At 35.2% G+C, this 72,089-nt stretch overlaps 2 protein-coding genes across 2 annotated transcripts; one reads left to right on the top strand and one right to left on the bottom strand.

Moving 5' to 3' along the window:
* The first annotated feature begins 31,890 nt into the window (after positions 1 to 31,890).
* On the top strand, positions 31,891 to 33,795 carry LOC149833136 (pentatricopeptide repeat-containing protein At3g48250, chloroplastic-like). The gene has a single exon (XM_090013373.1). It carries the CDS (start codon positions 31,891 to 31,893, stop codon positions 33,793 to 33,795), a length of 1,905 nt encoding a protein of 634 aa, XP_089869499.1.
* Positions 33,796 to 39,639: 5,844 nt separating this feature from the next.
* LOC149833135 (pachytene checkpoint-like protein) lies at positions 39,640 to 64,299 on the bottom strand. Its single transcript, XM_090013372.1, has 14 exons — positions 64,191 to 64,299; positions 64,058 to 64,121; positions 62,564 to 62,670; positions 62,375 to 62,442; positions 61,875 to 61,978; positions 61,700 to 61,804; positions 59,557 to 59,646; positions 59,398 to 59,473; positions 51,721 to 51,790; positions 41,479 to 41,549; positions 41,232 to 41,322; positions 40,799 to 40,926; positions 40,225 to 40,350; positions 39,640 to 40,120 (listed from the first exon to the last, which is right to left on the bottom strand). Exons 1-14 carry the CDS (start codon positions 64,297 to 64,299, stop codon positions 39,980 to 39,982), a joined length of 1,350 nt encoding a protein of 449 aa, XP_089869498.1. The 3' UTR covers positions 39,640 to 39,979.
* Between the last annotated feature and the right edge of the window lie 7,790 nt (positions 64,300 to 72,089).

The raw sequence follows: 72,089 nt of genomic DNA, 5'->3' as shown, positions 1-72,089 counted from the left end.
AAACAACCTATGGTAGTGAGATCAATTAGCTCTGAAGTTGAATATAGAGCTATGGCTTCTAGAGTTGTTGAGTTGACATAGCTCAGCTTTATTATCAAGGATCTCGAAGTTTACTTAGCACAGCCACCAATCTTATTTTGTAATAATATCTTTTTTTTAAAATGTTTTTATAAAACCTGCTTTTTGATAGATACATCAAGCATGTTGAAATTGATTATCATTTTACAAGGAAAAAAGTCGTTGTTGGATCTCTTATTGCGAAATATGTGTCCTCTTACAAATAAGTAGCATATGTATTTACAAAAGCTCTTCCTTGGGCTATGTTTCAAGATATATGCACCAAACTAGGACTTTAGGAACACCCTGCGTCTAGTTTGCAGTGGACTAAAAGAGAACTAGATTTAGAATATTCAGATCCAGATCTGAAGATTGAGCCCAAGACAGATTCAAATGTTACGTGAATGACACCAAATGTCAATCAACAGCTAAGGAAAGAAGAGGTGGAAGCAATGCTGATAACGTCAATACAACTACAAAGGATAAGGTCAATACAACTAGGAAGGATACACAATGCCAATAAGTCTCATTTAGTGTAAATTACATGTGGTAGTTTATGAGTGCTCCCATCAATTTTCACTTCCAGATGGTGAAAAGGATTCTAAGACAAGTTGGTGGCCGAAGATGGTGGCAGCGAGAGAGGGAGAGAGCCCGCAAACTAGTGAAAAGGGTAAGATGTTTTTTTTAAATGGGTTAGACATTTACTGGTTCACTTTATATATGCGCCAGAAAAAACGCTTTTTACTAGCGCTTATAGAAAGTGCACTAGCAAAAGGTTTTTATACGGACACAGTACATCTTGTGCCAATATAACCATAATTTTCATTGGTGATACATAAAATAGCACAAGTGAAAATGCTCTTTTACAGGCGCACCGACGTGCCATGAGCCGGTAAACACATTTTTTCTTGTAGTGATAAGATCAACACAACTGGGAATTGGATTGTAACAAAATTGGAAATGATAATTTTTGTAAATCATGCCTCAAGTTTATAAGATTCGGTGAATTGGAAATATGATCTTCTCATATGTAAATCTTTTAAACAGCGGAAACTTACTCACCGAGTGTGTGTCAGCGAGCATCTTTCACCGTCGACACGTAGGGGTGTCGATGAGTTGGGTTTGGTTTGGACCCGTGTGGAACCAGACTTGGACCAGATTTTCAGGTGTGGTATTGGGTCCGAATCCAGGTCTAATCAGGTCTACTATAAGAGAAGCCATACCCGGACCCGATAAAAAGTACATGAACCATGGACCACACCCTGTAAAATAATACTTTTTATTATTTTTACATTGAAAATTTGCAGGTCTTAATCAAAACTCGGGTTGGGCCCGGATCTGGTATAAAAATTTTCAAACTATACCCGGATTCATGTATTAATAGGACCTTTTGGTCCAGACACAGGTCTTAATCGGGTCTTCTTATTTGTCACCATACCCGGACCTTATATATAGGGTTTGGTCTGGGTAAAACCGACCGTTGACACCGATACGTGGATGTAGGTGGAAACACCGAACCACGTTAACTTCTTTCTTTCATTATTCTCTTTCTATTTCTTTTTCTGTTTTGCTTTAAAATGCATGTATAAAACAAACACACACACGTGAATATATATATATATATATATATATATATATTAACGATTCTAGATGAACTAGCTGAGCTTACTGAAGCTACTCGGATACCTAAACAAGCTGGCTCATAACTCAGCTCGGCTCGCCGAGTTAAGCCAAAGAGCAAGCTGCTCTTCGCTTTTGCCTACCCTATGTGCAACTGGCAGCATGGAATTGCATAATGCAAAGCTTTGCTTCCTGGTCATCCTGCCTCTTGTAAGAACGCATGGCAAAAATAAAGTTGGAATCTGTACCATGTAATAATTTTGCATTCCCCATAAAAAGAAAACGAAGAAAATGTTTGAATTTCTTTGGCTTTCAAACTTCTATATAGATTTCGTATAGAAAACTTCAAAGGCATCATCAAAAGAATCAAAACCAATAATATTATTGTTAGCAATTTTGATCATCATTCATCATTCATCACCATCATTATTATTACAGCCGCAACTGCATCAACATAAGATCGAAAATTTTAAATGGCAAGTAATATTTCGTGAGGAATTAAAATACTTACATTTCTTGCATTTTTATTGGCAAAATATTGGCGGAACTAAATTAATCAAACTTAGAAACTAAATGTAAATTTATTAAAATAACAAAAATATAAAAGTCCATCTTCTGATACATAACTGATAAAAAAACAAATATTTTGATAATATCATGTTGATTTTAAAATATAAAAATTATTGTCATATCCTCAAATATCCAGATATTATGACTGTTTTAAATGGCTGACATATTTTCTAGAATCTCGTGCTATTTCCCACTAAGGTCAGCAATAAAATGAACGGCAAGAAAAAAATTAATTGTTTTTTGGCTAACAATAAGCTTTGTCTAAAGAAATAGTATCTTTGTTGTTGTTATTGTTGCAATTAACAATAATTCAGTTGGATATATATATATATATATATATATATATATATATATATATATATATATATATATATATATATATATATATATATATATATAGAGAGAGAGAGAGAGAGAGAGAGAGAGAGAGAGATGCGCTGGTTCTGCTCATTTTCTAGTTCTGCCTCATTCTACTCCCTCAAAAGCATAGTTTTTTTTTTGTATTTTTTCTCACATCTAACACCATTTTTGTGATCTATATGTATTGTTTAGTGGGAACAATCTTTTAGATCACTGAAATCTGATCTATATGCAGGCTTTTTCAGTAATCCAAAATCAATGGCTATTAAGGCATCAAATTTTGTTGGGTCATAAAAATACATTTTTTTGTTGAAAAAATATGATCCAAGAGTTGATTCTCAATAAATCGAGCATGCTAAACACATCTAATGGTTCAGATCTATCATAAAACACTTCAAACTATAGGAAAAAATGAGAAAAGTGGGTCTAATATGTTCAGTTTTAATATATATATATATAGTAGGGTGTATCGCCGGATACCAAAAAAATCCGACATTAAATCGGATTAATTTGTGCCGCTGATAGCGCATGATCAGTGCCACAAATTTTTTTGGTGCTTTAACGTGGCAATGAGGAACTATCGCTATATTTAAAAAATACAATCTTTTTTGGACGGAGCTGTGCATCCAATATCAGTCCGACGAAAAGGGGTCCAATGATACCCCCTTTTGTGTGTGTATGCGTGTATATAAGTAATGTGTTGGTGCTGCCCCTTTTCTTGTTCTACCCCGATAGGCCCCTTCAAAAATTATATTTTTTTTGCGATTTTTATCACATCTAACACCATAGATGTGATCTATAGCTAGGTTTTATTTAGTGGAAATCGGCTTTTGGATCACCGGAATTTGATCTGTATGCAGGGTTTATAAGTGATCCAAAATCAATGCTTATGAAGGCATCAGTTTTTTTCACCTCATAAAATTACTTTATTTTTGTCAAAAAAACATCATCCAAAAGTTGATTCCCACTAAATTGAGCATTATAAACACATCTAACGGTTCAGATCTATAATAAAACACTTCAAACTATGGGTCCTAACATGGTAGAATGAGAAAAGAGGGCCAAATATGTTCAGTTCTCATATTCATGAGAACTAATGTGACCTGCCATTTTCATGATTTTTTTGTTCTTTTCTCTTAAATCTAACCATATGGATGTGATCTGCATGCTTGGATTTATAAGAACCCGCTCTTGAATCATCGGATTTTGATGCATAAACGTAATTTTTTAAAGGTTTTAAAATCAATGGCTCATAATCTTCATAAATATTCAAGCATTCAAAAATTATATTTTTCATCAAAAATACATAATCCAATGATTGATTCCTAGCAAATTCACCATGCCAAGCACATCCTCATGGTTGGATTTGCAAAAAAAAGTGTTGGAAATGCCCACATTTTCTAGTTCTCATATTTCAGTTCTCATATTCTAGTTACTCTCTCTCTCTCTCTCTCTCTCTCTTTCTATATATATATATATGGGTTAATTTTGGTGTTATTGAAGGCACATAACTATTGAGCTAGAAATCATAGGTTCAGGCTTTAAAGACTCCAGTGTGTTCAACAAGGTTTGTTTGCTAAGGATCAAACCTTGGATCCTGCGATTTCAATCCAAAAATATGAAATTTTAAGTGGTGAAATTTTAGTTCATTGTGGGCCGTTGGTTTTTAAAGCTTTTATAAAAAACTGCATAGATGTCACAATCAGACGATTCAAAACTCATTTTTTACCAAAAAAAACCTTGTAGATTGCATCCATATGGTGGGACTTGCATTACACACTAAAAAAGCATGAAAAAGAAGGTGATTTATGCTCAATAGTTCTGTGCCTTCAATAGCACCAATCGTTAACCTTTATATATAACGGATGTCGATGTGCTTTTCATTTTTTGTTATTTGTGCGTTATTGCACTAATTAAAATTGAAAAGCAGGGTCGGGGGGGAATCATGTTATATAAAGGAAACAGAAGTCAAAGAGACAAACATCACAACACTGCCAGTGCTTTTTTTTATCGACGTTTGTGTTAAGAGGAATGCTGCCAACCAAGCGGTGGTCAAATGGAATAAAATGAACCATCTGCTGCTTTGAATTCTGCCCGCTGCAGTGCGCATTATATCCCTCGAAACCAAAGGCTAGCCGTTTCCATCCAAGCATCATTCTACATGCTGATGAACATATATGATAACATGATCTGACAATTGATAACCTCAATTCTTAGAAAGATTTGAATTCACTCTCCAAGTAATATATATATATATATATATATATATAGAGAGAGAGAGAGAGAGAGAGAGAGAGAGAGAGAGAGAGAGACCGTTTAATCCTTAGAAAGATGGCATGCACCCTCCAAACTAAAGAGAGATCTAGAGAGAGAAAGAGAGTTTAATCCTTAGAAAGATGGCACGCACCCTCCAAACTAGAGAGAGTGATAGAGTTTAATACTTAAAAAGATGGCATGCACGCTCCAAACTAGAGAGAGAGAGAGAGAGAGAGTTTAATCCTTAGAAAGATGGCATGCACCCTCCAAAGAGAGAGAGAGAGAGAGGATTGCCAGAAGGGAAAAATAAAAAATTGAACGGAAAACAGATGCACCCAAGAATCAGTTATTGTGAACAAACAAGAAACTCCCAAATTTACACACTCCATCAAGACTGTGATCGAATACTATATATCTATTATTATTAACATACATCCTGACTCTCAGAACACAATCTCACAATCACATCACATACCTACACATCAAATACTCTTCATATTCGTAAAATCTAACGACGAAAATAATCAAGATGACGAAGAACACCCATGAACTCGGACCAGGCTCGCTCGATTCCCTTGCGTGTGTATGCATCAAACCTCATCATGTTTCCAAACCAGGCGCACCATCCTTTGCACCATGAAACCAATGAAACAAGCAGACCATTTCTTGGAAGAGAGAAGAAGACCAAGTTGGGGCATGGGCTTGAGGGTACAAGCAGATGCCTGAAACTCCAAAACCAAGACCATCCATGGTCTACTTTTTCTTAGAACAAGAGGGTTCGATGAAGAAGATAGATACTGCTAGGCTTGAAGACTATCACTTCATAGCACGTTCAATAATACTACAACACATCATATATATACTCATAGGGAGGAGAGTAGTAAAAGGAGGAGATTGGGGGGGCTGACTTTGTGAGAAATGGGGGGTTGTTATTGTATTATTGTGAAGGCACGCATCCTGTACAAAGGCAGAAAAACAAAGGCTAAATATTCTCCCCCGCATGCACGCCGGGCTCTTTGCAGTACACCGCGGCACGTTTCTAGAGACAGAAAAAAGCAGGAAAAAAGGGGTCGTTTTGAGGGGGGATTTTGTTGATTTTATGAGGGTAGTTTGGGAAATGTTGCCCAAAGTTGAGTCTCTTTTTGGGGGATGCTTTTTGTTGGTGTCTGTGGAGTGTGTGTGAGTTGGTACTACTTCGAATCCTGCCGCTGTCGTTTTGAAGCTCTTCAATGCTTTGCTCCAAAGTAACCGAGAGGCTTTTTGCAGGATTGACAGAGACCTTACAGGTTAATAGCAACGCGAAAGAAGTCACTTGTACAGTGACAAGTAACGGTTTATTATTATTATTATGTTAAGTTTTTGATTTAAGTATTTTGTCAATTTGCTGATATAAATGCAAGAAAAACAAAAAAAACTATTTATTTCCAGGATTTTGTTGCTGTAATTGTGTCTGTCCGGATGTCACGAGGCGTGCAGATCCATTATTTTTTTTAAAGGGCCGTGATCCTGGTTTGACTTCGTACTGCTTTTTTTTTAGTATTAAAAATGTAGAACTTAGCTCAAATATTTTTTTAATATTAAAAATATTGAATTTAGGCCAGATAGGGAAGCCCTAAGGCTCAGCTCATCTGGTAGGGGCTACTTGTTAATGTCACCAAGTTGACAAGAAGTTACAAGTTCAAAATTCATGGAGAGCATCCCTTGTTGTGAGGTTGAAGTTAGGCGTACTTCGTGATGGGTATCGGCCCTGTATCGTTTGGCCAACGATTCAGGTGAATCTGCCGATACCGATACTCAAGTGAATCATTCTGAATCAGCCAAAAATAATTTAATAATATTGCATGTCAATTAAAATGTGACACACGTTAAAACCATTAAAATAATATTAAGTATATTTTATACTTATTTAAAAAATAGCCAATTTCAGGAGTTAAGCATATCGATTTTCTGCCAATATGATAAGTATACTGACAACATTGAGCTCAAGGGTTTTATTGGCAAAGGTTTGCACTAGGACTGGTTGGGTTCACACTCATCCTCATCATGACCAATGAGGACTGGGTTTCCCCTGGCATAGCCAAAAAAAAAAAAAAAAATCTTGCAAAACCATTGTGGCTTCAATCAAGTTCTTGCATGATCTAGCGTGTAAAAATTGGGTATGATGGGATGTGGATTAGGGTAAAGGATGTTAGACATGGATTTGAACCACAGTGTTATGAGTCAAATCTCACAACTTTTCTCGATAAGTAACTCTGACCACTTTAGTATGCCTAACATGGTATTTAAAAAAAAAACAAAAGAAAACAAAATTTAATGTGTATGGGATGTGGATGTAAACCTACTTTAAGGGTAATCTGGATTTTTTTTTTTTAGATTTATAACCCGAAGACCTCGTCGCACTGGCTCAGCCTGCCATACCTACTGTCATCGTGGGGCAGCGTAAAACTCCAAGGCTAGGACGCCTGCCCCTGGGGCTTATGTTATGCGTTGGCTTGCGCAGAGGGGCAACACCCATGAGAATCGAACCTTGACTGCTTGTCTAACAGCCAAGGCGCCACCCCACTACGCCAACCCCCTTAGGGCAAGGTAATCTCGATTTGAACCACCGTTTTTTCAGAAAAACGATAAGACTAGATTTGAAACAAATTGAATAGGATTAGATCGTTTTTCAATCAGACCATTTCAAAGAGTATTCTTTATTCAATATTATTATTTATAAGCATGTATTTGTAAACATATAAGCTCATTGATTTAGCAGAATCTTCCTAATTTGGCAAAAAAAATGACTAATTTTTTTTTTAAAATTAATGGCCTAATCAGCCGGTGTTTTGTTTTGTTAAAGGGCCGACCCGATTTGAATTGGCCTATTCAAATCAATTTTGACAATATTAGTTTGAGCAGATGCTTGATGATTCAAATAAACCAAGCAAAGCTTGGCTGGGGCTAGACGATAGAGGAGGAAAAAATGGGAGTGCGTATCAGGTCAGAGTGGGCTCTGCCCGATTGCCGTCCGAGCTCACACTGATGCCGTTCATTCATGGATGAGCGGCATCAAGAATGCCATGGATGAACCTGTTTTTTCAGCCGTTCATTTTGCAAACTCTAGATACTGTTCATCTAAGCAATGTTGTCAGTATCGGAATCAGACCTGTATCGGCCAACAATTCAGGTACATCGGCCGATAAGCGATACTCAAGTGAATTGTTCTGAATTGGCAAAAAATAATAAAAAATATTATGTGTCAATTAGAACGTGACACAACCATTAAAATAATATTAAAAAAAATAATTTTAAGCTATTTTTTTATATTTGTTAAAAAATAACCAATTCAGATCAGTATAAGGCGATAGGCACCGATACTGACAACAACATTGTGTCTAAGGCATCAAACGGCTCTGAAAAAAGAAATGCAGGACCCATACAAGAGATGCAGAATCCATCCATAGCATTTTGGATGCCGTTCATCGCATGAATGATCAGCATCAGGGTGATGCTCTGACAGTAATCCCATAGAGCCCACTCTGACCTGATTCGCACTCAAAAAAGTGGTGGATCTAAACCAATCTTAACCATGCCATAGCTGGGCAGGCTCTTTTCTGTGGTTTAGAAAAAGTGAAAAGAGTTTCATCAAGTTTTTTAAACAATGAGGGCTAATTTAGTAACCCTCCCCCATTCGTCCTCGTGATTGGCGGTCGTGACAACGGTCTGGGTCCCACTCTGAGATCTCATGATTTGGTCGATAAAACGTGGCATGCGTCCAAAACAGGTTTCCCCACTCCTCTTGTGGTGGTTGCATTGCACCCCCTCCCTCTTCCTCACCTTTATAGTTTAGGGACCCCCCCCCCTAAAACTTTTAAAGCTTGGCTTCTAAGTCAATTCAGAGCGTGGCCTCTGCACCCGTTTCCTCCTAAAGTTTTGGTCGTGGGTCCTACATCGTGAGCCTTTTGGTGACCGGCAGCCAATGATCCGGTGCCACGTAGTCTGTATTGGTCGACCTACGAACCGTGCTCGGTCAACTATATATGGAGCCCACCATGAGTTCAACGTGTTCGGGATCCAACCTAAATTGAGAGAGAGAGAGAGAGAGAGAGAGGTCAAGAACCACTTGGTTGGTGGGTTCGGTTCAGCGGTTTTACGTATTCTACGTGACATGGACACGTTAAAAAGGGCACGAGACACGCCATTTTTCTGTGCAGCCTCCTACTATATAAGAATTGCAACACGTTCCTAACCAAGGCGCCGTTGAATGGTGTCCATTAGTGATGGGATTGCACGTGTTTTGTTTTATGGATTGAACAAGATTCAAGCTGAGAAAAATGGTAGAATTTGCCAGGGGTGTGAATCACATGGGCATAAAATGAAGCATCCATGTGACATAGGTTGCAATAGGAAAACCCCTGTGTTAATTCTCGGTCGAACACGTGAAATAACACCGCACATTTTTTTTTTTTTTTTTGCAAAATTTGAGAATTAGCTGGTTTTGAACCACTGCAAATTCTTTGTTTTCTGCCCGGAGATTTACTGCAGTTTAAAATCACGAGTGCACAAAAAAAATGAAGTGTCAAACACTAGGGATGACAGTAGACCGGGGGTGGGGGACAAGGTCTCTACTCTTGCCTCATCTCAAAATCCTAACCTCCATGATCCTGGCACGGGGATAGATTTTAACCTGCGAAATCAAACGCCAATGTGATTGCTCCTGATCTACCCTTCATCATCACCGTCTATAGACGCCCAAGCAACCAATGAAAAAGGAATGATAACGTCATCACTGCGGGCCTATTGATTGCCACACTGGATGGTGGGGATGACACTCATGGGTGGTGGTGATGACTTATCACTAATGCATGCTGACAAGGCTTGTCACCTGACCAGATTCTTGTAAGAGAGATGGAGCGCCTGAGGAAGCACATTCAGTGTTAGGGGCATAACACTTATGCAAATGTTTCAATTCAAACATATTGGAGGTGATTATTTTCTTAAATTCTATGTGAAATGATATTCTCCAACAAGGATCTCTATGTTTCTTTTTTAAGAAAATCTATCACACAAACACACAATTTCCTTAAGATTTTTTTTTAAACAAGGCAATAAAAACCAGGAGAATCTCAGCTTTCCAATGAGGCTGGATCGCCAAGATCTGACGCACCGGCGAAAAGATATTATATGAGAACGACAACTATGTCATAGGAGTAAGGTGGGGAACCTGGGTACCCACCTTAAGATAATCGGATTTTCAATCACTTGTGCTAAAAGTCTCGAAAAAGTCCTAAAAGGATGAGAAAGCTAGACAACCAGAGGTTTTCAATGACACCAAGCACGCCAGAAACGGACTTATGGTTGTGAAGATTACTCAAAAAATCCACACTATGCTAACAGGAAGAAAAATGGATTTCAGATTCTTAATGGATCCAAAATACACAAAAGTACTATCCTCACACGTCGAGATTTGTGATTATCAAAAAGCTGCTACCAATACGAATGGGTCCCACTGTAATCACCATTACGTGGATTCCTATTTTTGAAAAGATTTTTAAATAGGCATTGAAATGAATATTTTGAAGAATACATCTGAAAATAGACTATGAGAGACAAGGGTTTCATATTCTTAAAGAACATGAGTCTTTCCTTCTGCAGTGAGCAAGGATCAACTGATTAAAGGGTACAACTTTTCGTCCACCGTTACTAACATGACATGTGATTTGACATACTTTGATCTGATCTCTTAAAAAGAAAAGTGATGTTGATGGTGCAGGGAACCACCAACACTAAAAAACATGAGAAAATTAAAATATATATAAAAATTAGAGATAAACATGCCTTAATAAATAAATAATAGAAATAAATAAAAATAAATGCAAAACCTTATCATGGACTTAAAAAATAAATGAAAAAAAAAACTTACTACCAGTACAGTTGTAAGGATTGGCAAGAGAAGCATGAATGAGAAAAGGGAGCTTTCTTAAAGCCCTTCCGCTTAAACCCTGTACAAGTGCAGCCAAAAAACAAAGAGATGAGATAGCAGAAACATATTGTTTTAACATAAAACATCCATTGAAACAAATAACATGAGTGTCTAATTGTTAACCTCACAAATTTTATCTGCTTCAAGTAACTGCTTGGACAGAGGTAGCACTTTCAACACCCCATCTTCAGATGCATTTAACATCTCTAGCAAGCTTGCATAGTTTGGAATATGTAGGTGGTCCTGGTCCTAAAAAATGGATAAAAATATTCTTGAAACACGAGAGAGAGAGAGAGAGAGAGAGAGAGAGAGAGAGAGAGAGAGAGAGCCTAAGCCTCCTTATGTAATTGCATTCACATCATAGATGATATACAAAGCATGCATTGTATTTGGTTAATGTTCAATTGATTCTATGCCCTGATTAGTTGTTACCTAAATTTAACTGTTATAAATATTTCAATTTTGCTTCGATTGAATATTGTTTACATGCATACTTAGTATGGTGTATGCATGTTTGGTTAATGTGTAGCCCACTAAGACTCGTGAAGTCTGACCCCTACTTTTAAACAATCACAGGTAATGAGTGAACAAACAAGAATGGGTGTGAGATGCTTCGAGAGTGCTGTTTGAACTAATAATTTGGATCCCAGGGAAGTTCATTTGATTATTTGAACTTAAATTTTATATTGAATGTACAAACAGTTTATTATTTTATGATGAACCATTTAATTTACTCTAATTTATGTTGTGGTTGAATGTTATGTGATTAACTACCTGTAACCTGCTCAGAATCTTTGACTGCTTTTACATTTGTAATTTTCATTGTGTTTTTGAAAAAAAAATCACATTTTTTGAGTTAAAATTTTAGGACGTTAAAGATTTGGTACAAGAGCCTAGAGATTAAATTATTGGTTCACGACCTGTCAAGCAACTCAACATCACTCTATAAGTATGTTCTAATTAAAATTGCTTAATTTTGATATTCGCATTTAACTACTATGTGAGAACTTGTGCACAAGTTGAGAACCTACAAATAGTGAGATACATGCATTCTATAATAGGCTTAATCATAAAACGTATATTAAAGAATTAACCATAGATGACACAACATGAAAATGATAATAGAAACACCTTTGACGATTGGCAAACCTTGAGGGGTTCTGACATGGATGCTCTTAACAATTTTGCCCAAGCCTAAAACACACACATTCAAAACCAGAATGGGTAGGCTGCACTGGTGGGTGCGAATCATAATCCCGGTCCAGTTAGGTATGAGAAATTATTGAAGTTGAACTCACCCATGTACTAAAAAAAAGCTGACCCCTGACGTTGCTGAGAGCTGGCTCCAAGAGATCAAGTGATTCTTTTGTGTTTTGCCAATATCCGAGAATCAGCAGACAAATTTTGGTACCTACCGACTGAAGGGAGATGCCCGAAAGTGGTGGGACATGACTCAAGAAGTTCGGTTTGCAGTGGAAGGTCAGATTCTATGGAAAGAGTTTTGAGAGGTCTTCCTGGAGACATGCTTCTCTCAGCATGCCCGACATCGAAAACAGTAAGAGTTCCTAGAGCTCACGCTAGGGAGCATGAGTTTGGTGGACTACACTACCAAATTCTAGAGCTTAAAGTACTACTACCTGAACCTTTTTGCCAATGACAACGCTAGGGCTACCAAGTTTGTTCGAGGGTTAAAGGACGGACTAAGATACAGGGTGATAACAGCAGACCATCGATCTTCGCGAACGTGATAGAGGTGGCTACCACTTTGTCTGAAGAGTGAGAGAAATCTAGAAAGGACCAGTCCAAGAAGCCAACAAAAAATTGTGAGACGTGCAAGCAGCACTTCTCTAGCAGGAAGAAGTTCACCCCACCTGCCAAGAAGCAAAAAAAAAATGACCTGAGCAACAACAGAGGCTTGATCAATGGTGTCTGAAGTGCAATCGTGCCCTCGTGACACAAGTGCCTGTCTTTACTACGGAAAGATGAGTAATTACATTCGACAATGTTTCTAAAAGGAGGCTGATGAGTGGAAGCAGGCAGTTAGAGAAGCTCAGCCCTAGCAATAGTAGTGGCAGCAGTAAACCATGTAGAACCCGGTGACAGGCCGTGTCCATGCCACCACAGCTAACCAACTATAAAAGGGTGACTTGGTACAAGGTATTGTGTTAGTAGTTGGTCAAGTCGCTCTAGTTGTATTTAACTATGAAGCGACTTTTTTTTTATGTATGTAGATTTTGCTAAACGATTAAGGCTGAATACTCAGCTTCTAAACTTTGAATTGAATGTGTATAACCCTGTTGGTTATAACTTTGTATGTATAACTTACTCATCGGACAAAGACATAAAGTTAGATGGGTAGAACTTACCTGTTAATCTTTTCATACTCGATATGACTTTACAATGTTATATTGGGTATGGATTGGTTGTTTGAGCACTATGCAAGTGTTCTATACCGGGAAGGAAAGGTTGTGTTATCTCGACCAGGTTTTTCAGAAATTAAGTTTAGAGTGTCTAGATTGTTTTGAAGGATTATAAAGAGTTCAATGAAAACCTGAGTCTGGTATATGGAAAAAATAACTCCACTTGTTTGAGTAATACTTGTATCGAATTTCTTAGACACAATTCTTTTTAAGAGGGAAGGATGTAATACCTGTGAATTTTTTGGCATTTATTTAGATTAATAAAAATGAAATTTTGTCTCAATTTTGGATTTAATTGTATTAAATAGAAATAAATGTGTATGATAATTCAAAATTAAATTTCAGGTGAATTTGAATCTCAATTAAATTTAATTTGAAGTTAATTCAGCATGAAATTTGAATTTGAGTAGAATTTTAAGTTAATTTTATGTGAATTTAAATCAAGCTTAAAATTTTATTTTTGATTTAATTAGTGGTAAATTATGATCTGGCATTTGAATTTGGATCTCTAATAGGTCTGAAAATTAATTTAGATTAGGATGGGATCTAGAATCTAAAATCAAAATTTGAATCAAAATTGGATTTGGAATCCAAAATAGAAATCTTAGAAATTTTAATTAATTACTTTAAATTGTATATTAAGAAAAGATATCCCAAGATAATGGGATGCCCCCTAGTTGGGCCCATCCTATTTGGTTGGAGCTCTACCTTTATAATTTTCAAAATCTCCTAGGATTCTAATCTAGAAAAAAAAGTCCAAAGTTTCTAAAATAAAATTAAGGTTTATGATAAGTAGTCTTGTATTTTTTTAAATAGGTTTTTAAGCAAGGGTCCAAGGTGGGATGCCCCCTATGTTGGCCCCACTTGGGCATTGGATTCCCATGTGGGTTGGATCTAGTTAAAATAAGTCAAAAAAACCTACGTTGAGTGGGATGTCTCCACCTACTTGTCATGATCAAGAAATTAATTAACCGAATTAATTTTATTAGATAGATGTCCTAATTAACTAAATTGGCTAAGAATCCTATCTAGCAAAGCCTACTTAAATATAGAGGCTCAATTAGAAAAGTGTCCTACTTAACTTAGGACATGACTATGTGAGTTTTGAAGATCATCTCCCTCCCACATGTTTTTGGGAGAGATACCCCCCTTATATTAATTTTGCACCCCTTTCCTCATCTCTCTCTCTCTCTCTCTCTCTCTCTCTCTCTCTCTCTCTCTCTCTCTCTCTCTCTATTCTCCACTTCTTCTTTCACGCATTTTGGGGGTTTCGGTTCCTTAAAGAGGGGTTGTTGAACCAAGTGGTACTGCTACTGGTTGAAGGAGGACCAACCATCCAATCCAACGGGTCAACCTATTTCCCTATGCATCTTTTGGTGTTCGGTTGTCAACTATTCAACTTTTTGAGGTACGTGCATGCATCCGAACTTGTGTACATTATATAAGGTTACATGTGCATGTTTTGGATGGTTCACATGTGCTCAGCAACATATGTATATCAGCAAATCGCTTTGAGGGTGTTAATCTTATGGTTTCTTGGTAGAACAATTTTCCTAGAAACAATTTTAAAAAAAATCAGTTTTGGAGAAAATCGGGTATGTTTCCTTGGTCAAATTTGACTAGAATGCTTAACAAGTATGAATATATGATAATCCTATGCTTAGACTAATATGTAGGTCTGATTCAACCCATTACCCATGATTTTTACAAAGCCGGATTATTGGATTTTAAGTAATTGTTTTTTTTAAGATAGATTTTGGTAAGGTTCTTAGTTTTTTGTTATGAGTCGTTCATTGATAGCAGTAGGTCATGATTGTATGTAGTTTCAACATGCTTAGTAGTTAAGTATTTATATGCAATAAAGGAATGAAGAATTGAATTCCCCTTACTGCAAAAAAAGAAATTCTTGATTTTTATTAAAACAAGCCTATGCGTGTGTATATGTTATTTTATTCATGTACTTAATGGGTAAAAATTCTAGATGGGGTGTTAAAATGTTACCAGACATTTCTTAATACCTGGAATGGTATCCGGTCATGATTTGAGGTTTAATGGGCTCCAATTAGATTTTTACCAAAGCAGGTTTTGGAAAAAAAATTATATTCTACAATTATTATTCATGAAAAATTATATCAATGTTTTTGAATGAATGTGGATTGTTATAGTCACTTTTTGAATTTTTTTATTTTATGAGTTTTACGTATTGCATAAGTGAATTGTTAAAGTTCAGACTTTTGCATATGTCTGATATAATATCCAACTTAAATTCTAATCAAGAAATACAGATTTGTTGCTTAAAAGACTTGTTTTGGAAATATGATAATTTATATGATATAAAAGTTCTTTTATGAACGCAATGAGCATGAACAACATAAATTGTGTTTATTTGCATGTCTAAACTCATGTTATGAATGAGCATTTGAAAATTTTATTATGAATAATGGTTTTTGGCTTAAAGAAGTACTCGTTTTGAAAATCGGGTTTTATTTGGGAAATAGGAATAAAACTAAGGTGTTAAAATGATGAACCAGTTTGAAACTCTTTTTGAAAACCATGTTAGATACCCTGGATTCCTGTATTTTGATTTGGTTTTGACTTTGGAATTTGCTTGCTCAATAAAACCTTGCAAAACTAGATGCAAATTTGGGGAATTCTAACCCGAAAGATCTAAAAGAATGTGTTGTTTCTCCCAAATGGAAAACCCTAAAATGTAAAATTTTGAAGAATGATTCTAGACATCTGAAGGTGTTTACTAGCGCTTTTATGGATTTGGAATCAACTGCCAAAAGACCTGGACATTTGGCTAATTAAATATATAATTTGGAAAAATTTTGGTTTTGGGAAGAACCAATTTTTGTGATTGTACTTATGAATATGAAAATGTTATTATGTATGCATGCTCTGAATGAGTTAATAATCAACATATGTTTATGTTATAATACATGTATTTATGAGGTATAGCATGTTTGTAATGTGCATACAATGTCATGAATGCATTTAATTTTATGACATGTAGTAGGTGTATGATATGCATACAGGGTTACGAATACACTTAGTATTATGTGTGCAGCATGAGATTCTAAATAAGAACCAAGATATACCAGATACAATGGGTTACTCTTGTGAGATAGATGCATTGACCCATGTCCTAATAAAGATAACTCTATTTCGAGATTCTGGGTATGCCTCACATAGGTATGCTAAACTGGAAGGCCCAAGTCTACCCTCGAGAGGATATGTGGTACAAACTCACTGGACCCATGAATTATTAAAATTGCTTCGAGTGGTAATAGCTCGGTTGATCCCTAGGTTCAAGGGGGTTAGGTTGTCAGACTACCAATATTAATCATAGGCAGTATGTTCATGTCTTATGTAGAAGTTAAGATCGATCATGTTTGATCATATCCACTAAGAGAGTTTCTCTTAATCTGTGACCGCTCCTAGTGGATTCAACTCAATCAATCACTCAAAAAAATTAAAACAGATAGCATAATAAACATCTGTGTGGTCTTGTTTTTTCGTGTGACACACTTCGTGTACCCAGTGTTGTGAGAGGCGTACGCCTCAGTACCTGAAGCGTACGCCTCAGAGGCGAGGCGCACGCTGAAGGTACTGAGGTGTTGCTGTGATGCGCCCCTCATCAACCTCCGACCAGTTGTGACCACCGACCACCGGAGTTGCTGTGTTGCAGCTGCTGCTCAGTCTTCTCCGACCACCGGACGACCGACATATCCCTCTCTTCCGTACCAGCTGGGCGGGTGGTCCTTCTCTTACTGCCTCCCCTCCCACCGCTTCACTTCCATTCCAGTTGTGAGAGGCGTACGCCTCAAAGACGAAGCGCAGGCTCAATGCCTCGCTTCGCCTCATCGCATTTAACAACCTTGCGTGCACCTAATAGGGTTGGTAATCTAGAGAAACATTGCATTTGTAGATTAGAAACACTTTTTAATTATGTAATTGCATTCAAATCATAGATGATATACAAAGTATGCATTGTATTTGGTTAATGTTCAATTGATGCTATGCCCAGATCAAATGTTACTTGAATTTAATTGTTATGAATATTTTAATTTTGTTTCTAATGAAAGTTGTTTACACGCATAGTTAGTATGGTGTGTACATGTTTGGATAATGTGTAACTCACTGAGACTTGTGAAGTTTGATCCCCCACTTTTAAACAATCACAGGTAGTGAGCGAACAAGCAAGAGCAGGTGCAAGATATTATGAGGATGTCGTGTGAAGTAATAATTTGGATCCCAGGGACATTCATATGATTATTTGAACTTAAATTTCATATTGGATATATGAACAATTTATTATTTTATGATGAACCATTTAATTTGCTCTGATTTATATTGTGGTTGAATGTGATGTGGTTGAGTACCTCTAACCCGCACAGAGTCTTTGACCGAGTTTATATTTATAATTTTTGTTGTGTTTTTAAATAAAAAATCTATATTTTTTGGGTTAAAATTTTAGGGTGTTACAATATTGCTTTTAGATTGCAATATCTTAATATTTCGATATTGCTTAATTGCAATGCATTGGAAAAGTGGAAGATGAATTATAATTTGCATATACAATTGGATGTTTGTTTGCATATGATGATCATCACTCCCTATGTTTTGCTTATATGTATGCACAAAGGGATATTTTTATGCTTTAGAAACTTTATGCATTGTATGCAATATGGTGTTATTCATATTTTTTTTATAATCATATTTATGACTATTTGGACCTTGATATATCAATAAAAAATGATCAGGTAGTCGATAATCTGATGAAAGTTAAAGCATGTTGCATGTGATGATGATGCACACGAATAGTGAGAGTATTAACTATGGTGAAAACTTGAAAAGCATAGACATTTGTCAAGTTTGGCAAATAAGAATAGATCATGGATCCATGAGTTGATGAATATCCATAGTACTCCACTAGTGTGTATGTGGACTTTGTGAAAGGTTATGATGGTGTCCTATAGTACGGTCATGGATGAACAATATGAAACACCATGACTAAGGCCCAAAATATTGTATGTGATGCACCAACAATGAATGTCTTATAGATTAACTGCTTTATAAGAAACTTGAAGTTGGAAGTAGCCGACGAGCAATAAGGCTACAATTTTTTCACATGATATTGCACATTACGGGTATGATTCAACTTTAAACATTATGAGAAACCCATATTGTTATATTAAATGAGTGCATGAAATTATCACGATGGTAAAATCAACCTTATTTGTTAATCATAATAAGGATATATCATCAAGGAGAAGTGCAACTAGTGTGTAAAAAAACCTAGTGATGTCATGACTAATTTCATACTATATGTGAGAAAGAATTATGGTTCATATGATGATGACAACATCAACATGATTATGTGGAAAGATAACTCATAACATGTGAGAAAAATATCATACTTAGATATTGATATTACCCTTAGAACTATGAAAGTTTTATTTGGTGTATGTTTTGACATGAAGTGTTATATGCTATACATAATATACTAGTTCACCCCATATGGCCAAGTGGAAGATGTTGGATCCTGGTACTAGATTCAGTGTGGCCATAGGGTCCTACAAATGAAATCCCAAAATCCAAAAGAATTGTGGGTTCATTAAGCCAAATTATGAAATATAATTATATATTTTTATGGGTTGCATGTAACCTAAAGAATAGTTATGGAGGGACTTATTGGATTTTATGGGGCACTATCTCTAATTAGTTGTGGGTTAGATCCAATCCTCAAGGATGTCGATAAATGAAGACCTTGGCCATGGCAGTTGATAATGCAACACATTCTTTGTACTTAGTTAAAGGATTGTAGAGAGTCTTACAGTTAGAGATGGGTTGGAATAGTTCAATTGAGAAAGCATATGTTTTCACATAGATGAAGGTTTGAGTCCTCCTTCTAGCACATATCCCATTCAATTCAGTGACTCCATTCATACTAGATTTTAGAACCATTGGGTACCAACGGGTTCTAAATAGGATGTTAGCAATAGACATTCCATTGAATTTTGGTTTGACCCATGGATAAGACATTTATCTCTGGTAGCATTGTTGGAAGACTCTCACTCGTAGCATATATAATATCCTTTGTTTTGTTATGTTGCATGATATGTTGGATAATAAACTATAGGGCCAATGCAGACTTCTTGAACGACTTTCTTTCTCGATCATTTGATTAATTAATAGCCAGCTAAGAGATTCTACAAATTCAAATAAACTTGTTTGGGAAGATACACTCCAATTTACTACTACTGTGGCATGGAATATGGATCACCAACTTGGCTCCCCTTTTTCTATTTCAAGCTTATATCGACCAAAAAACATTCTCCAAGGGAGGCCTTGGCTCTCAGGTGGCAATTGCTAACAAGCTTATGACCCAACATCGACTTCAACAGATGGGAAACTCGTTAGCTAGTATTTGTGTTTTATGCATGGAACATGATTAATCATGTAATCGTTGTTGAGAATATATGGCCATAAGGTAACCGTTGGGTAGGATTACCTCTAATTGTTACATGTCACCCAAGAAACATATAATTATATATCCAAGGGATGCAACCCTTGAGTTGAAGGGGCACTTCTCCATTTGACATGTCCCAATCTAAACTCCTTTCATAATTACATAAAGGGCCCTAGGGGCCGGTTCTACTGATGATAAAAATATATAATTACAGTTACTGGAAAAAGAAAACATAAGTGAAAGGTTAGAGGTTGTTATCAAATCATCTATCTATGGTGATTTCTTGTGTAACTGTGTACACCCTTCGATTCGAGTTCACCCTCTTCCGTAATCTAGAAAGTGATATCAAAACCCAGTGGTTTCCAACCTTATTGGTGATCGTGTGTGCTTAGTAAGAGTCTCAACCACCATTGAAAATCAAAAAACAAAACAAAACAAAACATTAAGAAAGGAAATTTAAAGAAAAAGGTAAGTGATTTTAATTTTTGTTTTGGCAAATAGTGAATGAGGGATTCCAATTGTGGAAAACTTGATTTGTTTTAGGGTACAAGAAAAAATCAAAATTTTATTACATACCTGAGTTTTTCCAATGATCAGCGTCGACTCAGGTTCGTCACTAGAAGACAATGTAGCCATGTTCGGCAAAATCCACCTTGTCTGATCTTTTATGAAACCAAAAACAAAAACAGAGAAATTGTTCCTCGGGTCATCATAGAGAACCCTTCAATTTTTTATTTTGTTTTCAAGTTTATTTTAATAATATTTGAAGTTTTAATTTTTGTTGTAGTCTATATAGATTTTGGATATTACATTTAATAGGGCTTTGTTTTTTAGTATTTCCAAACACAGGCTCGTTTGCTAGAAAGTTACCAACACAGGGTTACTGTCAGACAAATTTTCAAAAATAGCTTTTTTGACTTTTTTGTTACTACAGAAAGGTGTCTGGGTCTTTTTGTTTAACGAATAAAATTTATAGAATTGCAGTTTTAAGTTTTGTCTTGTTATTTTTTGCACAGAATTATTCTTTTGAAATTATAGAAAAGGGTTTCTGATTTGCTGAAAACATCGTAGTGCTTTAATTTGATGAAATTGCATGATATGAAGCACTTTCTATGTATATTGGCATATTTAGAAAGTTTTGTTTCATGCTTAAACTAGAATAAAAATCTAAAAACACATAAATTAACTATTTTATGGGCTATATTTTTTAAAATTATTAGTTGACAAAATATTTTAATTAATCCTAGTATTTCTTTATGTTTAAGCAAATGAAAAACAAAATAATCATGGTTTTAGTAAGACAATCAATATCGAACTGCAATATAATTGGTTGCGAGTATGAATCTGGTCAGATTTGGGTTCTTATGTGTGATTACCTAGACCCGAAATAGTTAGTGAGATCTATTATAATTAAATTCATATTATGTTGTATATGACGCGCCATGGGTCACTTCGATATTTTGAAAAGTTTAATTGATGGGTGCTTACACAAGATTATGTGTTAAAAGTTTTCTTTTATATTATGATATGATGGTAAGATGTATTATGAATATAACCAATGTGGAATTGAGTAATCATCCATTAAAATTTAATCACCTTATTGATTCCACCATTTTTTATCAAATCATGTATTTTAGATTAGATTGTATATATACTAAACCAAAAATTGGACATAATCAGATCCATTGGATTGTATTAGTAACCAAATTGGATGCACCATGTGAAACTATTTCAGATTATGTCATGGTATTGCAGTTCATATCAATAAAATGATTTAGCCTAATCAACCAAATGATTTGCATTAGATTTATTTAGGTCAGGTTCTGTGAAAATGGGAAAATTGATTACTCGATTTTAAACATAGCATATTTAATTTTGGTTGAGTCAGATCAAGGTTAGATCATGACAGATCTAGTGAACCATGTTTGAATCTATTTACACCAAATTGGATCTATGGGGATGCATTAGGACTTAGAAGATCTTATCAAACTTCTCGAGTCATGTCACTCATACTCATTCAATTTGAATTCAACATATTGGTCCAAACCTAATGGATTGGAAGTAAAATCGGTTTGAATGGGGCACAATCCTGCTTATTGTGATTGAAACAAAATCATAACGAGTTTACTTAGATCGGGTCTAATGATTCAATCTAAATGAGTTTTAATGGATTGCTCAAGGTTGTATGAACTGAATCATATTCAATCAAATCAGATTGGATTTGAATAGACCTAGTTGAGGCAATTTGATCTAGTTGAACCAATTTGATTAAGTTAGACTCGATAGAATCTTGTCATTAAGGATTAGATCTTCTTTGCTTGAACTAGTTAGACCAACGTATAGGTCTTGATTGAATGGGTTAGATCTAATGTGTTTGTCCATGTGAATTAGAAACTAAATATTTAACTCATGCTCATGTAATGTATATTAGGATCTAGTCAAGAGACTTACATAAGTTTGAAAATGGATCTGTATTGATATTAAGAGATCCAATATTTCTTTATGACACTGCATGTTTTGTTGGATATGTTTTATTAGTTATAATTCATGCTTAGATCCTATTGATACATGAATTCAGTTTAGTTTTGATTTTAAGATGGATCTGGATAAGGTAAAACTTGATAAGTTTTTAGCCTAATTTTGTGTAAATTATGATTTTCACTATATTCAAATCATAGTAACTCATAATTAAACATATGAACTATAGTTTGGATTCATAGAATTACTTAACTCGGTGCTTGTATCAAGTCTATTTTGAATGCCTTGATAGTAATATCTCAAAGTTCATGTGGATGTGTAAAATCCATAACAGCGTAGTGAGATTCAAAAACATCTTGAAGGTTATGCTTTGTGAATGGTCTATGATTTGCTATAGAATTGTGACAGGTCTAAATAGTTTGGTGCTGAATAATTTTTTATCCACATATATTATGGATTTGGACTATAGGCAAATCCTATATAACGCATAGTTTTGCTTGAACTATCTAGCCTTACATGAAAATCAAATTTTAACTTGATAATAACATCTCAAGTGAATTTTATTACCCATATGAATTCTTTGGAATGAGTATGGTAATAACATGGATTTGGATTATAGTCAAAATTCTACATGACTCATGATCGAATGCATAATCAAGTGGATATATTTTGTCTATATATAGTATTAAATTCATTTGATTTGTATGGTAATTATATGAATTTACACTATAGTCAGATTATTTATGGTATATGGTTAGTTTTTAAATAAACTTAATGTCTATCTTGTTTGGCTTGCTAAAAATATCTCAAGTTAGATTTGAATATTAATTGAATCTATTAAACTTGCTCTTTTATATATATATATATAAACTAATATTTTAAAGGTTTATGTAATTTTTGATATGTTAAGAGGCATAAAAAATGAGTTTAGAACCTTTGACATACACAATGTGATGGGATAGAAAAAATAATCTTTCATCGGGTTTGGTAATAATACATGTAATGCTTTGCATTGACAAATTAATATGCATGGAAAAGTGGGCTCACAATTTAGTTTTGTTTTTCATGTGAATATTTGTTTGAAAATAATAATAAATAATTATCATGAATTAAGCTCCTTAAATGATTTGTATAAAAAGCTAATTAAATATCATAAGGCTAATGAATTATGTGCAATATAGACTAGATAGTTCAATTCATGATGATCTGGATATGGATATATATCGATCCAAAATGATCATGAAGTGATAGACCTAATTGAAACATATTTTGTAAATATGTGATAAATAAAAATACATGTTTGAAAGTGCGCACAATATTGATTTTCTTTGATGTTTTAAAATATACACATAGATAGTGGGAATTTTGTTTATCAGTAAAAATTGTATGTGTATTTGTCATGGATTCATGCAAGTGATGAATATTTATCACGAATGTGCATATAATTGTTATTTGTAAGTTAGGGTATGTTATATTGACTTAGTATAGACTATATGCAAGATTGATATAAGATGTTTTCATGTTATAGAAGAGTTATAGGAGATCCTAGTTGACCAATTTATAGATATAAACTTCATGAAAAATTGATGTATGTGATGTATGAGCAAAAATATGATAAAAATTCACCATGATTGTACTCTAGATAAGAGTATATGTTTGTTTGCTCTATTAAGTTTATGAATGCATAAGTTTGATACATTATTTGCACTAAAGGTTATGATAAAAGGATGATTAAAAGTTTTATATATCTATGTGAGATAGACATAGCTTAAATCATGATGGTGATATGCTAGCAAAAGACCTCATGATGTCATAAAAAAATCAGAGTATATATAAATAAGTGTCAATCTTTAGTATGCATGTTAACATAAAAACTCACACATCTTGAAAATAGTTATTCTCAAAATATTATAAAAAAATTGTTTTATACATGGAATGACAAGTTTGAGATGAGTATAAAATTTCACGTGTCCATGAGAGGTACTTTGATGATGATTAGTGCAACAACTAATATCATAAACAATTTCATGGCATGTGAGTTATGCCCTACAATTAAATAATTAACCTTTTGTTTTATGCATTATATGAAAATGAAAAGTAGATAGCAGTGGATTATTTACATCAATGCGATATATAATTTGATTAAGAAATGTCGAAAGCAAATAACCTTTAAGGCATGTGAGTTAGAGAAGACTTCAATATTTATAAATAAAAGTCTTATGAGATACGTGTGAAAATCTGTAAAATGTGTGACTACCATACAAATAATATAAGGTATGAATGCAAAACCTAAGTGAGCAAGCATGTTAGCACAAATTGCCTCTTATGGACAAGTAGTAGATGTTGAAAATATATGGTCATTAGGTAACCATTGGAGAGGGTCACCTCTAATGGTTACATGTTTTTCAAGAAACATAATTGTGAATCCAAGGGATGCAACCCATGAGTTGAAGGGACACTTCTCTACTGAACATGTCTCAATGCAGTCAACTTTCAGGATGAAAGGTCTTAGGAGCTGGTTCTAGTGATGATGAAAATATAGAATGAAAGTGAAAGGCTAGAGGTTGTAATCAAACCATCTGTCTGTGACAATTTTCTACGTAAACTGTGTACACCCTTCGATCCGGGTTCACCTTCTTCCGCAATCTAATAATCACCTCTTCATTTCATACAATGTCATCATTCCTGTTTGGTGGAAAATTATATTTGGTTAAGGAAAACTACCTCAAGGAAACATGTTCAACTCTTCGTTGTTGGAGCCACGTACACTTTCCAAAATCTAAAATCCTGCATGCTTGTCTCCTTACATTTCAGCTTTTGATAAGGAAATTTTGGGAACTCAGGAATCAAATAATTTTTCAAGGTGCACAGTTTTCAAATGCTCAGATCTTATGGGCTGCTTTAAATTATATATGTGAGCATATCATACATATCTTGGCTGGATCTATTGATGAGATTGCTCTTAAATGACTATATGTTGAACGTTGGCGACCTCCACCATCAGGATCGCTAAAAATTTGTGTGTATAATGTGTGTAAAAACTGGTGGAGCTCATGACTTGCAATCCTTGACCATCAAGGACATAATGTATATTTAGGATGTATGGTTGCTTATAAAGGAGATGATTATAAAGAGTGAGATTTGTTGCATAAAATCTTGCAACTTTTTCAAACAAATCCATAGATCAATCTGGAATCTTCTAGATGCAATCTCCATCCAGGCTGCGGTTGAAGGAAGATCTGCTAACCACCTGAAGAATGATGATATTCTCAACTTCGTACTTCAAATCACGTAGATATGTAAGTTCTTGTTTCTTGTTTTTGTTCGTAGGGGTCTTCCTAACACCAACTTGCTCATCCCAAAAAAAATATTATTCTAAAAAAAATTCAAAAATACAAACTTGTATCAATATTCTTAAAAGCACACATAAACTTTTCATGATTAATTAAAAAAAAAACAAGGGTTTACTTCTGTCAAAGCCATTGCCTATAATTAGGAGTGGGCATAGCCGACCAGGCCCGTTTAGAGCTCCACCCATCAGGTTTTAAGTGTGACCTGACCCAGAGGTGGCCTGGCTCATTTATTAATTGGTCAGGTTTTGGCCCTATTCTTAATGGGCTCGGGTTTGAAGAGCAGCTTATGACCTAGCCCAATAGACCAATGTTTAATGGATCGGTCCAGCCCAATCCAAACCCATTTGTAGGTTATTTTTTAATGAAGTTTATAAATTAATTTCTATAATGCCAAAAGCACTGAATTAAAGATTAATACACTCATCTAATTATCCTTTTATTTTTATATAAGTTAATTAAATAAATAGTAATAATTATCAAATTACTATATAATTAGTTACTAAAAAATTAATTAGGTAACTATAAACACCCCAAATTTTCTACATCCATTCTCAGATACCCCTTCTCTCGCAGATGACAACCATCTGTAGGTCAGTATAGGAGTCTAGCCCTAGGTCTGTCCCAATTTAGGTGTAATTTCCCCCATTTTGTTAAAAAATTTGTCATTTTACCCTTAGGTCACCCTAGATATTTGTTAGTCAGACCTAGTCAAGCTCATTTTTGAGTTCAGAACAGCTAGAATGTCAGTTATTTCTAGCCCCTTTGAGCTCAAGACGAGCAAATCCCTTTCATTTCTGACCATTTCGACTAAAATTGGTTCATTTCTTGAGAAATGAGCTCATTTCTAGCTCGAATCCAGTCAATTATTTTTGAGTCAATTATTCCCAGTCAATCGTGTTTCCCTGAGTTTAACTTGAGCTCACCGAGAGTTCAAGTGCTCTAGTTTCAGTTCAATTCTATTTTTCGCAGTTTAGGAATCCATTTTAGTCCATTTCAGCTCATTTTAGCTGAAATTGAACTAAATCCAATCAGTTGAGCTAGTGTTTGAGCTCTAAAATTAGTTCATCTCAGTATTACTAATCTTCATTCCAGCTCAAACATAGTGCAGTCTCGTTGTGCATTTCACTCCAGTGTGCATTTCTCACCATTTCTCTGAGAATTGTACCATTTCTCAATCATTTAGTCTAGGGGATTGTTTGAGTTAGTATCATTTTAGTTCATCTGAGTTCAGAAACCCTAGGATTCAGTGTAAACCAGGTGAGACTAGTTTAAACCTTGTTTTCAGTGTCACTACATGCCCTGTAGGGGTAAAATCATTCCTCAAATCATTCTTGTCCGAAACTTCATTTTTATCATTCCCTCAGCTCGTACAACCACTAATCAGAGCCTAGATCAGTTTCTTCCTTGAAAATTTTAATTATATCTCAGACTCAATGCACATTTGGATCGAATCCAATGTTAGGTTTGATGTTCAATCATCAATTTTTGCCTTCGATCAGAAATGTTTGATTCTTTGTCTTTGCCAGGGGTCCGGGACTACAAATCCCCTGCTCAGGGTTTACAATTTGTATATCATTTCATATCATTTCTCACAATTTTGCATCATTTCATGACATTTCATCGCATTACATCACATTGCATGTCATTTTCGAGGTCCAGCACTTTGGTTTTTCGAAATCTCCAATCCAGATTCGAGTTTTAAAAACCTTATTTCAAAAACAATTTCAATAACCTCGGTTTTAAATCGATATTTACCATTTGGCCAACACTCAGGATCTTATATTCTTTTATTTCAAAATATTTTCCTTAGAAAGCGATCTCGATTTATTTTAAACTCAATTTTTTAACTGATCTCAATTCTCGGATGACACTCATCTAGGTGGAGTCACTTCTGAAATATTCATTCCACTTAGATTTCTCAAAATTTCAGTTATTTCAGGGTTTTAGTTGGTTTAGGACTCTGTCTTTTTATTTTTTAAACCTTTTCAATCTTTCATTTTATTGGTTTTAAATCAGAGGTGGCCTTATCCTTTGCCCATTTATTTCATTTGGCATTTTTTTTAGAGTTTTAGTCGGATTAGAACTCTATCTCGGAGTTTCAGTCGGTTTAGGACTCTATATTTTATTTTTATTTTTACCTATTTTCAAGAAAACTTTTCAAAATCTTTCAAAAGAAATCAAAATTTTAAAGTTTTAGTCAGATGAGAACTCTGTTCTAGAATTTCAGTTTGATTAGGACTCTAACCGTGACTTCATTTTTTAGAAAATCTTTCAAAAACCTCTTATTTTATCTTTCAAAAACCAAATTTCAAAGTTTTAGGAGTTTATCCCAGAGTTTCAGCCAGTTTAGAACTCTATTTAAACTTTTAATTTTTATATGGTGATTTTAACCTTGTTTCAAAAACCCTTTTTAATCCTTATTTTGATTTTTTCAAAACCCGAATGTGGGGCCCACATAGGTGGCGCTACATTTGAGAGATTTTTAATTCATTTAGGACTCTAGTTGATTTAAAACTTTGGTTTTCATCTTTTATTTTAAACCCCTTCTGAAAACCTTATTTTTAAACCCTTTATTTTCAGGTTTTAAAATCATTTTCTGAAAAATCAAATGGGGCCCACAGTATGTGCCGCCATATTTGAGGATATTTAGGTTAGTTTAGGGTTTAGTAGTGTTCAAATTAGATTAGGAGTTTGAAAAGCCAAAATTGATTTTAAAAATTCAACCTTTATTTTGACATTTTAAAACTTCATTTTTAAATCTTGTAATTAGGGTTTTAAAAACAAAATATGGGCCCACAGGGAATGGCGCCACATTTGAGATTGTTTTAAACTAATTAGGAGTCTTAATTAGAGTTGACTAATTAGAGTTTAGTTAAGATAGAATTCCCAAGCAACCCCCCCCCCCCCCCCCCCCTTGTTTTATCTTTTTAGAACTCTTTTAAATAAATCCAATTTTCAATTAGGAGTTCTAAAAAATCTATATAAAGAGGTCATAGGGGGGGTCGACCAGCATGCTCTCTCATCTTCTCTCTCTCTCTAAACTTCATGGCTTTCTCTCTCCTCCAAGTTCCTCCTCCCCTATTGATGCAAGTAAGGTAAGTTTTTTTTCTTTTTTTCTATTTTGTTCTAATTTTTTATTATTTTTGTCATTGCCGCCCCCTATATAAGAGCTCTTTTCATTTTTTTGTTCAAGCCTCATGCTCCACGATTCAAGATGATGATCCACTGATCATCCATGATTATTTTCATGTTTTTGATCCAATGAAATCGTTGGAAAATAGTTTATTATGCTAAATGCCCGAAAAAGATCGAGATTCAACCTTTTTATAGGTCGAATCCCTCTTTTAATGGCTAAATCAAATTCATGACGGTGCTTCCCTAATTTTTTTTGTCTATTTCATCATATTCATGTTTATCTTAGTTGTTCAAGCATTAAATAATGATTCATTGCATTATTTATATATATATATATTTATATTTTTAGCATGAACAAATCATGTTATTTCGTTTTAGGGTTTTAGATTCGTTATTTGCAAATCTAGTCATCTATTAATGTGATTATTTTGCCAGTTTATATTCATTACAAAAATCTAAATTTTTTAGGGTATAATAATAATAATGTCCACGGTTTCCCATAAAAAATTTAGATTTTTTTGAGATTTGTAACTCTATTTTCAAAAATCCAAACGAAACCTATTTTCTGAGTTAGGAAAACGCTATAGAAATCCAAGAGCATCTTTATGAGGTCATATCTCCCTCGTCCGAGATCCGATTGATGATCCGTAAGTAGAAGTGTGTTGGTCAAAGTGTCTAGCTTATCCTATAAAATTTTCATAAATGTTCATGGTGGACTGCTATTTTATTTTAGTTAAGAATCAGATCTATATTTTTACAATTGTTAATCATTATTCAGAATCAAAGCCAACTTGTTAGAATGATTTCTCCTTAATCGGAGATCGCATCGATGATCCGTAAAAAATAGTATCTTCAGCATGATGTGTACTGTGTTATGTAAAATTTTCATAAATTTTGATTCTGTTTTGATATATTTTTCTGCACCTGAAATTGGATCTTTTTGTTTTATCTCGTTATGTGTTCGCCAGAATCAAACGTGTATTGCTGAAACAATATCTCCCTAACCGGAGATGCTTTTTCTGATATGTAAAAAAGATTATTTTTGTCCAGATGTCTAGTTTATTCATGTGAAATTTTACAGTTTTTTATTATTGTTTGATACACTAATAAGGTCTAACACTGTGATAGGTATGTGCCCACGGGCAAAATAGCATACTTTTATCTTTTTATTTAATTTTTATATCAAAATAATACCAAAAATATATTTTTTATTGCATTTTAATTTTAAGGTTACTAAAAGTGTTCATATCAATTTTTGTTAATTTTGAAATTCATTTGATGTATTATTTAGTTAAATCATAAATACAGGATGCCCGCAAAGTCCAGATTCAATTGAAATACGGATAAAAATTGATATTTTTCATAAAAAGATTTATATTTTTAGGGTTTGATCGTGTTTATAATCATATAAGGGTGCTCTCCACCCGATTTGGTGTTGATTTGAGTCTGTTTGATTCCCGGATTAAACAAATTACCAAAATCTTTTCTAAAAACTTTATTTTTAACCATGTTTTGCAATAAAGGTTAATTTTCAAGGATATTTTAGCCATTTTTTCTAAAATTCTAAATTTCAAGGTTGTTTATTTTTATTATTTATTCACTTCTGCATCATCCATTATGTTATTTAATGATTTTTATTTCAGAAAAGTATGGAAAAAGGCTTATATCTGGATAAATCTCTCAATTCTATATATTGTTGGATAAATCTCGAAAAGCTGACATTTGTCCACTAACAAGTTTGTTAATTTTGCAGGGATACTTAAGAGTATATTTTCCTTTATTTTTTTTCTTTTTTATATAAATTGTAAATGTAAACATTAGAATAAGAATTTACTTTTCTGCTTAAATTAGGGCTGCATTTCATATAGTTTATTTTTATAATATAAATCGTGTGATGGATGATGATTCATGCATATTTAAACTCACCATGGTCAACACGAATGACACGTGCACTCACTTCTAAGAAGTTAATAAACTTGATTGAGTTCACATTTGTGGTCATAGTCAGAATATAAACAATATACAGATTTATCATCTTTTTTTAAGCCACAAACAACCTAAACTCTTAGGCATTTTAAAAAATTATTGCATATTTCAAAACTTTTCTAAGTATTTTTCATTTTATAATCAAATGAAATATATTCAATACATATTCGTGGCCATAGTCATGAACATGTGCTGAATTTATTTTATCTAAATTCTATAAGGCACAAAAATTCTTTTATTTATGATTTTTCATAAATTCTTGAGAAAATATTTTCTTAAATGACATTCATGCATTATCTAGGTTTAGATTGCATCATGAAAAGGATTTCACAGGGCCACATGTGCATCCTTTTGATTAATTCAAGAGTTCAAATCTCAAAAAATTTGATTTTCTTAAAGTCACTTGGATTTTCTTCAGAAATCGATTTTCTCACAACATCAGGATTTCTTCAAAAATCGATTTTCCTTTCTTCAAAAAAATATTTCACAAGAGTGGTTCACGATTTTCCTTTCTCTAAATACCCAAAGCATACATCATGTTTTCAGTCAAAATTCTTCAAAGTTCATAGTACATACCTTATTCTTTGTGCATTTAGGAATAGAACATCAGTTTAGACAGTTGAGCAAAGCAAAGCACATAATTGATTCTTGGTTCGATTACCCCTGGTTATGGCGCCAGGAACAGTTGAACCTCGTACCAACAGGTGAGTCTCGTTCCTAAAAATTTTCCCGCATTTTAAAAACAAAGGCGAGTTATTTTTAAAAAAAATTCAAATGTCAGTTTGACTCGCAAAAGTAAACTTTTGGGTTGATTTGACTCGCAAAAGTAAACTTTTGGTTGTTAACAGTAACTAAGGTTCATTGAGTCAGCTCGGTAGCTCGTAGGCCGACCCGAGCATGACCCATGTATATAATAGGGCAAGGCTTAAAACCTTGACCCAAACCGGTCACATGATTGGTGCCGAATAGGCATGATTGGTGCCGAATAGGCTTGGCCCACCGATCCGCCCGACCCATTTCCCAACCTTGCCTATAATTACCTAACAAAGCTTAAGTTTATTATTGTCAACTTCAAGTTTATCCTATTGACTCAACTTGGGCCAGCGATAACTCAGGTTAAACCCTTCCAAAACCCTTCTTCATCTGCTTCCTTTCTCCAGTCTCCTCTTCCTTCACTTCCTTCATCCCTCAGTGCAACAACACGCACACAGAGCGATGTTCCCCGCTACAGCCATGCGCCACTCTCGCAGACTCCTCACCACCCTCATCCTTCGCCTCTCGTTCCCCACCAACAAGGTGAGTCGATTCCCAAAACCCCACACCTTCTCACCTTCGCACCATCGTATGCTCGCCCACTCGAGTTTCTGTTCGAAATCAACCCCAAACTCCGTTTCTTCCTCTACCCACAATCAGATTCTGCTCGCAGAGTTGGTCTCGGAGAAGAAATGGTCGGATGAGATGGAGAAAGCGTTGGATGATGCCCATTTCTCATTGACCCACGAAACACTCATCTACGTTCTGAAAAAAGTCGAGGGTAATCCTAAAAAAGCCTTAGATTTCTTCGATTGGGCCCAAGGAAAGAAGGGATTTCCGATCAACCCCGTCGCCTACGATATCATGATCAGAACTGTGGGGCAGAGGGATTACATGAAGGAATTCTGGCGCATCGTTAAGGAGATGGAAGATCGCGGGCTCCTCGTCGACGAGGAGACGTATCAGAACATATTGGCGAGGTTTGTCAAGGAAAAGATGGTGAACGAAGCCGCTGCGTGGAGAGAATTTATGAGTTTGATGCAGGAGAAGAGCGCGATGAGGACGAATGTGAGTTCTGTGGTTGAGGTAGTCGCGGGCTCGGAGTGGAACGAAGAGGTTGAGACGAAATTGCGTGGTCTTGGTCTTCAGTTCAGTGATGTAGTTGTGATGAGAGTGTTGAGGGAGCTCCGCAATCTTCCTTTGAAGGCTTTGAGCTTCTTCCGGTGGGTCGGCAAGCTGCCAGAGTACAGGCATAGTGCTGTTACTTACGGCGCGATCGTTCGGGTACTTGGGCGCAGCGATTCGATCGAAGAGTTTTGGAGCATTGTGAGGGAAATGAAGGATGAAGGCTATGAATTGGATATCGATACGTATATAAAGCTTTCGAGGCGGTTTCAGAAGTGGAAGATGATGAAGGATGCTGTTGATCTTTACGAGTTTATGATGGCAGGTCCGTACAAGCCGTCAATGCAGGATTGCAGTTTGTTGTTGCAGCAAATCTCGCTCTCTGGCCTTCCAGATATGGATTTGGTGTTTAGAGTGGTTGAAATCTATGAAGGGGCTGGGAATTCTCTCTCTAAAGCTGTTTATGATGGTATCCATAGATCCTTAACCAGTGTAGGAAGATTTGATGAGGCGAATACGATCATGAAGACGATGAAAGATGCGGGTTTCGAGCCCGATAACATCACATACAGTCAAATTGTCTTCGGGTTATGTAGGGCAGGAAGATTAGAGGAAGCTTGTAAGGTATTGGATGAAATGGAAGATCAAGGCTGTGTTCCTGACATTAAGACTTGGACGATCTTGATTCAAGGACACTTTCTTGCAGGCGAAGTTAATAGCGCATTATCTTGTTTCACGAGGGTGTTGGAGAAGAATTGTGATGCTGATGCTGATCTCATTGCTGTGATTGTTAAAGGCCTCTGTGATAAGAACAGAGCAGTAGATGCTTATACCATACTTGTTGAAATGGTAGAGACTGCTCATTTGAGACCGTGGCAAGCGACGTACAAGTATTTGATTGAAAGTCTACTGAAGAAAGGGAAGCTTGAAGAAGGTCTAAAGCTTCTGAATCTAATGAAGAACCAGAGCTTCCCACCATTTCCTGAACCTTTTGTTGATTATATATCTAAGTCTGGTACAGTTGAGGATGCTATGGATTTTTTGAAGGCACTGACAGTGAAGCGCTTCCCTTCTACTTCAGCACACGTTCATCTGTTGCAAGCATTTTTCAGGCAAGGTAGGAACGCTGAAGCTCAAGATTTGCTGTATAGATTTCCGCATCATATTCGCAGCCATGCTGATATTTTGAGCTTATTTGGATCTTCAAATCCTAAAGCTAAGACTGCTAGGATTGCTGCTTAAACTTTATCAAGAAAGTGTCTTATGATTATGCAAATTTTCTTTATAGCCGAATTGCTATCAGCAACTCGATATGAATGTCTGTCCTCACTTTTACAGTTTAGTGTTTACCACAAGCTGAATGGCCCTTGATCCGACACTGAATACCAATTATAGAATGTTTGTGATATGGATTATGACTGATTTTTTTTTATTTGAAGCCTTAGCATGTTCGTACATGTACTGATAGGTTTTTCTAATCAAAACCTATTCTGGGAAAGGTTCCATTTTCTGCCTACTCTATGATAAAATCTTGGGAAATAATGAACCAGTGTGCCAGAGTTCTGATTTATTTGCTCTTGCTTGTAGACTGACTCAAGTACCTATTTTTCACAAGTCTTTTGTTTTGATCTTCTTTTTTCAGTTACGCCGTTTATACAAATTAAACACCATATCAGCCTAAATAATTCCAGCTACCAACTTCAAGCAGAGCTATATACTGCAGCCTGCAAATATATATAAATGTGTGTGTGTGTGTTCCAGAATGACAATAAATCAAGTTAATGACAGAATCAAGAAATACATAAAGCAATTCTTGTATGTACTGTACGCAGATCAAAGCTCTCTCTCTCTCTCTCTCTCTCTCTCTCTCTCTCTCTCCATGTAATTTGTTACCGCAGAAACATGCGGAAGCTTCTACCCAACATGCTATCTGGAACAGCTGTGCAGTTGGAAACTGAGTATGCTTTTCATTGAAGAAGGGAATGAAGAAGTGTCATTATCTTGTAATTATCTTTCTGCTGAAGAATTTATTTCCTGGTTGCAATTTTCACGTCCGTTTGGGAACTGGTAGTCCTAAGGAATTTGTGCATTTGGAAAAATACCACCTCTAGGAGGTGGTAGTTATCAAATCCATTCTTTAGTACAAGAATATAAAGGGGATGGGACCTCACCTCTCATCTCAAATGCATAAACTCCCATCCCAGCTACTAGTTTCCAACGTCCACCACCATGGTAGTTTTACCAAATGCATTAACTTCCATCCCAGCTGCCAGTTTCCCAACAGTAAAAGTAGAAATTGATGAATTGGTTTTTGTTCTTTTTTGAGGTGAATTCATGTAGATGTATAAGAGTGCATCCAAGCAGTTCTATGAGCATACTGTGTGCAAGCTTACGAACATCTTTAGCATAAACTCTCGTGTAGCTTAATTGGAATTTTGATGGCAATATACACAGCATCGTCAGACTCTCGCTAAGATATACTCATATATGGTTCTTGAAACCTGTGGATGACGGGATCTGAAGGCTCTCCATTTGTGTGAATGCTCTTCTTTTTCTTTTATTACCATGAAAAAATGTAGGGTAATCTCCTGATACAGACCCACCTTTTGCGTGAAATTCTATGTCAGGTACCACCATTTCTGAAATTTCTGAGATAGTCTTAAGTATTCCTAACAATAGCCAAAATAAGGATCTTGAGTTAACCTCCCTGGCACACAACCATTGGAAATGTTTTGAACTGTTCTAAAATCTTTATTTTAGCCTTATTCAGTAAAAATACATAGTGAACCATAGTTACCGAAAGCTTCTTGCTATAGGGAAGCTCGCTTTGGAAGTAGGAAACTTCTTGCTTCCTCGAAAGAAGTCTTGGAAAATATTCTTCCAAAATATGGGAAACTTGATTCCTTTTAGTGAGCAGGTTGCTTCCTATTGGTTTCTCAAATAGATTCTCTTTCACTACCTCAATGTTTCCCTCTCACTTTTTGTCACTTCTCACTTGTTTCGTCCTCACTTCATATGTTTTTCATATTAGAAAATAATAATTTTCTATAACAAGTTTGCATGTTAGTTTTATATGGTTTTATACTTGTGTTCATATCATTTTCAATTTGCTTTTGCCTACACTTCATATTGCTTTTTATGTACGAAAAATGAGAGGTAATTTGACGTGTTTGTCTAAAAACCTTATAATTTTTTATATTCTCTTCATGTCAAAAATTGTAAATATCTAGATTTAAAATGACCTTTTTACGCTTTACATATGCGATTTTCTAAATATATGTAAATTTTCTTTCAAATATGTGAATATTTTTTGCAGAACAATTTCTGTTCTCAGGTCTATATCTCTCTGCTCAAATGTTAAAAACCTGCATTTTTATAGTCGTTAAAAAGTTAAAACATAGGCCTGTAACTTTTCTATTTTGAGTTAGACTCGAAAACCTTTCTAAGGTTCTTGTTTTTTAGCTCCAAAATCATAATAGAAGCATGCTCTACAGACTAGAACAGGTGTATCTGCTCCTTTTCTATTTGTTCTATGCTATTTTTCAGCTACATGCACTAAAAATTGAAAAAAAAATAGAGATTGATCGGGATGTTAGCTTTCTAACTGTATCAAAATCACCTTGATCTACTGAGCGGTTGTTGAGAAACTTCATTTGAAAGATACATTTTTCGATTGTTCTAGTCCACATGCTTCTATTATGGATTTGGAGCACAAAAATGAGAGTCCTAGAGAGGTTTTCGGTTATTCAAAACAGAAAAGTTATAGGCCTATGTATCAGCCTTCCAACAACTGTAAAAATATAGGTTTTTGACATCTGAGCGGCGAGACATAGAACTGAGAACATAGATTGTTCTACAAAAAATATATATGTGATTTTCTCATATATTTTTTATGATTTCCTCTTAGATATATGTGATTTCCTCCTATATATGTGATTTTCTCTTAAATATATATGATTTTCTCTTTATATATGTGATTTTCTCCTAAATATATGTGATTTTCTTCTATATATGTGATTTTTTTTCTAAACATGTGATTTTCTTCTAAATATATGTGATTTTTTCTATATATGTGATTTTTCTCTTAAATATATAAAATTTTTCTCTTTTATATATGATTTTCTCTCAAATATGTGATTTTTATCTTCAATATATATGATTTTCATGAAAGAAAAATCACATATATAAGAGAAACTTTGTATATATTTAATAAAAAATTGCATATATTTAGGAAAAATCATATATATCAGAGAAAAATCACATATATTTAGGATAAAATTGCATATATATATGAGAAGAATCGCATGTTTAAGAGAAATTTTGCATATATAAGAAAAAATCACATATATAGGAGGAAATTACATATATTTAAGAGAAAATTATAAAAAATCTATGCAAAAATCACATATATAGGAGGAAATCGCATATATATGAGAAAATCACATATATTTAAGAAAAAATCACAGAAAATATGTGAAAATCAGATATATATTTTTTACAAAATACTCTTTGTTCTTAGGTCTGTATCTTTCCACTCCAATATTGAAAACATGCGCTTTTATAATGGTTGGAATGCTTAGACGTAGGCCTATAACTTTTTTATTTTGAGTCAAAGTCGAAAACTCATCTAGGGTTCTCATTTTTTAGTTCCAAAACTATAATAAAAGCATACTCTGTAGACTGAAACAACCAAACAATCTATCTTTCAGATGAAGTTTCTCTTCAATCACTTATCATATCAAAGTGATCTTGGTGTCATTGAAAAGCTAACGTCCTAATCTATCTCTATTCGTTTTTCTATTTTTCTTGAATTTCAACGCATGTAGCTAAAAATTTGTATAGAACAGACAGAAAGGGTATAACTACGCCTGTTTCAATCTGCAGAGCATGCTTCTATTCCGATTTTGGAGATCAAAAATAGGAACCCTAGTGGAGTTTTTGGCTCTAACTCAAAACAAGAAAGTTACAGGTTTGTATCTAAGCCTTTCAACAACTATGAAAATGCAGGTTTTTAAGATCAGATCAGAGAGATATAGACTTGAGAACAGAGACTGTTTTATAGAAAACAATCTATTTTTTTAAAAAAAATCAAAATATGTTTAGGAAATGTGAAGGGTAAAAAGGTTTTTTTAAATCAAGATATTTGCGATTTTGGACATGAAAAAAATATAAAAAATTGTAGGGTTTTTTCAAAAAATGTGTCATGCCATATAGTATGATCATTTTCCATTTTATGTATTTTTCTTTTTATTTTTCATGCATTTACATAATCTCTACGCAACCACTTCTCATTTCATACTACTTTTTAACACTCATTTCTCCCCTTTCACTTTCCTCCCTGGTAACTATGTTATGAACTATCATCCGCCCGCCTTTTCAACGTGACTAACTTAAGAATAACCAAAATGGATCAGAATTCTGACTCATGTTTTCAGCTTGGGATACCATATATCTATATTTGGGATCAAATCCATGATAAATATTTCCAACAAAAGTACTTAAAAAGCATTTAACTCAACTAGTTCAGAACAAAGTAGAAAGTTATTCTTTTTCATTTTACAATATTTAACTTTGTCTAGGTTAGGGTAAAGGTAGGTCCTTATTTGACCATTGTCAGCAAAACATAAGGTTGTATCAGGAATTTCATGTAAAAGGTGGTACGCTGAGATGGAATTTCAGGAAAAATACGACAATCAAAAAATTATCCAAAACGGTAACCAGCCTGGATAACGTGTTGAAGGTGACAATGTCAAACATACACAAGATGCTCGTCAAAGAACGCACAGGATCTTGGCACACAGCACGTCACTGATGTAGGAGGGTCATGCTGCAAAGTGACACACATGGGCTAGGCTTCAGAGTAGCTTGTACTTTCCAAGGAGAGCATATCAATTATAAGGTACAAATGCCATACTGAAAACATGCCAATTATCAGGTACAAATGCCATACTGAGAACATCCAAGACAATTATGGAGCTTGAACTTCGTAGAAGTCAGGGTTTAGAATATATTAAGAGGTCATAAAAAGTCCTAGCTGTGTCCTTCGTAGCGCCACTGCAAGTACCGTAGGAGTTGAACATTTTGCACAATCTCACATGGGACTCCTAAAAACAGCATAAGATTGATTTCGTCACCATGTAATTCTCATTCCGTAAAAGCTGCATGGAACTTTATCCAAATGGTGTCCCAATTTGTCTAATTCATACAGTTCAATCAAACATGTACCCAAGTATTGTTTGTTCGATTTTCAGTATCTAACCACCTTCTCACACACGAGACTTGAACAGTTGGGTTACTCTATCATCAATTCGTGTGTTATGAAATCAAGCAAAGGAGATTACGGAGTGCACGTTCACTCAGGCATTCAGTCGTCAAATTTGAAAGAAAGCAGCGTTATTTTTTTGGAAGATGGAGTTCCAAGTGGTGGGTAGTTGAAGAGCTACAGAGATGGGGGCAAGGACAAGTTCAACTCTCCATTCAAATTTCGAACATTGTGGGAATTAAGAATTGTATGAAGGTAAGCAACATTCTGCAAATGTGGTGACAGTGTATATGTGTAGTCTTGAAGCAGATCAGAAAGCAAACCGTGCATTACAGCAAACTGCACACACCATGTTTCCCAATCGCATCATAAAGATTTCCCTTAGTAAATATCAAATTAAGATAAACATTTACTTCACAATACAAGACCATGCAAGTGTGCTTCTTTCAGCAGTATGCCCGTTTGGTAACAAAGATCATGTGGCGCACAGATGGAACTAGAGATAGAGATAGAATTAACATAGTAATTGAGTGATCAAGAAAATACCTGGTATGTTTGATTACTAATTATTTTGAAGGTTGGATGGCTAATCAGCAGATCTTAGAACTGTTATGCCAGTTTAGTTGATTTAAGACCTCTTTAGCTCATAAATCGTGGAATTTATACAAGTGAGATAAACCAGGAGAAACAATCAGTAGTAGAATAGAGAAAGAAAAACCTCCAGATTGGTGACCCAGGTATCCTGAATTGTAAAAAGTTGCTATTTTTAATTTTAATCACTGGTTGTGTTCTGTGCAACCCTGGCTTGACTATCCAGAAAAAAAGTTGAAAAAAAAAGATCCTTCAGGCAGTTTGCCCAGGTAGAGACCAGTAAAAGCTTAACTGGGACTAGGCGACTAACAAAATTTTGGGGGCCTAGCCAAATTGTAGGTGAAGTCAAACTACACAATACAGGTGTCAGTAGACACTGATAGATTCACTAATTCATGGGTATGATGTTTGGAAACATGCTGGATCTTCTCTTTCCACCACCTATAGCACCATATTTAAGCAGTTTACTCATAATCAGAGAACCTTCACAGATCACTTGCTGGAAGAGACATTTTTGTACTGCAGTCACTATATTACAACAAACGAATAACTAAAATGGAACCAAGAAAATGATCAACTGGTTGATTCAGATAACTCCCTTTTTGCTGTCTCTATCAGCTTCTGCACAAACTTACTACATGTACAGTTGTAAGGATTGGCAAGAGAAGCATGAGTGAGAAAAGGGAGCTTTCTTAAAGCCCTTCCGCTTAAACCCTGTACAAGTGCAGCCAAAAAACAAAGAGATGAGATAGCAGAAACTTATTGTTTTGACATAAAATATCCATTGAAGCAAATAACATGAGTGTCTAATTGTTAACCTCACAAATTTTAGCTGCTTCAAGTAACTGCTTGGACAGAGGAAGCACTTCCGGCACACCATCTTCAGATGCATTTAACATCTCTAGCAAGCTTGCATAGTTTGGAATATGTAGGTGGCCATGGTCCTAAAAAATGGATAAAAATATTCTTGAAACACGAGAGAGAGAGTAATAGCCTAAGCCTCCTTTGTAGAGTTTCATAGCATGTGAGATAAATTCGATGGTCAGTATGTTTTAACGTGATGCTTATGCACTACACTGGGCAATATCACAAGAATTGAAAATCCAAAAACCAGGCAAAATTACAGGAACTGAGAATCCAAGAACATTCAGACCACTGAATTTTGAAAATCAACCAGGAGCCCTGTGCTATATGAAATCTAGGTGCATACATGGCATTGGACTTTAGTAGAATGTTTGAAAAGAATATGAACTGAGATGTCTCCCAAAAGTTTAAAATCATCTGCTTTTCAATATTTATCTAGAATAGTTAGTTCCCAAGTATTTAAAAGATGCACAAGTTCTCATGAACGTTTGCCATCAGCCACAAACACAGGGAAAGCACAAATTTAACCTGGCAATGAGAAAGGATCCCAGTTCGCAGGAGTTCCAGTAGGCATGAGTTCAATATCTCATAACGTGCTTGAAGAGTAGGGGGGCCAACATATGCCTTGATATCAGCCCGGTCAACAAAGGCAATGTCTGCAATCTAAAACACAATAAGATCATGTGCTCAATCCAGCATAGAAAGGCTAAAACCATTATACACACCAGCGGAAAGCACATGCATAAATGAGAGCTACTGGATATTCGCAAGTGTGTAGGTACACACACACACAAATCAATGCTCATACTTTGCAAGTGAAACATGCCTAGGATTTTATGGATGCATTGCAAGAATAAGAGTTCCCTTAAACATTGTGACTACAATAAATGACTGAATTTTCTAGTCCATGGAACTGTCTAATCAACCAGGACATGACAACCTTATGAAAGCAGTGACTTACCAATTGCAGCTGTAATGTTAGAAGTTGTCAGAATAATCACATTAGGCCAGGTCTTTAGTCGGTCCATCTGAGTGAGTAAAGCATTTACAACCTTGGGAAAATAAATATTAAGGAATCAGATATCATCGGTCAGAGTAACCAAGCTTAAAATACATGTGATATGAATGTGCTCATGCACTGAGTACTGATTTACCATGGCCAGAGCAGAAAATATCAGTCACTTGACAAAGCTAAAACACAATTTTACCCGAATAGAATCTGAAGGCTCAGAACCAGACAATGCTGCTTGTCGGGCAGCAGCAAGACTCTCCACCTCATCTACAGCAGAGAAGATAATGGACATTAGAATCTCATAAGGATATGAGTAGAAATACTAGTCCTATTAAGGCAAGGAACAGCAAGACAATAAAAGAAGTTTAAACTGAGCTATAAATCAACTGTGCACCATGAATCAAAGTGAAACTGCCCAGAACAAAAGAAGAGAAAAAAGGAGAGATGACCAAATTGCCAATGAATACTGTGGCATGGAATTTTTTTAAGTCAGAGGGATCAAACTCTTCAACAAACTATCCAAGAACATCATACATGAGTGGAAAATAGATTCTCTGCAATAACAGAAATTCCATCAACTGTAATATTCTCAGGAAAATGCTGATCCTTTGCATTCCAAATGCAAGCCCAAGAATATAACTAGAGGATCAATAAGCAAACATCAACAAAACTGATGTGGAACTTAATATAGCATCTCTGGATTTTTCAAGATGAGATAAACACCATATTTGCCCCCAGAAAGCCATGGAATCAACTTAAGATAGCAAGGAAAGCTCCCAGCAAAACATACATCATTCTAGAGCAATCCACTAGCTTTCATAAATAGAGCAGAGTGCATTTAGAATACTAAGTCCAATTTAGCCAGCATATGACACAAAATGGAATAGATAACATATATAATATATTCAGAAACAGGAAAAAATTGCCAGAAAACGATGATAGTAGAGCTTTTAGAGGACTAGTACATTGGCATCATACATGATATAAGCTACCTGCAAATTGGCATCATACATGACATAAGCTACCTGCAAGGACATCTTAGGACAGCTTCGACACTCCATATTTTAGTAGAAAGGCCAGATAGAGTTGGACACTTCACACCCATTTGTTTCATTCCCATGCAAGGTAAGGGCCTTTCATGGGAAAGGGGCACAAGTTCCTAAAAACTCCAGCCAATTCAGCTTTCCAATGAAAGTACTTTCATGCCAGCTCAGCACTTTCCATTGAAAGCTACATGAAACAAACAAGCTCCTTCATGGCACGTGTGGCAACTGGCACTCTGAGGAGACATTTTTTTAGGTTAAAATGTATTAATAACTGAATTTTGTAGTTCTGTTGTTTCTAAAATAAAAATATTGCAATTTGTTTGCTGTATTATAGCATTATGAGGTGATTAGAAAGAGGAAGATGACAGAGAAATGTAGTTTTTTACAAAAGTGTTTTCCCCCTTGTCCATAAGGAGAGATGAAGAAAATAGAGCAGTTATTTTCCTACATTGAAGGGGATTTATACATAGTAAAAAATGCATTTCAAACATTTTCGTCTACTTGTATCTCTCTAGTACCTTTTTGATATATAACTATAGAAAATAATAGTCAAAGTAGAGTCAAGTCTCCAAGGACATAGTCGGCATTTTCTTTGCTTGTATACTATATTGTAATTGTATTCTAACTTTCTAGTTAGAGTATTCTAGTCATTTTTCTATTTTTTCACAGTAATGTAACTCAAAGTGAGAGGATCTACCAGTGTGCCATACATTGAAGCTTGGCTAATATGGAATCTATCATTCTTCTTCCTTTCACACTTCCAAGAAAAATGGAGTGGCATTGAATATCACCAAATATAGCAAAATGCTGCAATATTGAGATGAATTCAAATGCATCCAAAGAGCTTTAAGATACAAGCATGAAGAGAGTGTCAAACAAGATGCATACAATACAACTTCCACTTTCTCTTTTCCACTTATTTTGTGGCCTGAAAAATTATATACCCCTTGTTAAATGTAAAGTTGTAAACATATGTACATATATGTTTACATATGCATTTCTGTACATTTCTGTATATTTGTAGTTCAGGGGTATTTTTTGTCTTTTCACATGTATGACAGAAATAAGTGTTTTTGTATTTTTTATTTATCCATTTTTATTGTAATAATTCTCAGCCATCATAGGCTTTTTGGGAATAACTAGATAGTTATTGGACCCTACCCAACGGCTAGATTTCTAGCTGTTGGGTAGGTCCAAACAGCTCTCTAAGAGCCATCACTTGTATATAACGTGGTCTACCCCGTCACTTTGTAAGGGTTTCACTAAAGATTGGTCCCTAATAACATTTGATATTTTTTATGAGTGTTCTCAGCCCATAAGTGGCTTATCCTTGTGTTTTCTTGTATTGATCCATAAGAGGTCACATTCTCAAAATGTTCTTTGGGCCATAAGTGGCTCACTAAAGCATATACAGAAGTACGTGACATGGTATCAAATCCATATTGACTCCTTGGTGATATTTAACTCTTTTTCAAGTGTTTTTGAAGTGGTGTGAAAATCGAGCCTTGCCTTGAGAAACATGTCTACCAACTTTCTTGAAGATTGGTCTTCTCATGAATGCATAGACATTGGTGCTTCAAAAAGGGTTGAAAGTTGTTCCAAGTATTTATTCTTCTTCTTCTCTCTTTGTATTTTTTTATTCCAAGGCAGGCAAAAAAGTGGTGACGGTAGTCCCAATCAAATTTGATGGAAAGAACTATAATTTATGGGCTACCGCCATTAAAAGAATCCTTATTGGTAAAGAATTGTGGGAGTATGTTGATGGTTCTACAATTAAACCGCAACTCACTCTCACAAATTCTGTTAAAGAAAATGATGAAACCATTAAGGAAGTTCTCAAAGGAGAAGAAAAGGAAAAAGCACTTGTGGGTTATAAGAAAGCCTTGAAAGAATGAGAAATTGCTTATGCTAAGGTACTTTTGCTATTCATGGGAAGCACGAATGAAGATACATGTGAGACTATTTTGGAACTTAAAAGAGAAAATGAAGCATAGCTCTTTATTAAACAAATGTATACTCAATGTGATATTACATTTAGATGGGAGCCTCAAGATAAGATTCACAATTGTAAACAAGGTGACAAGAGCGTTAGAGAGTATTTTAGCTCTTTAGAAAAGTTGTGGGACCAAATGGATAACTTAGAGCCCATTTGGGAACTCCCAATAATGCTCAACTTAGAAAAAAGCAAATAAATAACGAACAATTTTTTCAATTCATGAGAGGTCTAAGGCCCGAGTTTGAACAAATGAGAAGCAATACCATTCATAGAAGACAAGATGAGCTTTCTTTTATCCAAGAGGTTTTAGCTCAATGTAATGAAATGGTGGTCTTCAACAAATGCACAAATAACTCACAAACAAGTGTCTATTGGAGACACTACAAGCATGACCCTTGAAAGGGTATAAAGGGAAGAACACTTGAAAAATAAATAATACTTTATTCATGAACAAAATGCTTAAGCATGGTTATTTACATTGAAGGGGTTCACCCCTATATATACAAAAAAATGGGAGAGAGAGGAGAGCTCATTTTGAGCTCTCCAAAAAGAGACGTTGGATTCCAACGTCTCTTAATATAGCTGTTGGACTACAGTCCAACAACATTTATTATTATAGCTGTTGGACTATAGTCCAACAGCATTTATTATAGCTGTTGGACTACAGTCCAACAGCTACTTGCACAGTCAAGTTCCAACAGGAACTTGACTGGATCAAAATATCTAGTTTCTATTGAACTAGATGCTAAAAAAGAAAATAAAAAATAGAAAAAGAAAATAATAAAAGAAAATATAATAATATTAAATAATATATATATATATATATTGCAGTTTACATTTTAACACTCCCCTTCAAACTTACGGTACAATGAGCGAAAGTTTGTCTAAGAGGAAGTGAAATCTGGGAGCAGCGAGAGGCTTGGTGAAGAAGTCTGCTAATTGATATTCTAATGTAACATATGGCAAATCAATGGTTCCATGTAAGTATTCCTCTCTGACATAGTGACAGTCCATCTCAATGTGTTTAGTGCGCTCATGGAATGTCCGGTTGCTTGCAATGTAGATCGCACTTTTGTTGTCACAGCACATCTTTGAAGCTTGCGTTGCTTTAGCTCCCATATCCGCTAGCAATCGTCTGAGCCAAACAACCTCCATAGTGGTGGTTGTCATGGCTCTGTATTCAGCTTCGGTGGAGGAAAGAGAGACTTTCTGCTGCTTCTTGCATCTCCACGAAATTAAGGTTTCACCTAGGAACACACAAAAACCAGTAGTTGAGTGTCTATTATTGGGATCACCTCCCCAGTCAGCATCAGTATATGCAATTAAATTTAATGAAGATGAAGCAGACAAGAAGAGTCCTCGTGAAAGAGAGGATTTTAAGTATCTAATAATACGCAAAATCGCTCCCATGTGCACGGAGGTGGGAGCATGCTGAAACTGACTGACTGTATGAACCGCATGAGTTATATCTGGCCTAGTAATGAAAAGATAAGAAAGAGCTCCAACAAGTTGTCTATAAAGAGTAGGATCATCAAGAAGTTCTCCATCATCAATTTTCATTTTAACATTGACAACTTCTGGAGTGTCTACTTTCTTATCATCTGTAATTCCAGACCTGGAAACGATATCAAGAGCAAATTTAGATTGAGATATCAAATACCCCCGAGGGGAATAAGCAACTTCAATGCCTAAAAAATATCTTAATAAACCTAAGTCAGTCATTTCAAAGTGAGTTTTAAGAAGAGATTTGATATTCGCAACTCCCTGTTTGTCGCCTCCGGTGATGATCATATCGTCCACATAGAGAAGAAGAATAATGATGCCTGCATCAGATTTCTTAACAAACAAAGCAGTGTCAGTTAAACAAGGTTGAAAACCAATATCAAGCATAACATGACTAAATCGGTCATACCAGGCTTTTGGAGCCTGTTTAAGACCATAAAGAGTTTTTTCTAGACGAAGAGCTTTACCCTTAGGGATACTAATACCAGGTGGGGCTTCCATGTATACTTCTTCAACGAGATTCTCATTCAGGAAAGCATTTTTGACATCTAATTGAAAGATAGGCCATGTTCTAATGGAGGCCAAGGCTATTAAAGTTCTAACAGTGGTCATACGGGCCACAGGAGCAAATGTTTCTTCATAATCGATGTCATACTCTTGGGCATATCCTTTTGCTACTAAACGGGCCTTATATCTTTCCAGGCTCCCATCACTTTTGGTTTTGACTTTGTATACCCACCTACAACCTATAGGTTTCTTACCCGGAGGAATATCTTGTATCGTCCAAGTATTGGCCTTTTCTAGTGCATCCAATTCTATTTTCATGGCTTCTATCCATTCTATATGATTTTTTGCTTGAGAATAGGATGATGGTTCAACATATGATTGTATTAATGTAATGGCGGCCCTATACGTGGGTGAAAAAGATTCATAAGACACAAATTTTTCTGGAGGTTTAGAGATTCTAGACGTTCTTCTAGGTGAGACTTCAGAGTATTTTTGTAATGCACATGGAAGATTTTGCTCTCTACGTCTTGAATATTGTAGACTAACATCCCTATGGATTTGCTCTTCATTATCATCATTTTCAACAACAATAGGACTTTGATCATTGTCAAGGTCACATCCAACATCACATTCATTGGATTTTGAAGTTGGATCAATTAAAAACGAGTATTCAGTGACATCCTTGGATTTTTCAAATTCAAAGAAGCTTTCTTTTTCCAAAAAAGATACATTTCTTGACACATATAATTTGTCATTTTGAAAATCGAAACACCTGTAGCCTTTTTTATTATCAGCATATCCTAAAAAGGCACATGGGATTGCACGAGGAGAGAGTTTATCATTTCTGTTGGTGAAAACAAAACATTTGCATCCAAAGACTCTTAATCTAGAATAATCTGGAGTTAAATTAACAAGCTTTTCTATTGGAGTTGTATTCTTTAATGAGGAAGATGGCATCCTATTAATGAGGTAGGTGGCAGTTAGGACCGCTTCAGCCCAAAAACTTTTTGGAACTTGATTTGCAATTAGCAATGTCCTAGTAGTTTCCATAATGTGCCGATGTTTGCGTTCGGCTAGGCCATTCTGTTGTGGAGTGTGTGGACATGATCTTTGATGTGTAATACCATGTAAATTGAGATAGTCTTTGAATTCGTTGGGCATAAATTCTCCCCCTGAATCAGTGCGAAAAACAGAAATATCATTTTGAAACTTATTTTTAACCATTTTATGAAATATTTGAAAGTTAGCAAAGACATCAGATTTATGTTTAAGAAAATAAATCCAAGTATGTCTAGAAAAGTCATCAACAAAAATGGCATAATATGTATAACCACCTTTGGAAATAACTGGTGCGGGGCCCCAAACATCCGAATGTATTAACTCAAGTGGTCGTGAGGAAACAAAAGTTCTACTAAGAAATGGTAACCTTTTTATTTTGCCAAGAATGCAGTCTTTACAAGAAAAATTTTCAGAATTACAAAATTTTTCCAAACTTGGAAAATATTGAATTTTAGACATATGAGGATGACCAAGCCTTTTGTGCCATAAATCCAATTCTAATTTCTGAATATTATAACAAAATGCATTCTTGGGTAATTCCAAAAAGTCCATGTAATAAAGTCCTCCTTCTCTATGGCCTTCCCCAATCAGCTTCCCTGACTGGCGATCTTGTACCCAACAACCATGAGAAGAGAAGGAGATATTACATCCATAATCAGATATTTGCGAGACAGATAAGAGATTCAAATTAAGTTTAGGGATATATCTAACTTCTGGGATAAAAAATCTTTTGGATTTTTGAAGATTTTCAAAACATCCTATTCCTTTTACTTCGAGAGATGTGCCATCGGCTGTAAAAACCTTTGACACACTTGAGTCATTTTTAAGACATTCGGATAGACTATTAACATTTGGGGTCATATGAAAAGAAGCACCAGAATCTAAAAGCCAAGGAAAGTTACCTGGACCGGAGAAAGATGCAACTGCCGCTCCAGTTGAGGCTTCGGTTGAGGAGGATACCCCTTTGAGAAGAGGTTGAAGGATTTCCATCAGTTGAGCCATAGACACAGGTGCATCTTGATCTTTTGACTCAGATTCAACAGATGCAACTCTTTTTTCTTCTCTTCTTTTTAACTTTGGACATTGAGGCCTATAGTGCCCCGGTTCATGACAATGATGACAAATAACTTTTCTTTTATCAAAGTCGTTGTTTTGCCTTCCAAAATGAGGCGGCTTGTAAGTACGAGTATGATTCCCCGGTCTAGATACAGCTAAAACGGAGTCATCATCAACTTTTGGAGTACTTTTTCTAAGTCTATTTTCCTCCATAGTGAGCTCTTCTATAGTATCAACAATAGAAGGGATTTTTCCACGATGTAAAAGGGCCGATTTGGTGGATTCAAACTCCGGCCTTAGACCATTCACAAATTGATAGAAATGTTCCATATCGAGTTGCTTTTGGCGAAGCTCGATGTCTTCGGCACAATGCCATTTGGGTTCAAGAAGAGCCAACTCTTCCCAAAGTTCGGACAACTCATTATAATATTCTCGAATAGTTTTATCCTTTTGAGTCATTGTCCGAACTTTATCTTGTAAATTGCATACATGTGCAATATCTTTAAGGGAATACATGTTTTTGAGGTATTCCCAAGCCTTATCGGCATGCTCAAACTTAGCTAGACTAGAGCATTTTTTAATGTCTATGCTATTGATGAGCCATGACATAATTTTTGCATGCCCTATCCTCCATTCTTTCCATTTCTTTTCATAAGTGGCTAACGCCTTACTCTTCTCTTCTTCCGTTAGAGGAACCTCTTTATCACCCTCTTTCTTGGTAAGAGATAGTTTAGGTTCCAAATCGGAACCATCCACTATACCCCATAAACCTTTTCCCCAAATGTGGTGCTTCATAATCGAAGCCCACATTACATAGTTAGTATCATTTAGCTTCATACGAATGATGGTGATCTTATCATTGTCATCCATCTTTTACAAGGGTAAGAGAGGAATAAATAGGAGGAGAGAGAGAGAAAAATAAAAAGAAAAGAAAAAGAGTAGACAAAGGAATAAGAGAGGATACAAAACCAATTTTTTTTTGTAGCACAAGTTCGCCCTTCTTCAAACAAATCTTCTTGAGCCAAGAACAAGGTGATGAAACACCTTTTGTAAATGTGACACGGAAATCGAGGTGGAAGCACTTCAAGATCTAAGGATTTCGTAGCTCTGATACCATGTAATGAAATGGTGGTCTTCAACAAATTCACAAATAACTCACAAACAAGTGTCTATTGGAGACACTACAAGCATGACCCTTGAAAGGGTATAAAGGGAAGAACACTTGAAAAATAAATAATACTTTATTCATGAACAAAATGCTTAAGAAGCATGGTTATTTACATTGAAGGGGTTCACCCCTATATATACAAAAAATGGGAGAGAGAGGAGAGCTCATTTTGAGCTCTCCAAAAAGAGACGTTGGATTCCAACGTCTCTTAATATAGCTGTTGGACTACAGTCCAACAACATTTATTATTATAGCTGTTGGACTATAGTCCAACAGCATTTATTATAGCTGTTGGACTACAGTCCAACAGCTACTTGCACAGTCAAGTTCCAACAGGAACTTGACTGGATCAAAATATCTAGTTTCTATTGAACTAGATGCTAAAAAAGAAAATAAAAAAATAGAAAAAGAAAATAATAAAAGAAAATATAATAATATTAAATAATATATATATATATATTGCAGTTTACATTTTAACAGTTTGCATGAAAGAGACTAGATTAAGGTCTCAAAATGAAGACATTAATGAGATAGCTTGCAATGAATCTCAATCTGATATTCAATATAATGAACCTCAGGATCATCCAAATATCATTCAATATAAAAAAAAAAAGATAATGAACAACTAAGTGCTTTGAAAAATATTCAAACATAAAAAATACAAAAACACTTATTTTGTCATAAATGTGAAAAGACCAAAATACCCCTGATCTCCAAATATACAAAAATGTACATAAATGCATATGTAAACATATATATACATATATGATTACATTTAACACCCCTGTCGAGGAGTCTCCTGACTCTCCAAAGTGTTTAATATACTATTTCCTCAATAAACACATGTTGGCGTGTGTGGAGCACTGGTCAAAACTCACTGGAATTCCAAAATACCAATATTTTGCAGATTATAATACCAGTACATCACTCTTTTTTATTGCTCAAAGCCTAAATTGAATACACACACACACACACACACATCATGTGTAGCTCCGAAATGATTTATCTCCTAAACCATCCATAGAAAAACACAATTGCCTGTGTTTTTCACTTAATCCAAACTAAGGTTACTGGAAACGCTATTAGAAATAAAAATATTGTATGTTTTCAGTGGGGGTCCCTTACCCACAGTGGCAGCAAACATTGACCCCTTAAGTAAGCATCTCTTATTCTATTGGCCAAAAAACCTCAATAAGTGATCTTTATGGTACTTCTTCGAACAACTAGATCCATCATCCAAAGAATCTCTTACAAGGGCATAGCTAGTTCTTTATATATAGTCTTCCATATATACGTTTATGCGTCCTTATGTACTGCTCATTTTTCAGAATTGGATAACCTGTTTACTCATGATCATGGTCGCCTATATCATTCAAAGTAATTTCTCAACAAGGGTTTTTCATGTAGAGATTTTCAATAATTGGTTTTTCTTGGGAGAAACTCGAGAGTTTTGAAATTATAAAAAATATACAAAAATAATAAGAAATATAAGAAAATAATAGGTATTCTTGGAAAACTATAAGGAAATAACTTTGAAAAGTTTTTAAAATACAAAAAAGAAACAAAAAAATAAAAAAAATGGGCTTAAATATATAAAAATAAGAAACTTTCAAAAATATCACAATATTTTTATTTCTAATGATATTTTGCAGATATTATCGACTGACCTGAATTTGCCAATAATATCACGATATTTTCAAAACGTGGATGATATTAGTGCCATTGCTCATGACCCATGATCTAGGATGCATCAAGAAATGATTAATCTTGTGATGTGGGCAAAATGCATCAAGAATAACAACCAGCCATCACAGATGATACATCTGCTATATACTTTAAACCAGCCTTTTCTCACCAAATGAGCAAAAGTATGCAAAAATGTTTCGAAAAGAAGTATAGATGTCACCCTACCTGTATGGAAATGTGCAGCAAACACAACATTAAAGAAACATGCAACTAAGTTTTAGAGATCAAAATTGACTAAGAATACGAGCAAACAAAAGTTTCACAATAAGTATGGGAAGTTGTTAACATGCCAGTGTGCCGCAATCAATTGATTTACAGGTACCCAAGAAGTTATGCCAAAGATGAGCGAGAACCCACCAATCAAAACAAATACCAAATTGTTTTCTTCCTCCACCATTTCTTGAATGTTCTGGAAAAGCTTTGCGACCTAAACCATGAACAGCATTAGTATGGAAGCAGTGCTCACAGCAAAGCATTAGTTTGTCACAAAAGCATATGAATTTATAAGGTATTCCAAAGTGCTAACAAATATTAAATCATTTGCTAAGATCAACATTAAATGATTAAATAACACTTCCATCATATGCAAGAAGTGCATTCAAAGTTGTTATACTACATGATACTACAAATTCATCTAAGAATTATTAACTAAATTTTTTGGTTTTCAAAAACACAAAATATATGTTAATATAATCAAGGTTGTAAGTATCATATTGTTACCCATATCGGTCGGGCCCATAGTAACACTGTATTGTATCGTATTGTAAACGTATCATAAATTTTTAATAAAAATTTTCTAAAACTCCAAAAAAATCAAAGAAAATAAAAAAAATAGCAAAAAATCTAAAAAATCATCACATGAAACAATGATGAATTGCACAAAATACAACCATAAGATCACATATGAAACATTTATGTCTCTATGAACCGCATAAGACATCATCAAACATCAACTAATATAGAATGCATATCTCATAAGAACAATGCAAAATATTAAATATCTTGCAATTAAGAACATGCCATAAGACTCATACTTTCATATTACATAAAAAATAAAATAACCAAGTTTATGAATAATTAAGTGTTAAATAACCAAGTTTTTTTAATAAAACATCAATAATCATAATCATAATCAAAATCATAATCATAATCATAATCATAATCATAATCATAATCATAATCATAATCATAATCATAATCGTAATCATCTTCATCTTCATCATCAATATCTTCTTCTTCTCCTCCTCCTCCTTCGACATCCACATCATCTCCAAGATACGTGGGGACTTCATGGTTAATCCACTGAATGTCCTCTTCATTCAAAAACATCATTGCTTCTTCAACCCATGCATCTAATTCATCAAAATATTCCAAACTGATGGAATCAAATTGTTCTTTGTGCCTCCTTGATGACGATTGTTCAATTTGCCTTAAATAAACACAAAAAAGACAAATAAACTTTATAATTTTTTATACCTCTGCCTCAGTCGTAAGTTATAGCGAATGTGGACGAGGTCATTAAGCCTTTCGTACTCCAATCTATTTTTTCTTTTGGTATGGATTTGCTAAAAAGCACCCAGTTTCTCTCGCATATACTTGCATTATATAGTTGGCTAAGAATGTAAATGACAAAAACTCTCAAATTTGGAACATAACTTACAAACCTAGCCCACCACATGTCTGAAAAAAATACAAAAAAATGAGAAATCAATAAGACAATAACAGATACAATCATACAAAACATCTCTAATGACCTCTTTTGCCTTATCCATGGCCTCATAAAGATAACCCATAACCGATCTCTCATCACTGTGAACCAATCAAAGCACCTTTACCAAAAGTATAGTTATTTTCAACAACTTCACGCATGATTCCAAAATTCACTTCCGAATAGAATATCTGCAATTTCTCTGGGCGTTCTTTTTTGTATATGGGGATATGCATTTCACTCATCTGATGAAAACATTTTTTTAGTGCAGCTTTATTGTTTACTAAACTTTGCACTGTCAAAAAATTCGTAGCAAATCTAGTAACTGCACTATGAATCAATTCAGCACCATCAGTGTACTTTATCATTAGGCTCAAAACTCATGCATGATTGTAAATAAATTTAGTAATTTCTTAGCATCATTCAACTGTCTGCTTTACCTCATCCATGATGTTGATGTCCTCAAGTATGAGGTCTATGCAATGGACAACACACAGGGTCCAAAAGAATGACCCAAATTTTTTTACCAATTCTTTACTTGTTGCCTTATAATTTGTTACATTATCAATAATAAATTGCACAATATTTTGAAGTTCAACCTCTTCTACAACCTGATCAAAAACTTTGAGCAATGCATATGTTGTCTTGGGCATATCAGACAGATCAATTGACTTAAAAAACACAGTCTTTGGGGCAATAGACAAGAAAATTTATCAAGGTCCTTGACTTTCTATCTGTCCACCCATTTGCCATGATGCTACACTCAGTTTCTCTCCATGACTGTCGCATCTCATTACAATATGCCTTTACTTATTTCAAATTAGCATCTAAAACTTTTGAGCTCAAAGCATGATATGAAGGCATTTTATATTCAGACCCGATACTGGTTATGGCATTTGTCATGGCCTGAAAATGAAAGAAATTTGCCGCATTAATAGGAATGCAAGCATCATAGTAGCATCTCCCAACCATGGCATCTGCCTACTAGACTAAATGTTGAGTAGTCATAACAGTATGAATGTCGAGTTGTGACCGTCTTAAGAGAAAGAAAAAAACTCCTAATAGAGCCTCTAGCTCTACCTCCTCTTGAAGAACTCCCTCCTCTTCTTTCTCCTACTCTTCTTTTTGTGCCTCTGGCGGTGCTACAACTAGCACCAACCACACCTTTCTCATTCACGACAAAACTTTCTACTTTTGATCCTATGATATGGGTTATGGGATCAGAAGTAGTAATACACATCCTATGATACTTTAGATTTCATGCCTGATCCTTTGATGTCATCTTCCTACCAAAAAACTCAATAAGAAGCAAAGAATAGGGATTTTTTACCTTAACACACATCCTTGAGTGAAAAAAATTGTGAAAATGTACTCTTACTTGAAAAAATCATAAAAGTCATCTCCCTTGCGCACCAATCGGCCCCCAAATCGATCTCACGGCTCCTAGGATGCATGGGTTCCCTTCTAACAGCCTCTAGAGAAATATAGAAGTCAGCCCTCAAGAGGCCTTTAAAACCCAAAACTTAAAAATTGAGTTTCGGGTCCTTTTTAAGTGCACCAGACCCATGTTGTACTATACACCCGATACATGTACGATACATACTCGTATCGTTGTACGAATGTGTATCGCATCGCAAAACCCAAAAGTAACAATACTTTCAACACTGAATATAAGTGAACCTAAAAAACTTCTTACCTTTTACATATGATTACAAATTTATACATATTTGATATATAAAAAACAAAAATGCATTTTGATCATATCTAAGCAAAAATCATTATATTAAAGTAATTAGTAAGCATCAAATAATAAATAAATATTAATCAAAAGAGTACATAGTAGGCTAGTAGCATAAATATTAGTCAAAATACATAGTAGGCTAGTAGCATACATGCTCTTATAATCAGAAGAAAGTTTTAAATTATGCCTTGATATATTGTCATAAATAAACATATAACCTAAAAATGCCTTTGAATTCAATAAAATTAATGTTGTTTCAAGATATTTCTCCGTTTTTTATTTTAATCCTTTTTTTAGCCCTAGGTGTATTCTCGATCCTAGGTTTTCCCCTTTTCATCCTAAATCACCTATTTTTGTATTTTTAAATCTCAAAATTGTGCACTAAAATTTGATGGATGGTGGAGGTTCTGCTCAAATGATCCAACATAGAAATATTGCAAACTCATAGACTTGGGGACAGGTTTGAGAAGGATAGTAAAGTCAAACTTTTATAGTTTTGTAACACATCATGGATTGTGTTGATTTAAATGTCGCATTGTGGGCATAGCAACTCCACCATGTGATTGTGTACTTAGTGTATTCTCTCTTATATTCATGTCGAGCTTCTTACGAGTCTCATAGAACATGATAAAAGAAAGCCACAAGAACATTTAACATTTGTTGGAGCAAAATCCTAGAAGTTGTTCTTGATTTAGAAGATAAAGATGAGCCATCAACTAAGTCACACAGACACTCTATTTTGCCCTTTGTACCCATGTCGACACGTACAAGTTTGTATTCAATTTATAATTATATTTTCAGTTTATAACTTTATATTTTCAGTATATAATATATATTTCAGATATAGCATGTATATTTAGATTATATTCAGTTTATTTTTCATGTATGTGATATTTAATATATATATATATATATACAGATGTGTCCTCATACCCATATTTTTTGGAATTGTCGTGTTGTACCCTCTGTATCCGTACCCATACCTGCACCCTCACCCGTACTCAAGTGACATAGGCCATCAATATATATATATATATATATATATATATATATATATATGTGTGTGTGTGTGTGTGTGTGTGTGTGTGTGTGTGTGTGTTTGAGTTGTAGTTTGTAACTTTGTATGGCCTTTAGTCTTAATATCTTGTTATATAAACCATTTGACTTTTGTATATAGTAATATTTTATTTTGAATTTTAATTAATTGCACTTGTAGTAATTAGATCTAGCAATGGCCGGATGTGTTGATGACCTAGCAAGGCAGTATTGTGAGGTTGTTGATAGTCCATGAGGATGTGATGTTTTGAAATGTCAAATTATATCATTCATTGATTAGTGGGGAATGCATTAAGCAGTACATTGTTCAGGAACCTGGTGCGCCAGTGCGACCATGTATTCGAGCTCCAAATGATGCATGGACTACGATGCTCGCCAATCTAATGAGATAAATAGGAGGGAAGAGAGCTTACAAGCATTGGCACATGCACTGGCAGAACAAAACAGATAAGGAGCAACAAGAGGCACAATAAGATGTCATCTCTGATTATGATTGTGGAATGTTTGATAACGAAGACAATTGATGAGTTTTGTTGTTTTGAGTCTATTAACTTTTGTAGCCATGTAAAGAACTATGTAGTAAACTTCGATGTTATTGACTTTATGTAGCAAACTACTGAGCTCTATTTCATGTTAATGACAAGTCAAAAGTCTACGTTTATTTTTATTTGATTACTTGATTTTAATGCTTGCACTCATACTTAAACTTATTTTTTCTTGTATTCTATGAATTTTTAATATTTAAATATGTTTTAGATTTTTTCTAATTATTTGTGATTTTTTATTTTTTGAAAAATTTAAGTGTTTTTTTCTCTCATATCTTAGAATATGGTATGATATACTCGTACCCCTATCCTTTCCAATACGGGTTTTGATATGATATTTACGACATTGAAAAAATGTAAAAGAAGAAGAAAACATATTTAAGATGTAAAAATAAATAAATAAGTAAAAAATAATTGATAATATCACAATATTATCATGAGAAATTTGCGATATAATTATATTGACAATATTTTCAAAATATCATGATATTTTACCTTTAATATCTTTTGCTAAAAATACATCAATAATATTGCGATATTTTGAAAAATATCGTCGATATTTGTGATTATAGGTAGAAATTCTAGAAGTTTTTAGGATACTAAAGCAACAAACTACATGACTACATAATGGGCCACGATTTTCAAATGACATATACAATGTTGAGGTAAACCTTTCTCAAAAGTTCTTTTACCCTTTCTTTAGATTTCTTTCGTAGCATTGACCCATGTAGTAACAAACATTAGTAATTAACTAGTTCCAGCTTCTAAAAGGCCTAGTTGGGACTAGTCAGCCAAGTCGAGACCAACCAAGAAGAAAAGGGAAAAAAAACTTTAGAATTATAATGAATTACTAAACTTAACCGCAAACATGTATTCAAATGAAATTAATCAACAAGGTAATTGTGAACAAAGTGTAGCATACCATAACACATCGTAAAAATTGTAGTACATATGGAAAACTAATATCAATATAAAATACATATAAATATACATGTATATAGAAAAACACAAAGTATATGTGTGTGTGTATGTAAGGTGCAAAGAGTATATATACAAAAAAAAGAAAATTGTGGGGAGAGGACAAGAAGGAGGGGGGAGGAGCGACAAAAAGAAGAGAAAAAAGGGAAAGGAAGAAGGGAGTGGGGCGAGGAGAGGAAGAAAAAGATGAAGGAAAAAGGAGAAGAAGAGGAATAACAAGAAGGGGGGGAAGGAGGAGAGAGCAAGAAGAGGAAACAGAAAAAGAATAAAATAGGGAGGAGGAAGAAGAGACAAGAGTAGTGTTGATTCCCAAATCAGGGATAGAAGGGAGTTGCAGTAATCCCCAAAATCCAATTCAAAGAATGAACCATTTGAGGGAGTTGATGGAATACAGATACATATCATAGCTTTTGGGTTTCTTCTTCTCCCTCACCTTCTTCCTTGTCTTCTTCTTCTCCTTCATCCTATGTAACCGAGACATGCCAAAATGGTTGGCGTACTAGACACAGTGCAGGTACGCTGCGGGTCGATCCCGCACTGCATCGGGTCAGGTCCAACTCATACTCAAGCTTTTTTATTTACATAAGGTCAAAAGGGTGCGCTATTTTGGTCCCGCCGCCCCCTCCCTCTTTCTTTGCTCTCCCGAATCCCTCATCCTCCTCCTCGGCAAAAGAAGTAGAGATAGAGAAATCGAGAGGGAGAGAGTGAGAAACCGAGAGTTGCCGCCCCTGCCTCTCTCTCTTTGCTCTCCTGAAACCCTCAACATCCTCCTCGGCAAAAGGAGAGAGATAGAGAGAGTACGTCCTCCTCTCCTCTTCTTCATTTTCGTCTCGCTACAAGAAACCGAGAGAGAGAGAATGGGAAGGGTCATGTCCTTCCCCTTTTATAACTTGGTTTCGTTCACCAGGTTCGATCAAGTCCAAACCTGGTCAACGAAGCTAAAAAAATGACTTTTTTCAAAATTGGACCCAACCGGATCCCATGTTCTCATGATTCAAACCCAAACTCTCTCTCTCTCTCTCTCTCTCTCTCTCTCTCTCTCTCTCTCTCTATATATATATATATATATATATATATATATATATAGTCGTGTCTTCGTACCTTCATTTTTTAAAATTGTTGTGTTGTACCTTCTGTACCCATACATGTACCCATTCTCGTATCCGCACTCGTACCTGTACTCATACTGAGGTGACATAGCCTGCATCTTTTCACTCAACACGAGAGAGAGATGAAGGGATTTGTCGGAACCCTTCCCCCTTCCTTTATATTCCAAAAAAGGACAAGATCAGTCACCCTAGGCGCCAACTAGTTGGTCAAACAAGCCCTACCACCTAGGTATTTGGGTCTAGGCGGTAGAACTGCGAGGAAGCTGGCTAGGCATGTTGGTGTGCTTTTGACTACACACCCTGACCTTTCACAGTAAGTACTTGTATGTTGACTTAAATTTTAAATGTGTATGGTCAATGTATCAACATTATACTCCAAATACTTTCTTTCAAAAAAAAACATTATACTCCAAGTAAAAGGTAGTGATTTTAAAAAAGTTCTTACAAAGATCATTTAGCTAAATCTTCATTGTTGGATTATTTTTTGGATTCCAACCAACAATCATCTGATTGACATTCTCACACACACAGAGAGCTGAGTTAGTGGTAGTTACGTATCAGCAAGAAGCATTGACTTATTTGTGATCTGTCACCAGTAACTAGATTCTATCAAAATAAGTTTTATAATACAAATCACCAAGTTAAGCAAGAAGCATTGTTTTTGAACAATGACTGGTGTCCATAAACATCAGTCATTTATATGTAACATGTAACAAAGACTTGCTGCAAGTATTTGCATATTTGGATGGGAAAAGGCATACGTGTAAATATTAGTATACATGGTATTTGCAACAGGCCATAAAAAATTAAAGAACTAATGGTTAAAAAATTTCTTCAGTGCCTGCAAGCAAACTAATAATGAATGAAAAAGAAAAAACGATGGTGGATAGTACTCACTAATTTTCCGCTTTCAGAAAACCATTTACTGAATAAAGAATGAGCATTCACTTCAACCAATTGACACTGGGTGTACCTGGGGCAACAAAAGGTATGTAAAAACATCATCCAGACAGATCTTGCGAACAAAGGTTGAAAAGTAACATATTAAATTCAAACCTTAAATTGAGACGAATGGAGAGCTTTTGAGCCAAAGCTTTGCATAAAGATGTTTTCCCAGTGCCCGGTGGCCCATGCAAAAGAATAACACTGATGGCAAAACAAAATCAAATTTTAACATTAGGTTAATTCATTTAAAAGCAAGAACAATTAAGTAGAGGTTATCATCTTTCCAGAGAGGGTGAAATAAAATCAAGGAAAATGTGCAGAGAGGGTCATAATCAAACTAAGCTAGACCCAATGTGAAGGAAGTTGGGACTAGGAAATGGTGTCACCAGGCAAGCATCCTAATATATATATAGAGAGAGAGAGAAGGGGGGGGGCAACCAAAGAAAGGTAAAAACCATCCAAGCCACTTTTAAAAATCATATTTAAAAGCATTTTTTTGGCAAATCCAACCACACGGATGTGATTTTCGTGATCAAAAAGCTAAGAACTTACTCTTATTGTGAACTTTTTTTATGCATAGATTAGGTTTTTATGATCCAGAAAACTTCAAAAATTTTCAAACCATTGATTGTTAGCACTTCATAAAATCCTACGTACACATCGGAAAATTTTGCTACAAGAGCTGGTTCTTAGGTTTTTGACATGGAAATCACATCTATACAGTCATATTTGACAGAAACCACTTTCAGAACCAAATTTTGAAAGTGGTTTGGAAGGTTTGTACCTTCCTTTGGTGTGCATGTGTGTGTGTGTGTATATGTGGGCACGGAAATTTTAATTTTTATCAATAAAAACTAATTTTGTTATTTTAATATGAAAAATGAAATTTTTATTAAAATAATACTTAAAATATTAAAATATTGGTTGCGCATATAGGTGTCAACTCTCTCTCTCTCTCTCTCTCTCTCTCTCTCTCTCTCTCTCTCTCTCTCTCTCTCTCTCTCTCTCTCTCTCTCTCTCTCTCTCTCTCTGTATATATATATATATGGGAAAATATTTTCTACTAATGAAGGTAAGGAACTAATGCGCTAGAAATCATAAGTGCAAGTTGTATTGACTCAATCTAAGCACATAGATGGGTTCAGCATGATTTGTTTGCTAAGGATCAAGCCCTGGATCGTGCTTTTCTGATGTAAAAATGTGATCTTTTGAGTTATGAAATTTTGGCTTATTGTGGGCTATTGATTTTTGGAACCCTTTAAAAAGCTAATTACTTGTCATAATCACATGATTCAAAACAAGTTTCCTACTAAACAAACCCTGTAGATCACATCCATAACACTTGATCTACAAAAAAATGAAATTTTTTGAAGAAAATAGTGATTCCTACTCATTAGTTTCTTACCTTCATTAGTAGTCAATATTTACCCATATATATATATATATATATATATATATATATATATATATATATATATATATATATATATATAGGATTGGCCTTCCTTATTTCTATTAAGAAATGTATGAACGGTTCCTTGATGTTGACTAAGTGATTTCATCTTCACCTTGGAAGAAAAAAGATTGGTATTGGCGCAATATGACCCAGTATCAGGAATCACTGAACCTGCCCTATCATTCCTCTTTCCAGTATACAAAATAGGAGACTTCACCAAATCAATTCTTATGAAATATCGAATCAGATCATTTGCTCTTACTTTAGCAGAAGAAGCCTGAACCTTTTCTATAGAACATTTTTTGTCTTGGTCCCAATTCAATACTAAACAAGTACGAACTAATTGAATATTTGTGTGGGAAATTCCTCGAATTGGTATATATATATATATAGAGAGAGAGAGAGACATATCGAGTTAATCTAACATTAAACTAGTTATATTTAACATTAGATGTATTCAACCTTATTAAAATAACTAAAATGTCCTCAAAAGAAGTGCATTTTAAAAATGCATGATTACTTTTTGAGGCCAAAAAGGTAACTTTGATAGATTCATAAAGTTACTTTTTTGTAAAAGGTGTTTGACTTTTCATTTGTCTTCAAGTTCAAAAGACCTATAAAGCCCAAAAAAGTAACCGTGCAATCTAAAAAATGACATTCTTTTAAGGGTATTTTAGTCATTTTAAGAAGGTTGAATTCATCTAATGTTAAACACAAATAGTTTAATGTAACATTAACCCATATATATATATATATATATCACGTTGCTAACTATATGAGACATACACAGTCACTTACCGATTCCATGAGACAAGAAATGGATCTACTTTTTTCTCTGTGAACATTAGAGCACTTGCAGCATAGCGCAGCAACCTCTGTTTGAGACCTGTTTCATAAATTAGGCTGCAAAAGCAAATGATAGTATCACCTGCAAATTCATAAATGTCAACTTCAAACATTAATAAAAGATTACCTTTCCCACAAGCCATCAAATTCTCTGGCAGGGAGAATCCAATCCTGAAAGCTAGGAAGCATATCATCACCGTTTGGTTCCTCACCAGGTCCCTCTTCACTAAGCTAACAAGCCACCATGAACATGCTTAGGGTAAAGAACAGTTCAAATAGGAATAAGAAATATATTCACTGATGATAATGCATGAATTACTCTTTCCAAACAATATCTGCTCATTAAAGATAGATACATAAAATAAAAATACCCACAACAGGATATCTAAGAAAAATATCTATGTATCAAAGCTTTGGCATGCCTACTATGGTACTATCACATTTATCTGGCAAAAGTATGAAACAGTAAAAATGAGAATATGAATGCATATAAGCAAAATAACCATGATAGGATATCTAAGAACAATATCTATGCATCAAAGCTTTGACTTGCCTAATACCGGCTTTATCTGGCAAAAGTGTAAAACAGCAGAAATGGGAATATGAATGCACATCCAAGGTCATCACCTGAAATACATGTACAAGCGGTTTGGCTTGCCAAAACAGAAGAATTTCTCCATTTTGTACCCATTCATCTGCAAGCAATAAGATCCAATTCAGTAAAGACCAGCCAACACAATAGATAACAAAATATTCACCCATGATAGAAGCCTTTGAGATTGGGTTGTAAGGCCTTGGAAAAACACAACCATTTACCTGTATCACAAACACAAATTCTTTGTACATTCTCTAGTAGAAATATATCATCAACAGGCACTGGAATAGGTCCATCTGTGTAGCTCAAGCTTCTCTTTTCAAGCATCCTAATTTAAAATGCAAAATGAATTTAAAGTTATTATGCATGTAAACCATTTTGAAGTCTATCAAATTGGAAAAACTGAGATTGGAAAATAGAACTTGTGCCACCTCGATAACAGCCCAAAACTAGTCATGTGGAGGTTTGCACATTGGCCAATTCAATTAGGTGCAGTATATATTCATTATTCCATCCTCATGAGTTTGACACAGGTCAACTGGGATACTATGAACCAAAGAAACCACCTCAATAGACTCCATACATTTGTTTGTCAATAATAATTCCAATGGGTAGGATCCAGGTTGGCTCATGTCTGCTCACCTGCAACCAAATCTGACTCTGCATTTTCATAGTGAAATCTGAATTTACTGTTCGCAATGGAAAACTACATAAAAAAGCTGCCTTGCTACCTAATAGGTCACAAGTCCAACTCTGGGAGGGTGTGAATTCTTTCTGTATATATTATAATATGGCATATATAGTGCAGTAACTATGTCCCTTAGACTATGATATACTTCTTGTAATATCAGAAGCATTCACAATGAGAGGGCAGAAGAATCATAGAAAGACTGAAAGATACAATTGATTACACTAAAATAGAATATGTAATGTCCATGATACTTTTTCAATTATTTTATATGTCTCCCATTTATCATGTTCTCCCACGGGAATTGACTTCTTATTTTGTTTCTTCATTCATTCTCATGAGAAATAGGATAGGATGGAAGAAAGTGAACTTTTTTAATTAAAATAATGGAATACAGGAACCAAATCAAATGGAACAAAAATTCTTATATTAAACCGACAAAGTGTGATCCATTGATTGACAACATAAACATGCACACACACAAATGGGCATGCATATGCATGCAGATACCCACAAATGCACCCATTAATGAACATGCACGCATGCACCAATGCACACCCAAACACATGCGCCTGCGTGCACACACATCATTATTACTAGCAAATCTAGTAACTTGTTCTTAGTCAACTTCCAACAGACATTTAGCTTATTCAATCCATAAGCAATGCAATGTATCATTTAAATATGTACCACTTTGTGTAACAGAGTGCTCTGCAGAAAAACATGTTAGAACCCCCATATTTTAGCCCCAAACCAATTTTTCTTAGTGCTTTTATGGACTTATGCAGGCCCAACGCACACAGAATCACAAATTTCTCCACGAAAAAACAATTTTATCATCTAACTTGATAGCTTCATGGTAATCTGTTTGGATTCCCTAAATAGAAACCTATCATCTAACTTGATAGTTTCATGGCGATCTGTTCCAATTCCCCTAAAACAGAAACCTAGGCCCAATGAAAACAAGAAAATAGCACAAGTTAAAGAGCTAAAGGTACAATTTGAGGGGGGAAACGTGAGAGATCACCTCTCGATGGCAGCTCGAACGTCTTCGATCCGCGCCGTACTCGAAGGTTTCAAGCAAACCTCCACTGCAATTGCGGTTAGATTCAGCGAGCGAGCGAGAGAGAGAGAGAGAAGGGGTTGGGGACTTCATTCACCTGAAACGTAGACCTTGTCATGCACGGAGGGCGGGGGCGGAGGATGGTTTTCTTCTTCGGAGGGTTTCGTGGGCTCCTCTTCCGAGCCGTTCTGGGACGAGATCTCCATGGGAGCGCTCATTCTTCTCTTCGGCTAGGACTCCCGAGAAGAAGAGGACGGAAGAAGAAAAAAAAAACCCTAACGAATTCTAGATCGCTGGAGAAAGCGAGGGACCGAAACAGCAAAACCCTTTTTGAAAATTGGGCGGGAATTGAGGAAGCCCCCTCGAGTCGGTGACGGCTGAAGTCACAAAGACACGAGGATGCGTGATCGCTGAAGTTTGAAAGTTTTTTGAAAAAAAAAAGGACACGAGGGCACGGGAATTTTATTTTTTATCAATAAAAACTAATTTTTTGTTATTTTAATATAAAAATTAAATTTTTATTAAAATAATACTTAAAATATTAAAATATTGATTATGTAAATGGGTGTCAGCCAAATATATATATATATGAAAAAATATTTGTTGTATGAAACTAATGAGCTAGAAATCATAAGTGTAAGTTGTATCAACGCTATCTAACCACATGGATGTGTTCTACATGGTTTGTTTGTTGATAAGCCTTGAATTATGCTTTTCTAGTGTAAAAATGTGATCTTTCAAGTTATGAAATTTTGGCATATTGTGGGACGTTGGCTTTAAAAACCTTTTTTTAAGTGAAAAGCCAATAAAACGATGATGGCAAACCCCACCATACTCACTTGTCCACCGTGAATGTAGATTCTATTTAATATATATTGATGCAACTTTTCTAATAAAGCATTTTAAAAATACATTTTCAATAAAAATGTTTGTGCAAATTGTGCATCAAATAATAGAAACCGGTTCACACTAGTAGTGAAGTCTGGGTCAAACTCAGGGAACAAGAAAAATATTTTTTATTTAACAGAAAACTAAGTTATACTTTATTGCCTTAAAAAAAACAAATTAACTAAATGAGAGTGTGGCCCTCTGCGGAGGGCTTAAACAAGTAAAAATAATAATAAGTGCCTTATTACAAACTCAAATTAAATTGAATAAAATAAAATAAAAGCTTAATCTAAAAAAATAAGGAAAAGTCTTCAGTGCTTTGAGTCTTTAGTCCCTTCCTTGAGCTTTAGTTTTCTTATTTCTTTACTTGTTTATGCTCCTTGAGGTGCTCTGAGGGGCCTTTTGAGGAGACTTTTTAAGGACTTCAGAGGACCCTTCAAGGGTAGTTTAGAGGGCTCAACGTACGTCTAAACGCTTTCCTCTGATGGAAGCGTTGAGAATAAGAAGTGGTTTTCCTATCCGAGCTGCATGTACCGCCATTGATCAAGACAAGAAGAACCGACGATTGAAAAAACATTAAAAGCAAGATGAATCAAAGGGAGAAAAGAAGAGATCGAGGGAAAACCGGTTGGGAACAAAGATGAGGAGGAAGAGAAGAAAAGAGGGAGAAGAGGCCTGCATTTTCTCGAAAGAGAAAAACATGTTATATAGCTGGAACAAAGCTATTTATAAAAAAAAATTAGGTTAAAACACATTTTCTATAGAACCATAAAATATTTTTGAAATTTTCAAAACAGGACTTTCTCAAAAATGTGTTTTTCAAAAAGGGTTTTTCTAAACTAATTAAAATTAGTTAATTAAAGCCTAATCTAACCAAACTATAATTAAGAAAAAAATTAAACTAATAAAAACACTACAAACGCAGGCAGGACCAGAAAATGTGATTTTTCTCAAAAAATAAATTTAAAGCAATTTCTCAAAAATAATGATAAAAATAGGTTTTTAATACGATTTTATCATGGATCATGTATAAATAGATATGAATAAATTACAAATATTATGCATGATCAAATTCTCTCATGCTTATCATTTGCTTGTCCTTGAGCAAACTGAAGCAAAAAGCCAAAATACTAACTAACCAAGACAAAAGCCTAACTCACTTTCGTAGGAATCATGCTTGCATTTAGCATATGTGACAAGTCCTTTAAACCCCTGGGTTACCCCAGTGGATGAGTAAGGTCTCGTGAGGGTTTGGAGTGATGCTACCTACAAACATCTCTGTCATGTATGCATACAGATCTCAATTCAAGAAGCATTAGGCAATTAAGGATTTTATTTTCATAAATATTTCATGTCATTACACTTTGAAAACATAATTAGAGTCTTTTACATGCCACCACAGAGTAAAACTTTTTCTTTTACTTTTCTAAATATCATAATAATTTATGCCTTATTCTCAGAAAATCAAATATATACCTGTCATTATTTATTTATCCTCACTAATATATTTTTCGTATAGGTCTCTCAAAAATTATTCCTAAGCAGTGAACTTTTTCTTTTATGCTCATTCTTTTTTTTTCAGATTTTCAATTTTTTCACACTTTTTCTTTCTTTTTGTTGAACACTATTTCAAATTTCTAGTTTTCTTGACCCGTGTAACGAACTTTGGGTTAGTGACTCTCAGGTCGGATGACCTTATGGCACCAGATACAATGTATCCCGTAGATTTAATTGCTTGAGTCACTAGACCTTTAATTTTCATAGTTTACGTATAGCTTGCTTCTTGTCATGTGCAATGTCAACATCTATTAGGCTCTCTATAAAGTCCATGTAACAGGCTTTCGGGTCGGTGGCCCCCAAACAAGATGGCTTTAGGGCACCAGATGTAAACACCCCTCAAGCTCTACTTGCTTGAACAAAATAAGTCACAAATATTAACTTAGACAAATAAGTGATTTTCTTTGTTATCCTTTTCGACATGAAACTCAAATACTTCAACTTATGTTTGTGCCCAGCTACTGGAGAATATGAAGACATCAAACATGTATGCTCTTTTCATTTTTTGAGCTCTTATTTTCAATATTATTTATTTGCTTAGTTTTTCAAAAATAAAACTCTGCATATTCATGCTTATGATTCAAAATAAACTCTAACATGCATCTATAATGATTTCTTTTAAATCTACATAAATAATCATAATTTTTTATATCAGTGTCAGAAAAAATTTTGTGGGGCTTAAAAATTCTCTAAAAATATTAGATTTTACAAAGTATTTATATAAGATCAAACTCATTCCTTAAAAGCCCAATTTTTATGAGTTGTCATCAAAAGTGCAAGTATAAAGACAAAAAAATTTGGGTGTTCAAACTACACCCTCCTCCATGCTTAAATGACATTGTCCTCAATGGCACTCCCACATGCTTGTAGAAAACTGAGTGAATGCATATGAGAATGAAAATAATTGGGAGAGAAGTAGTAGAAGTCACCTGATCCACGTTGCGGAACCTTACCTGATATTGCCTTGTACTGGCTCTGCAGAAATTCCACATGTCTCAATGTATATAACTCATAAAAAATATATAAAATACAATGTATACATGATCTGACAATCATGCTCATGAACAAAGAAAATGATGGAAAAACAACAAAACTACTAATGATACAACACTAATATGGGTTGCCTCCCATAAAGCGCTAACTTTTACGTCCTCAGTCAGACGAATCTCTGGTTTATCTTCATCATCCATGAGATCAATGGACATGAAGTCATGCTCAATCAAGAGGTTTGAGGGAAATGGTTTTATCTATGACCCTGCCCACTATGTTTTCTCCAACTCTACCCCTATGTACCCTAAGATGACTCTATAGACTAGCAGGAAGAATGAGATTAGTCTCCACATAAAGGTTATTCTCAAAGGATGAAGAGCCATAAACTGAGCATCTATATGCATCCAATTATGGATCAGAATGCTTTCCTATGACGTCTGTCACCTTGAAGCAATCATCATGTCTTGTCGCTTTGTTGGCAGGATCAAAGATATGTAAGCGCAAATGCTTGTTGCCAAAAGAAACATTCATCTTTCCAGTATGACAATCAATACGAGCATGGGCAGTGGCCAAGAATGGTCTGCCCAGAATGATGGAGATCTGGTGAGCTACGCCAGTGCCCTCCATGTCCAGAACAAAAAAAGTAAAAGTCCTCGACCTTGACTAACACATCTTTCAAGTTTCTGCATTGACGCTTGGTAGACATGTCAGCCATCTGCAAGACAATAGTTATGAGCTTTAAATCCTCAATCCCAAAGGTGTCATAAAAGAAACCCTGCAATATGTTCACACTTGCCTCAAAATCGAGCAATGCATGCACAATAGTCATGTTTCCTATAGCACACGAGATGATCAGTGCCCCAAGATCCTTAAGCTTGGGTGGGGCTTGGTGCTGAAACACGAGGCTCACTTGCTCAGGTAAGAAGATCGTCTTGGGCAATGACCTCAATTTTCTCTTCTATGCGCAAAGTTCTTTGAGGAACTTTGCATAAGCAGGCACTTGTTGGATGACATCAAGTAGAAGAAGGTTGATGTGAACATGCTTGAAAATGTCAAGCATCTCGTGCATGTGCACCCCCTGCTTGTAAAAATTTGTCAGTTTTTCTAAGGCCTGAAAAAAAGGGGCTCGAGGGATATACGAAGAAGGCACATGCCATGGGGCCTGTCTGTTGTCCTTAGGCCTGCTCAGGAGATCGACTGATTAATAGGTCTGTCGCTGAGCTCTTCAGTCTTCTCCCGAGTAAGATGAACTTTCATCCCACTCCGAAGGGTGGTAACAGAGTTGGTCTGCTTTTAGTGAGACTCTGTGAGGTGCAGGCTATAGTGCATGGATTTTTTACCCTTCGGGTTGACAACAGACTGACTAGGGAGGCTTCCCTCACTTCGCCTGCTTAAGTCCTCAGCCAACTATCCCATCTGGGTCTCTAGCTTCGCTATCGACTGTGTGTGGAAACTAAGGTTGGCCTTAATGTCAGAAAAGGTCTCGTGCAACTTCTCCTAAAAAGATGGGTTTGATATGGGCTCCTAAGGAGATGACAAGCTAAGCTGGGGAGGGGCGTGAAGCAATGTGGGTCACGGGTAACCTTGTGAGAGGTTACTCTGTCTATGTTGTATCTGGGGAGGCAGATGTGGTGGCTCTTATGGATTTCTCCATGCAAAGTTAGGATGATTTCGACATCCTAGGTTATGGGTGGGTGCATAAGGATCATGCACTGGTCTGGCGAAACCTTGGGTAGCATTCACTTGCTCCTGAATAAATTCAGGATAGAGTGATGTTGTCGGACTCTCAGAAACATAGTGTGCAGGGCTAGCGCATAACTCACACACTTTTCCTACATGATTTAATGAAGTTGGGTTGGCCAGTAATTGATCAACTTTCCTGGTCAACTGGTCCACTTTGCTTTGCAATTCATGTTCGAACCCAACTTCATAAATCCCTCCCTTCTTAGGACCACTAAAAACAGATGCGGTCCTATCAAGTCTCGAGGATAGAGCATGGTGCATAAAATTTTCATACAGTGTTTCGAAGAGGGCTCATGCCTTATCATCGCTTTTGAGCATGAACGTGCCCCCACACAAAGAATCAACGATCTGTCTATCTTTTTTGGTCAGGCCATCATAAAAGTACTGCACCTGTGGCCAATGAGGCACCTGGTGGTGGGGGAACTTTCGAAGAAGATCTTTCATCCTCTCCTAGGTCTCATGAAATTGTTCTCTCTCAATCTAAGAGGAACTGATAATGGCTTTACAAAACTGATTCGTCTTACCAATTGAAAAATACTTCTTGAGGAACTCACGCTACATGCGTTCTCAAGTGATAATCTGAACAATATCAAGGGCCTTCAACCAACGCTTAGCCTTGTCTTTAAGAGAAAACGAGAACAAAGTCAACCTCAATGCATTATCCCCGAAATTGTTGATCTACACCGTAGAGCAGATCTCGAGGAACTCATTGAGATGATGGTAGGGATCTTCGTTGCTCAGGCCATAAAAAGATGGTAGTATTTGGGTTATGCTAGCCTTGATTTCGAAATGAGGCGCTCCTACAACAAGTCTAGTGATACAAGAGGCGGGAGCATATTCATTAGGAATGAAGTACTCCCTTAGAGGATGAGTCAAATGTTGATCCTGAGCTATGAGGCCGGATCGATGGGCTTTGCTAATAAGGGACTCAGGGTCCTTAACTAAATCTGCAAGCTCGGGGTCAAGCGAGCATCGCCCTTGCATGCCTCTGAGGGTAAACCAGTGCAACAACTGTCCTAAGTGAAAGACTTTCTATCTACTTAACGTGCAGTGTGGCCAAACCACAACAAACTACAAAGCTGGTAAAAGAAAAATAACTAGAAAGCATGAAATAAACAAACATCACACACTTGCACCCAATTTTTTTTTTTTGCGAGAAGCAAACTATGAGCACAGTACCAATCATGCGCAGTCACCTCCTAGGGGCAGCCTAATAGGTGGGTCGTGCACAAAAAGTAAGATGGTATCTAGGGCTCGCAAGCAACTTGATTCTAAAAATCCTAAGTACTAAAAGAAACTAGCAATCCTAAACAATTAAACAGGAAAAGAAACTAGCAATCATAAGCAAAGAATAGAAAGAAAACTAGCAATCCTAAGTAAACAAGAACTCACAATGGCAATAAAGTGAATACTCATATTTAATCGTCGTTCCCCGACAACGACACCAAAAATTTGATGCAACTTTTTCAATAAAGTATTTTAAAAATATATTTTTAATAAAAATGTTTGTGCAAATCATGCATCAAATAATAAAAACCGGTTCACACTAGTGGTGAAGTTTGGGTCAAATTCAGAGAACATGAAAAATACTTTTTATTCCACAGAAAACTAAGGTACTCTTTATTGCCTTAAAAAAAATTAATTAACTAAATGAGAGTGCGGCCCTCTGCGGAGGGCTTAAACAAATAAAAATAATAATAAGTGCCTTATCACAAACCCAAATTGAATTGAATTAAATAAAATAAAAACCTAATCTAAAAAAATAAGGAAAAGTCTTCAGTGTGTTGGTCTTTAGTCCCTTCCTTGAGCTTTGGTTTTCTTATTTCTTTACTTGTTTATGCTCTTTGAGGAGCTCTAAGGGGCCTTTTGAGGAGACCTTTTAGGGACCTCAGAGGGCTCTTCAGAGGTAGTTTAGAGGGCTCACCACACGTCTAAACGCTTTCCTTCGATGGAAGGATTGAGAAGAAGTGGTTTTTCTCTATGAGCTGCATGTACCTCCATCGACCAAGGCAAGAAGAACTGGCGATAAAAAAATGTTAGTAGCAAGATGAATCAAAGGAAGAAAGGAAGAGATCGGGGGAGAACCAATTGAGAACAAAGATGAGGAGGAAGAGAAGAGAAGAGAAAAGAAGAGAAGAGAAGAGAAGAGGGAGAAGAGGCCTGCATTTTCCCAGAAAGGAAAAACATGTTCTATAGCTGGAACAAAGCTATTTATAAGAAAAATTAGGTTAAAACACATTTTCTATAAAAGTATAAAATATTTTCAAAAATTCCAAAATCGGTCTTCCTTGAAAACATGCTTTTCAAAAGGGTTTTTTCTAAACTAATTAAAATTAGTTAATTAAAGTTTAATCCAACTAAACTATAATTAAGAAAAATTCTAAACTAATAAAAACACTAAAAATGCAGGGCTGGACCAGAAAATACATTTTTTCCTGAAAATTCAATTTAAAGCAATTTCTCAAAAACAATGATAAAAATGGGTTTTTAATGCAATTTTATCATGGATCATGCATAAATAGATATGAATAAAATGCAAATATTATGCATGATCATATATCAAAACAATGTTTGTTACAAATGTTATGATCTAGATTCTAGATCAGAGTTACACATAAATACAACTCATTTGGTTATATATTAAAGAGAGAGTATCAACTACCTTTCTTTGTTGGACCCCTATCGTGGGAAAGGATAGAGTCCAGCTCGTTGGACTCTATTCGATTATGACAATTGCCTTTGTTTGTTGCACTTTTTTTATGGAGAAGGATAGAGTCTATCCGATGATGACTTGGTAAAAATGAGGATTTACCAATTA

Source organism: Nuphar pumila, chromosome 7 (assembly GCF_984573655.1).
Source record: "Nuphar pumila chromosome 7, dmNupPumi1.hap1.1, whole genome shotgun sequence".
NCBI lineage: Eukaryota > Viridiplantae > Streptophyta > Magnoliopsida > Nymphaeales > Nymphaeaceae > Nuphar > Nuphar pumila.
Note: the sequence above shows the minus strand (reverse complement) of the source record. Positions and strands in the feature narration are given on the sequence as shown.

Excerpts from the sequence above, each read along its gene's own strand:
- LOC149833136 (XM_090013373.1), top strand. The coding sequence starts at position 31,891 with ATGTTCCCCGCTACAGCCATGCGCCACTCTCGCAGACTCCTCACCACC.
- LOC149833135 (XM_090013372.1), bottom strand. The coding sequence starts at position 64,299 with ATGGAGATCTCGTCCCAGAACGGCTCGGAAGAGGAGCCCACGAAACCC. Across the intron at positions 64,122-64,190 it reads TGACAAGGTCTACGTTTCAG|TGGAGGTTTGCTTGAAACCT; the intron begins GTGAATGAAGTC and ends CCGCAATTGCAG. Across the intron at positions 40,351-40,798 it reads GGATCCTTTCTCATTGCCAG|GACCATGGCCACCTACATAT; the intron begins GTTAAATTTGTG and ends TCCATTTTTTAG.